A 72089-nucleotide genomic window follows, 5' to 3' on the forward strand; every position below is an offset into this window, starting at 1 on the left:
GAGAGGGCCACAGAGAATCTCCTATAATCTCCATACGTGACCTCTCTTCAAAAGGTAACTCAGGTTTATCTATTACAGGGACAGGTGCTTTCATATTTACCTTTAAAGTAAGGATAAAAAAGGAGGTCTCTGCTGCCTAGTAGTTGCCATATTTGTACCCTTCTCGTGCACACGAGGATAAACAGGAATCTTTACTTCATGCGTCTCTACAAAATTGCAGTGCGTATTGTAAGTGAAAGCATTACCACTATGAATATAATGCAGGTATAGATAACACACATGTACGAAAACTTGCACCATGAACTTCGTGCACAACGTGGACGTCGCTTGTAATCCGTTATGATGAAATTGCTATTGATGCTGCCCATGTTACGTTTAAGGAAGGAAAAAGTATTTTTAATGGGGCAACATCATGCAATATTCTGGTAATATCTTAATCTTCTCAATATGTTCTTCAAGCAGCTGGCTGATCTCAGGATGATTAACAGGGTTCCTAATGTATAGAAAAGAGTCATCCTTTCACCAGACGAAATGTGGATGCCGCTCCAACAAGAAGTAGAAGATTACAGGAAGTACTTAATTTTGTCATTTAATCTTACCCCAATATATGAACCTATGTCTGTCTTAACTACAACAAAAATGACTCAGACATGTCGCTTCTCTTATAACAAAAAATATTCCCTTCTCCTATACATAGACATATTAAACCTTTCTTTATGCTCTTTCATATCAACATAAGCAAATACGTCTGAAAGTTTTGCTGCACTCTCGGCGCTGGTCTTCTGTACTGTCTGATTCTGGGCAAACCCATCTTTATTCCACTGCTAATATGCAGGCTGGTTTGCAGTCCCCCTTTATAAAAGATGGATATTCTGTATGAATCCTTAACCTCTTCATATACCAAAGAAGTGTTCTGTCATACCACATGTCCACCTCACAGGCAGAAATCTTTTTATTTGCCTTTTCTTCACACTCTGAGTACTCCATAAGGTTTCTTAATCATTCTGAAAGTTCTTACCTCAAAAGTTTCCTTTTTCCCATGGTATTAATCCAATTTTTACCTCAGGCAACTGCCTCTGTTTATTCACCCATGATATGTTCATTCATTGCTATAGACCTGACCCCTTCTCATTTCTTAACAAAAGATCTATAAAATCCCAAAAAGCTCACTTTCGTCACCTATTGTTTGCCTGTTCGTGGCAGGAACAATGGTCCCGCATTGCCTTCTGTCTGGCAATGACCTTAACCTGCTCACATATAATGGTGAGTCTCCCCCCTGACCAAGGGACTCCCATTTTAAGGTTGATTTAGCCGTGTCACTAAGTTTTGATGCCCGAGATATTGGGAGGTCTAAATCCGACTGCCTTACTTTCTTACTCCTTGAAAGCTTTTTTCAATGCTACATGTATTACCTTTCTCCTCATAAATATATTCTATCTTCCCTCTTGACATATTTAATTCTCATCAAGTATAACCCTTTGTTTCAACATCTCAATTTAGAGTAAGTCTATTTAAAAGACAGATTCTTAAGTTCAACACTGCGCAAGGCTTTCTTCATGTCATATAGCCGCGTACTATCGAATCCATAATTTTTACCTTCCCTGCGGGACTTCCTTAGTTTTTGTAGCATGATAGACTTTATCGATCGTGTCCCCAATGCTTTCCGAGTTTGCCTCATCCTCCAAATTTGCTCTGGACGGACCTATTATCAACTCATGTATTTGGAAAAGCTCTCCTAAACCTTTCCTTGTCACTACTGGATTTAGGGTTAATTACTTCCTTTTCCATACAGTCAATGCTGTGTGCTCTCATGTTCTCAATGCTCTTACCATTGAGTCTGTGCAACTCTAACCACCCATTCATTTGTTCTGTATATGCGCAAAACCATCATTCATTCTGTAAATGCGCTAACCCATCAGTTTTGTCTTTTTGTCCTTCCCATCTCTTTATTTCTCGTCCTATATCTGTAGATATACTTGGTTGATCACTTTTCTCCTTATTGTGTCTCTCCTTGTCCCTCGGGACCTTAGAGATTACATCTTTGTCAGTTTCTTTCTCGGGCCCTCGTTGCTGCTTTGCCCAGGTGACTAATTTGCCGGGTTGCTATATCTGATTACTGCCTTGAGCTCCCTTAATGGGTACAACCCTTTATTCTTCTTACTATCGCTGTCTGCTTCAGGCGTGGTGGTGGAGTGGAAGGATACTCACCCCCCTCTTTGCATACATTAAATATTCGATCACTAGGAGGCGACTCATCTTTCTCCTCTTGACAGATTTTTTAAAAAGCACTAACTCGCAAGTCGCTTGTCTACATTTTTTTCTTGCTTATTCAGCATCAAATATGTCATCATACACTGCAGAACTACCTTCAAAGGTGATCACTCTTGTGGTTTATGACACACATTTTTCATCTGCGGTTCCTTTACCACATTCCTCATTGTATTCTCTAAGCTTAGGGGTGCGTTTTCAGCAATGTATAAGCAGAGTAATAGACTCCATTTTTGACACATCACTCTTTGGCCGTCAATACTCACCATTTACTCTTTCCAAATTTCAACATTACTTATTCAATGAAAAACAACATAATATGAGCATGCGCCAATCATCACAGGCTCCAAACCCTCTATTTATCACATGTTTTACTTTAATCTGCTAAAAAAACATCATCAATAAAAAATCATTTTAAATACACGCTTAGTTCCTTGAACTCTCGTGTTTCTCCTCTTTATTTTTATCAACTTCATCTACTATTTCTTCATCAATACACACAATCACATAAAACAAACAGACAAACAGACATACTAGACCGGCCACATATATTCCATCTTCCTCATAAGACTCATTTTGCCACTACAAATACTCCATACAGAGTGTAAACAGACCTCCTTAGGTTCGTCTTTAATCAAACCCGTCTCCCATGTCTTCCGGTACAGAATTTGAGGTGCTGCTTCTTCTATTACGTTCTTTAAAACGCAGGCACTGGGCATACTCTTTATCGTGGCTCCTCCTCACAATATTTCTTAAATTGCTTGGCCTCCCCTCAAGTCAATTTTGTACTCATATTTAACGCTCATCGTTTCTCAAGTTACATCATCCATACCTCCCTCCATTACATATTTGTCCCTTATCATTCTCTTTACCCAATGCGCATTCATTATTTTGCCACCTCGCTAAATTTCTACTCACCATTCATGTTTTTTCAACTTCCAACTCTTGGGATTGCACGCCTCTACAGTAGCCTCTTCTAACTTTCTGTTTGTTCAGCTTCCTGTAGATTCCAGGAGGAGTCTTCGTGGATACCGGGAAACCTGTCTCACCCTAGCTTGTACAAGTCTTACTTTACTCTAAAACTGCTATCTACAGGGAGCTTCACGTCCTTTCAGAGGAATGGCAGAAGTCATTGATATTGCCAGGACCCCAAAGCTTACTTCTCTCGATGGGTATATCTAACCATGCTCTCTCTTCTACCATATGTACTAGGGTTCTCCCAGCCCTTTAAGATGGGTTAGAGATACCTTAGAGATGGACGGTGGATGCATAGTTTACTCAGACATCAGCAATAGAAACAACTCAGGTAGTTGGCAACATATACTGTTTTAATATCAATTATCTAAAACAGGGAGTACAACGGAGATCAGCAGACATCCCTCATTATGATCTCTCCAGAAACTTCTCAAAGCATTTCATAAAAAATTACATTCTTATAGTAAAAAATCATCATAGGTGACGTTTAGCTTGCGTATCATTAACGTCATCCTACGTGGCAAACTACAAAAACCTAATGGTGAGTGTGATAGGTTCTACAAGGATTATCTAAGTATATGATCCATACTTGTTTAGGGCAGTGGAACAATATGATAGGCTTCTTAACATCAGGCGGGGCAACTAAGCCCTTTTCAAAAAATGTGTCACTATGAACGTCACTAAATATACAATGTCTAATTGACTACTCAAGTATAGGACCCTTGAACATGCAGTCCTCTATTGTTGGTTACTTTCTAACCTCTGTCAGTACCTTCCCAACCTACGTTAGCAGCACAGAGGCTGATAGTCCAGGTGCAGATGAGTTAGTCTTAACCATAGCTTCCCACCAAGTAGCAGATCCATACATCATCACCTCAGTGGTCCACTGTCAATTAGATCTTTGAACTCGGCCTTCAACGTGTTCTTTGCTCCGGGGAATTCAGGGGAGTGAAGGCACGCTCTGCCTTTGTGCATAGGTGTGGCCATCATGCTCGTTCAACTTCTCCCCATGTGACTAAAGACCACGAAATTGAACTTTCAGTGTATTAAAACACTATTCTTTAATAGATCTCTGACCTCTTCTTGTTTTTGTCCATGCCTTCTGAACAGGAACTTCGTTCTTTCACACGATTTGTATCCAATATCAGCTCACCCCAGTCTGATATGGCCTTGGCTTCTTGGCTCATCCAACGTCGCCTTTCTGAGTTTCGCCTGTAATTCACCTGTTTTCTAACTGCGCCATACTTGAGAAACACGGCCTTTCTTCTTTTGCTCAGCTCTGCTATTGTACGTAGTGGGAACATCCATCCTTTACTGACTTCAAAAAAGAAATATATATATATATGTTGGTGCATGCCGCAATCCATTCACTATAAAGCTAGCCTCAAGGATACTTCATCTGCTTGCTTTTCTTTGCATGTATACACGTGTGAAGTATCTTGATATCTTCATTACTTCTGTAGCATAAGTTTCCTCATCTTGATCCCAAGATGTCATTCATCTGGATACTTTCTTGATGCCTCTACAAGATTGCCTGCATTCTCTGGTCTCTGCCTCTCTTCCCTACATACGTCAGCTTTGCTCTGTATGACCTCATTATCTTTCTTCGTCTATTCGATTGTCTTGCTTTCTTCCAGACTATCCCTCGGACAGCCATCATACTGTCTCATATGCGGGTATGGTTGCCTCAATTGGAACCTTGCTTCCAGGATTCTCCTTGGTATCTGTAATTCAAATGGCTTTGTATGTGCGTCATATTCTGGTTTCCAGCAGATAGGCAATATGGGCAAAGTGATTGAGGTGGGGGTACTTAGCTCCTTCTCTACATTATCTAGAAGAGGAGGAGATCTTACACTATTTAGAAGAGGAGATCTTAGTAAAATTCTTCTGCAAAAAGAAATAACATCGATTGACAAGATGGATAGCCAATCTCTGAGAGGAATGAATACTGAATTTGACTTAAATTGTTACCTTTAATAACATCTACTTTATTTGGTGACGGACAACTCTAAAAGCTTACCGTACTTGCTCTATTGCAGTATATAGTTATGTTGATATATACTAGCAAATCAATATAATAGATACAGAAGGGCACTTCAATATTAACAATTATCTGATGAATAAAACAATTCAGATATAGAACATCATACAGGCATGAATATATTCTGCAACTTCAGGGAATCATTTATATTTGGTTTAGAGGTTAATAGATTTTGCGGATTGGTGTAAACATGATATTCACATGTGTTGATACAATTTGTGATGTTACTTATGATAGAAAGTGAGCAGATGATCACTATCCTTTGAAATGTGATGCTCTGTAGCTGTAACGTCTGCAGTGGATGAGCAGTTCCCATTTACAATCAATCATTTTGAAATGTTCAAGCAAATATCAAAAAATTTAGATTTTTATTAGATATCCAACATTTGTATTAGTAACATTTGACATTGAACTCAAGAAATCTTGTAGTTCGAGTGGGATGCCACATCTAAATTATTCAACACATTAACACGTGATGGGATTTCTGTCCCGCACTCATGTCAATGATATTTAACTGTCTTCACATTGTTTCTCTCTTTCAGATCTAATGGCAGGATAATGCAGATCCATGAAGACGGTCATCTGATTAATATTACATTTAAAGATGGCTGCTACATATGAATTACTTTACTCGTTTCCTTCCAAGAATCATGTGACCAGACTGACGCGTGATGGCAACCCTGATCACGTGGAGGTTGCTACTTACATGTAGGCTGCCGCAGGACTGGAGGCTGCTTGCTAGCTGCTCCCATTCTGCCACAGACCATTTTCTGGTGAATAGTAGGAAAGCTTATGATAGCGCAGTGTACTTTCACAGTATGCACAGTATGCATTTCATCTTGCCCTTTCCTGTTAAATCAGTCTTAATCCGAGGAGTGGAATGAATGGCACACACCTCCTCTTTTTCTGATAGATTTCCAGACAGTGCAAGAAAGCTGATTAGCATACCCACTGGAGTGACATACCTCTTGAGTTGCCGTTCATATTTTTATCTGGCACAACGTATGCAGGAACAGTGAGTCTTTGATCCTCTAAACCTCTCTGGCTGTTACACCTTATTTGTCTTTGTGATACAAGTGTTCTTTAACAAACCAGCCTGTAATACTCCTACCTTTTCCTTCTCCTTAGCCCCCCAATATATTGATCTTATACAGATACACACAGACAGCGCATTTAGTGATGTCACCTAATAAGACACATCATCAGGTTGGTACTTTGGAGACCTATTTAATTAATTTACTTATATTTAGCCCTCATACTTTATGTAATCTGTAGTCGAGCTTTACATTTATGACATTGCACTTCCTTAATTGCAGGAAGGGAGAGAGTTCTCATCACCTGATGAAGGGAGTGATTCCCGAAACCCTGTTATTCTACAATCTGTAGTATTTATTCTGTATGAACTCTACCCATGTAGACAATGTTAATTATTTGTCCTAACTAGGAGTATTGTGTACAATTTTTCTTAGAATTTTGAGATGTATCAATTGATTTGTTATGTTGAATTAATTGTGTGTTATTAATTGTAAATTACATGAATTAATATTCACTGATGAGAGATAGGGACTATTTGTTCCGATAGATCTCTTTATTTTCGTACATTTTGACTAATTGTTTTTTCTGTAAAATTGTTTCCATTTACCTTTTTGAAAGCCTGAATCATTATAGGGGGATTCCCCATAGGAGTGCCTTGGTTTCTTCCTTGATTAGCGTCAAGGAACTTTTTTGACAGTATCTCCGCATAAGAACACACTCCAGTTTGATTTACCATTAAACATGTATGCCAAAGTATGAAAACATGTCCAAACTGGCTGTGCTAAAATGCCAGTTGAGCTACATAATAACACTTAGCATGCTTGCTTTATCAAAGATGCCTAATACAAAATGCCATACCACAATACACAATGTCTAGACTAAGTGCACAACAGTGATGGTCTTGCTTCATAATAACACTAATGCTTGTTTTACCAACGATGCTTAATACAAAATGTCATGCCACAGTAACAATAATACCACTGATTCCGGTTGCTTAATCATAAATGCCCAATACAAAATGTCATGCCTCAGTAAGAAATGGCCAGACTGGTTGTATAAAAAATGCCATTCTTGGTTCATAATAACACTTATCATGCTTGATTTACCAAATATGCCCAATACAAAATGTCCTACCACAATAAGAAATGGCTAGACAGACTGCATTGAAATGCAAGTCTAGCTACATAATACTACTTATCATGCTTGCTTTCTCCACCATGCACAGTAAAACATGTCATGCCTGCTCCATGGTGTGTCTGTGCCTTGCAGTCAGACATAATTTAAATAATGATGAATGTGATTATGTGTGATTGCAAGGGGCTAGGGGAGCAGGTATAGTATTTTATACTAGACATCTGTCCAGTAAACATATACCATGCCTGTCCCCTGGGCTTCATAGTGCCAAGCATGCACACAAAATCAAAGTGATTATGTGTGTATGTTAGGTGCTGGAGGGCCAGATGGGCGGGTATGGTATTTTTTACTAGACATCTATCATAGATGTCCAGTAAAAAAAATACCATGCCTGTCCCTTGGCCCTCACAGCACCAAACACACACACACTCACACACAATCAAAGTGATTATGTGTGTATGCAAGGTGCTGGGGGCAGGTATTGTCTTTTTTATTAGACATCTATCATAGATGTCCAGTAAGAAAATCCCATGCTTGTCTCCTGGGCCTCACAGTGCCAAGCACACACACACACACACACACACACAATCAAAGTGTTTATGTGTGTATGCAAGGCACTGGAGGTGCAGGGGGGCAGGTATGGCATTTTTTACTGCACATCTGTGACAGATGTCCAGTAGAATAATACCATCCCTGTCTCCTGGGACCCACAGCACCTCTGACAGAGAGTGATTTTGGCCAGTGAGGAGGGGGCTGGTGCAACAGAGGCTTTTTAAAATGCCTTTTTTGTACAAAGCTCCTACCCCCACTTGCCAAAATCTTCTCAGACCACCACAACAAAACACACACACACAAACACTTACACAACATACACACATCAAGCACTCACTGTCTCATTCTCAGTCACAAGCATGTATCATGCTCTCACTCATAACACAAGCTTACATGTATCCATATTGTCTCGGGAGGTTAGCTCAGGGTCAACGTACTCACCTTGGTAGCAAGACAGGCGAGAGCACCACAGGTTCAATCCCCGGGTCCGTGCTTAGAAACCTATATCATATCATATCATGCACATATTTAAATAATAGATAAACGAACACACACAATCTACACACAGCAAGCTCTCTTTCATTCACCCAAACATCATTCATGCACTCACTCAAAACACAACCATACGTGCATCCATACACACGTTTAAATAAATAAATGAACATACAAATACACAACTCAGACACAGTGAACACTCTGTTTCATTCACACGAGCATCCATCATGCACTCACTCATAACACAAGCATACACACCTCCATACACATATTTAAATACTAAATAAACGAACATACAAAGCATGCATGCATCCATACACATAATTTCAATTAAAAAAAAAATAACATCAACAAACTCACCTTCTGCCGTTGGGCCAGAGGTTCCAGTGCTCCAGCCCCCTGCAAGCATGAACACGAATCAGGAAGTTTCCTGGTCTTGCACATGCATGCAAGGGGCCTGCGCGTGGGCCTGTAGACACCCCACTCCAGCCTCCTCTGTTTGTATGTGTGAGGAGGCAGGGAAGCACCCCTTTGCACATACAGACATGCTGTCATTGAGTTTACGTGGCTAGGGAAATTTAACTGATAAGGGAAACAAAGGTTCCCTTTCAAAGTTAAGAGCTGAGGGAGTGCTTGTATTTCATGTGCTCCTTCATGATGGGTGAGAGGGGGCCAAGACCCGGTGGGTCGATGCGCCCTCACCCATCATGGATGAACCACCCCTTCTGCATACTTTAAATTCATGTATATCTTGCTCAGTTTATAATTAAATCATTGCCTGTAAATAAATCATTTTCACACTCAGTGAATAAAGTTAATTGAGTAAATCACCCTCCTTCTGTAAATAAATTACAAAGGTTTGAAATCAGGGCCAGCTTAATAATGCTTCGTAAGTCGTTATTTATGGTTTTAGCTGTCTTCTGTCTGCCTTCCTTTATTTTGTGGCACAGAGGTCAACACCTGCCCTTTGACCATATGCAGTCACTCATCCCATCCCTCCATTGCTTTATCTTGTATTCCAATACAGAATATAGCCCCAATATGAGGGTGATGGTATGTGCACATACATTAAGGAGGTGTCAGTTTTCAGAAGTCAAGATTGTGTCATGTTAAATGTGCAACTGCTGACCAAAGTTATACCTCTTTATACGTTATTAACTTATCAGAGCAGGTTTCAAGACGTTCTGCTCTATAGCCAGATGCAGGGAACATGCTTAGGGAATAATGAAGTTCAAGGTGGCACTCATCATCTTCACCTCTATGATAAACCCTAGCAAATCACCATTAGGAAACATCTCCATTATAATCAAAGTACGACATAGCTGCCTCAGAGAGGGTGTGAGTGTCACCAAATATCATTTTGAAATGAGCCCCACTTATCTAGCCCTGAAAACACCCATGAGAAACGAGAGCGATTTGGAAACATAAGACTGACCACACATTTCTGTAGTTGACAAATATGTCTGAGACAGTGGACGTGCTGGTCATTTCATTTTTGATAATAGCTTAACAGTAACATTTCTGCAAACCACGAGTCAGATATACTTATTTGGAGAGCCTCAGCTTTGCCACATCAGGTGTTGGCTGACCTGCCTGAGCAGAAAAGGCGGTTGATTCCCTGCATGTATTAGTTTTCCAGGGTCATCTTAACATGTAAAAGAGCAAAAGTTTAAAGTGTGTTCTTTCAGGTTCTTGACTTATGCTGGGACAAATTGTGTCAGGTCTTTTTTGTGGGGACTGAAGGAGACTCGACTCTGGGCCAGTTTATATAGAATGCTGGGGCTCCACCTTGCCAGCCTCAGCCCACTTAAAGCCCTGCAGGAAGCTATTCTTGTGAAAGTATGATGTTGCATGGAAAACTGAAATGTTTTTACTATATTTTTCACAGAGCTCTGATATCAATGCTCTCAATATGATCAGTAATCCTGTTAAAAAAACACACACACAAGCTGTTTGTCAGTCTTTAAAACAAATACATGTAATTCTTTAAAGCATCTCAAAATGCCTCACTTTCTAACATTTATTTTGTTCTTGATAATAATTCCTGCCAATAACAAACCTCAAGTTTATGAAAAGATATATTATTAAAACAGTGCATCATGTGTAATGGTGATGCTAGGGATCGTAACAACCACCCAAGCAAACACTTGTCCATGGGAAGAGGCCACACAATTTAAATTAATAGTAAGGGAAGTGTGTGTGTCCCCATGTGTCAGCATGGGTAGACAAGTACAAGGATCAATCGGGAAGATTTGAGATAAATGTTTGTTAAATTGAAAGCGGCTTTGAAAAAAGAAATAAACAAATATTGGGAAATGGCATCTCTAAAGAACTATATGAAGAATAACAAAATCCTGAGGGGTCTGCGAATTTTGATTTTTCCAGACTTTTCAAATGAAGAGGATATCGACCTAGCGGACAAATGGGAGGACATTTTGAATAGGAGTTCATAAATAATGCTCAAATTATTAGTAGAGCAGGCAACGAGGGAACATAATAGAGCAACAGAACAACTAGAAAATGTAAAAAAGGAAATTGTAGAAATGAAGACTTGGGAGAAGAGCAAGGAGAAGAATAATCCTGAAAGAATACCCAGACGAGGTGAAGCTGTATAACATGAGGAAATTCTTTTAAAATGACAGGGACTACTAGGAAGACTGCGTACACATTTCAAGACAAATTCAACTAACAATCTCGCTCATTTTCAAGATGGAGCACCCCAACTCATCACCGGGAAGCTCAGATATTGAATCAGACCGAGATGGAGCAAGCACGAGCAATGTGGAAAGCGTACCAACCAATCATCCAATTGGAAAAGGGTTCATGAACCAAATAAAATGGTACAAAAGAGGAAATAGAAACATAATCACCAAGCAAGTCCGTTTTCAATTCCCAACGAGTACAAGTACCACAATGCCAATATTAGGAGGAGAGGAAGGAGGGGGGTATGCAGCACAACAGATTCAGATGTTCAAAACGATCCAAATAAATGAATTACCAGAGCCAGTACAAAGTTTGTGAACAAGAGACATAAACAATCTTGTGATCAATTTATCAGAAAATACCTTGCCATCAGAAGAAACATCTTTGTTGAACAAAGGTTTTTGTTTTGCACCATCAACAAACTATGATCCGATAGATTTACAAATAGATCTATTTAGATTCACTTGTAAATTGAAATTTAAAACATTCTTTGCAACACAAACACCTCAAACTGGTGAACATAGTTACACGCCAGAGCCCAGTCAAATCTCAATTTGTGCATTGAAAATACGTATCTTTTAAGGTCCTTAGAAGAAAGTGAAGAATTTGACATAAGACACATTTTTCAGGAACTACAGAGGAGGAGCTGAGACCGAAATCAAGATTTATTCCCCCAATGCCAACAAACAATGTAATTGACACTTTTGAAAGAGCAGTAGCTAAAGATATCAAACGAGCAACTGAAACACAAAATCAAAGGAAATACAAACACAATGGGAACCTATCAAGAAAGGAACTTTACCTAAAGATATATCTATTGTAATTAAAGAAAATGACAAAGGGGGAAACATTGTGATTATGAACAGATGCAACTACATTGCAATTGCTATGATACACTTGGAAAGCCCACAATGTCACATGGTTCTTAAATCAGAGTGAACTGATCCTGAAGTGGCACAGACAAGGCCTTATGACAGATTTGGAGAGAACATATCTAGCCATAAAAGAACACATTCTACCCACCATGTACTTTCTTCCAAAAATACACATGCAATATCAACTTATTCCAGAGGCAAGATCCATATTAAGTGGGATTGGATGGGCTTTCAGAGAACCTAGAAAATATTATACGTCCATTGGTAAACAAACTAGCAGCCTAGCTAAAGGACAGTATGAGCGTCCTTAAGGTAATGAAGGATATAACACTGGAACCAAACTATCTCTTGACAACACTTGATTTAAAGGCACTTTATACATCAATACAACTTGGCTATCAAGACACTAGAATACACGTGCAGAGAAAGCTTTTCGTCACATTATCAACATGTTGAAATGCTCAAAGAAATGCTACAAGCTACTTTGGAACAAAACAAATTCATCTTCAATTACATGTACTACCAACAAATCAAAGGAGTGGCTATGGGCACAAAATATGCACCAGCACTTGCCAATTTGTTTATGGGTCTTTTTGAAGATACTTTCATCTATACGTATCAGGAATTTCATGTGAAGGTTCTGCTATGGCCAAGATACATTGATGACGTGGAACTAATATGGAAAGGATTATAGAATGATATGGATGCATTTGTAGGAAGACTAAGGCCCTCATTACAACACCGGCGCTAAACCATGGCGCTATCAGCACCATGGTTGGTGCCGGTGTTGTAACAAGTCCGCCATGATGAAATGGGGAAATACCGCCCCATTCCAAGGTTGGCGGGGCGGTATTTCCCCATTTCCCCATGGTCCTTCCCCATTCCCATTTTTGCCCCATAGGGCTCAATGGGAATGGGGAAGGCGGCAATTACGGTACCGCAAACTGCCAGACCAGCCGTTCAGGTCGGGTCCCGCAAAGGGACCCCGTAGTTAGGCGCTAAGTGGTTAACGGCACCGCAGCCTTTTACGGCGCTGTTAACCACTTAGCGCCTGGGTCGTAATGAGGCCCTAAATCACAATGACCTTGAAATTTCATTTACTGGTATTTCTAACCCGAAAGAAATCGATTTTTTGGATCTAACGGTATATTTATCTGGCAACAAGCTCTGAACATGGATTTACAGAAAAGCAACATAAGTAAATTCCACTCTTTATGCTATCAGCTGTCACCACCAATCTGTAATTCAGAACATACTAACTGGGGTATTCATAAGGGCAAGGCACAATTGCGAAGAACCTGAGACCTTTGATGAAGAATGTAACCTTCTAACCGACATATTTCGGGAGAGAGGGTATTCGCTGCAAAGCATTAATAAAGCTCAGAAAAAAGCACAAGGAATTTAAAGAAGTGAAACTCTTAAACAGAAAACAAGACATATGGATACAGAGGCATATGGAATTAACTTTGTAACCAAATATTGCAAAGATCATTATAAGATTAAGAAAATGTTGAAGAAACACTGGCATTTACTTCACCTGGATAATGACGTTTCAAAATACTCAGATGACAGGCCCACAGTAATTTTCAAAAGGGCAAAAACCTTGAAGAATAAACTAAGTCCATCCTATCTGCCAAGTATAAATGTGAACCGACATTGACATGGTTACAACTGGCAAGAAACGATTTTCACAAATGTGGCATGTGTACTATGTGTAAGTTCGCTCACACAAACACTCAGGAATTCTGCGATCGGAGATAAACAAGAATACAGATCCAGGATAATATTAATTGCAGATTCAAATTTGCGAACTACATGACGATATGTGTGCGTGAAAAAATCTACATAGGCAATACAATTCCAGAATTAAGAACTGGAATTAGAGAACATTTTACTGCCATTGGCAGCCAGGAACCCAAATGTCAACTGGCACAGCATCGGCAAACCACATATTACAAAATAAAAAGGTTCTGAGATTTATCAGTCTAAAGAAAATTTCACTGGAAAAAAGGGGAAGAGATAAAGAATGTTTACTGAGACAAATGGAAGCAAAAATGATATGCAGAATGTGGGCTACGGAATTCGGACCAAACATGGACCATGAGATGAGTTCATTCCTGTGACAGATACTGTATACGAGTTGAATATGGTACATGTACGGTGGAGGGCATACAAGAATTAATATATGAAGAAAGTAAAGATTTATTTACATGAACTTGCATGATATATAGCACTCAATTAGGACACTGTTGAAAATTCATAAGTAAAATATAACTAAGGCTTCCAGATTTCAGTTTTTACAAATGTTTACACATTAATACTGATGGAAATCAATATGATTCCTGTCTGTATTTATTCATAAAAATAGAAAAAAAACGGAAAAACAGGTCTTTCTTTTTAGTTCTCTATGATGTCACTCATACATCGCAGGCCAATCACATTGCAGGCCAATTGCATTGCAGATTGCTGGAATGGAGAGTGTAAATGTTGTATAAAAATAAAATTAAAGCATTGAATAGCATACATTTTTCAAATTGCTGACAGCATATAACTTAAATCAGCAGTAGTCACAGGAGTCAACCATTTGTTGTTATGGAAAATAAATGGAACCAACATTTCTTTCCTATATGGCTGCATTTGAATAAATGCAGAAAAATATGATTGCAAATTATCTTTTTATATGACAAAAAAGAAATATGGACAAATACAGAAAAAAGGCCCAAAAATAAATATGGATTAATACAGATGGAAATGGCAGAAAAATAAATACCATAAAACTGGAAGCCTTAAATATAACATACCTCAATTTGTGGGTTTGAATTTGTATATGACAAACTTTCAATTTTCCTTTTCCTTGGGGCTCATCAGACTAAAGATGAACACAACAGCCACTTTGTTCGGATGGGAGAATGTACAGGTACATATATTACACATGGTAGACAGCCACCCAGCACGTGATCTGATGAGCATGCATTTAAGTACAATCATATAGAGTATTATGGAACACTAACACAGATGTATAGTTTTTCAAAACAGCATATATACAAATCTAAGGTAGAATTACAATCTAATGCCCAATAAGCGAAAGTGCTTTCCGATCCCAAAATATGGCCGACACAATGTGATACTTTGCACGCTAAACGACGGGCGCCACCAAATGTTTACAAGCTGTAAAATAAATCCCAAATGGCGTCTGTTGCGAAGATATTTGCACACAGGACGCTGTTAGAATCTTTCTGGGGAATTTAAGAAGAAGATGGGGGCAGGGGCTTAGTATAAGTTAACCATATATTTAAGGGGGCCTCCTGCTATTGAGTTACCGGAAAGGGAAAATGTTCCTGCAGTATAAACTTGAAAGTGATTAGTCTGAATATATTGAGATGACACACACATGAAATAAACATAAATGGAAACGCTTCACCAAGCAATGGGTGGATCTATATGGATTTTTTTCTTGCAGGACCTAGGGATCTAACCCTTGTATACAAGTTACAGGAATTTTCAGAAAGAATGGATGCTAGATTTAGAGAATAACTGTAGATGAGTAACATGAAACGGATACCCATTAACAAAGCTTACCATATAATGCATGCAAGTCAACGAATGAGTAAAACAAATCACCAGCAGAGATAACAATTTTCTGAATGGTTGAAGGAATGTAAGGCTAAGCTAAATTCATAGGAGCATCTAGCTGTAAAGAACCACTGTGGGAGGCATATTTGTTAATTGGCAATGTCACTTCCAAGCACGCAATCAGTATATGCAACCAATATAATTATCATAATATCTTGAAACAAAATGAATAACTAGAATGTACAAGAGATTTTGCAATGAAATGCATAGCTAATGTTGTATGGCACTTTTTTCACACTCCCTACCAATCCGACCTAATACCATCCCTAACTTTCTGTCTGGTTATCCAATGGGGTTACACATGTACAATAATTGTATTTCATACAGAAGTGAAATGTGATTTATTTGGAAGGAGGCTTTTTGTTTTGCAAAAATTAAGTCGGTTTTGAGAAGGGCTTTGATGACCGAAACACGTGTCAACAATGACGGGGACACGTACGCAACTTGAGACCGTAATTGAAAAGGACTATTGATTCAAATTGAGCCTTGGAAATTATTTTGAGGTGCCTGGCGCAACATAAGAGTTCACTATGTCAGAATTCATAGACAAGTAGCTGTCACATTTTGCTGTTGAGTATGAATATTTGCCATGTGTATGGTCTTGTAAATTATGTGTAAATGATGTGACAAGAGGATACTGGCATGTGCTGACAGTTTCAGCAGTGAGGACAGCTATGGAATGGCCATGTAACCTAAAATCCCTAATACCCTAAGGCAGGGCTGGACTGCCCCACCGGGACACCGGGACATCCCCCGGTAGGCCTCTGTCTGCAGGGCCTCTTTGGCGTGGAAGCGGAATTGCAGTTAACACTTCAGAATGTTGGAGCTGGAGGATAGGCTCGAACTCCCAAACTTTCAGGTACAAGTCACAGCACTTATTGACTGTGCCACAGAGACTGCCTTGGAAATGGCTGTACAGAAAGCCATATAATATCAATGAGAGCAAACGCTTGTTTTGAATTAACATGCCAAGATTCACAGACAAAACGGCACAAATTAGATCATGTACAGTTCTGGAAGGGGGCCCCACTTATGTTAAAAAAAAAATGTCTACCTTTTTTTTTTTTACATTTTCTTTTTAATTCACTCTGCATGAAGGGCAGAGTGAATACAAAAAAGTCTGGTGGCTACCCCCACCCCATGACATGAAGACCCTAGGCTGGAGGCCTCCATGTCATGGGGTGGGGGAAGCCTATGACTTCAAAAATAAACTTTTGAAGTCACTCTGCCTTCATAAAGAAATTATTTCCATTATGGTTTAGTCCTTAACAGAAATCATTTCTTTATGAAGTCAGAGTGACTTCAAAAAGAAACAATCGGCCTCATTACGAGCATAGCACCGCCTCCTGCGAATAGGCAATAACCGGCCCATTACAAGCTGAATGGGCCGGTAATTTCCCATTCGTGGGTGGCGGTATTGCCGGGCTCACGATCCCCCTATAGGGCAGAATGGGGGTGGGAGCATGGTTGTGCCGGCACCGTTGTTAACGGTGATGGCGCAATTACGAGTTATGCTCGCTGGTGCCACACAGCCCGCCAGGTAAGACCTGTCGGGAACCTGCGAGCAGAACTCATTATGCGGCGGGACAGTATGAACGGTGCCGGTGCCCTACCGCCACCGTTCATACCGTCACCGCCAGGGTCCTAATGAGGCCAAATGAATTTTTGAAGCATTATGGCTCCCCTCAACCCATGACATGTGCATGTGTGAGTGTATGGTGAAAGAGTGCACACAAATGTGTGTACAGTGAAGGTATGTACATTTAAATGTATGGGTGGCTGCCTGGGTGTGCCTTTATGGTGAAAGTGTCCACACTTAAATGTATAGTTGACTGTGTGAGGGTATGCTGAAAGGGTGCACACTTAAATGTATAGGTAGCTGCCTGTGTGAGTGTATGGTGAAAGGGTGCACACAAATGTATGGGTGGCTGGGTGTGCATGTATGGTGAAAGGATGCACACTTACACTTAAATGTATGGGCGGCTGCCTGGGTGTGCCTGTATGGTGAAAGGATGCACACTTAAATGTATGGGCAGGTGGCTGGGTGTGTGTGGCTGTGTGGTGAAAGGGAGAACACTTAAATGTATGGGTGGCTGCCTGGGTATGCTTGTATGGTGAAAGAGTGCACTCTTAAATATATGGATGACTGGGTGTGTGTGTGTATATATGGTGAATGGTGTGTGTGCTTGTGTTCAGGGGCACAACAAAACCTACATTTCAGGGAGGCTAACCCTTCAAATGTTGGGAGAGGCGCTAACTTCACGTGTGGTGGGGAGGAGAAAACACATTTATGTGGCGGCATCTAACTTCTTTAAGCATTTTAATGAGACTATTCTAGTGCAGCTTCAATGTTACAAGCAGTTAAATCTCTCCTTTAGGTCTGAAAGCACCCACTTATGGGCTGCTGTGAGAATGACTGGTCTCCTGTTTCCTCTCTACCCTTCCAAACACTCCCCTGGCAAGGAAGTACTAAACCCACATCGCAATTTCAATTGCTTAAAAAATTTGGTATTTGAATGCAGGTACTAACAGTGAAATGCTGTACATTAGTAATTGCTGGGCCGGGCCCTTGTTAACGGCAAAACCCAGGTGCCGTTTAACATCTGTGTCCTTTTCTGTCCGGCAACTGCTCTGTAGGTCAGCCAGGTCAAGTCAACATAGCCCACAATTTCAGTGAGGGGAGGGAGTGTTGAAACCCAGTCAGCTCAATGGTGTTGCACCACTACTTGTGTTTAATGCCTTGATTAATTAATTAATTATTGGTAATCATCTTTCACCTATGCCTATTATATATAAGGTAGAGGTACATGAAGGTAATGCCTGACTTAGCTACCTGTAATCTTCATTACTCCTAGTCCCACTCTGCCCCATCCCAGTACTTACCAATGAGGCAAGGAGCCTCATACGTAAGCACTGGGACAAGGAAGAGGGACATGCAGGTAATTCTGGGCCAATGAGCTGATTTTGGAGGTTGGCGTAGGGGATGGGAGGGAGAAGGGATGTGTGGGGCGTGGGGTTGTGTAATAAATCATAATGGTCGCCCATGTCCATGCTATGCAGGCATGATATGTGGCATTCGTGGCTAGAGAGGCATTTTGGTGCAGCCAGTCTAGTCATTCCTCAGTTTGGTATGACTTTTTTGTAACTGGGCATTTCTGATAGAGCAGTACTGCTAAGTGTAATTCCTGGCTAGACTGACATTTGGGTTCTGCCAGTCTAGCCGTTTCTTACTGCTGCACTGTATATTTTTCTGGGCATCTGTGATAAAATGATATGTTATGATATGATAAGTCATATATAACACACCTGTACACAAGTGTTTTTAGGCACGACAAGACAACGGAAGGAAAACTGAGGGAGGACAAGACAAATGATCTTACTAAGCCTTGTGTCATTCAGATCGTGCAATTGTGAGAACGAGAAGTGCAAGGGGAAAGGGAGGGGGGAAGTGCAAGGGAGAGGGGAGGGGAAAACACGGCAGCAATGCTCTGAGTAAGTGCCGCCAGGGCAGCGTGGCTCTGGGTAGTGCAAGGAGAACAAGGGACTGTAGGGTTACAGTTACAGCCCCTAAATGCGTGGTAGGCCTGGAGGCAGTGCAAGGGTGACTGATCAAGAAAGAGCCTGGACTCAGTGAGACAGAGGGTAGCCAAGCAACCAGTTGGTACAGCGGACAGGTAGGTCAGCAGGGGAGGCAGAGAGAGAAAGCAGAGGAGAAGAGGAACGTTTTGAGCTGCTTCCAGAGCGTCAGGTGGTCCGGTTCAAGTTTGGGAGGGTCAGGGAGGCCATTTCAGAGGGAGGCACCTGCAGGGGAGAAGGATCTACCCCCCCCCCCACTCTCTGCCTGGAGAAGCATCTAACCCTTAGGGCTTGATAAGGAAGGTATTTTAGCAGATAGCGTTGGATGGAGTGTGTATCCCAGCCCCAAAAAGCCTTGTGGACAATGAAAAGGGTCTTGAACTTGATCCTTGCAGCCACCGAGAGCCAGTGGAGAGATTTCATGGCTGGAGAGATACAGTCCCTGGGCTTGAGGCCAAGGATAAGTCTTGCAGTCCTGTTCTGGATTAGTTGCAGAGGGCGGAGAGTAGAGGAAGGCAGATTGAGAAAGTGGCTGTTGCAGTAGTCCACCCTAGAGAGAACCAGAGCTCTGGAGACTGTGCTTCTGGGGGAAAGTGAAAAATGTAAGAGCCCCTTTGAGGAGGTGCAGCTGGTAGTGGGATTTCATGGCTACGTCTGAGATGTGAGGAGAGAGAGAGAGTGGAGTTGAAGATGACACCAGGAATGAGCGAGAGAGGAGAGGCTGAGGGGAGCCTGAAGCAAAGCTGAGTGTCATCCGCATAACACTGTAAATTAGAGGACAAGGTAGTGATTAGGTGGGTCAGAGGGGCCAAGCAGAGGTTGAAAAACCAGGGTAAGAGGATAAAGCCCTGGAGGACGCTACATGTAGAGAGAGGTGACGGAGTGAAAGGGACCAAGTTGGACCTGGGAGGGGCGGTCCAAGAGGAAGGAGGTCAGCCACTCCAGGGCCTGATCCATGATGCCCAGGTTCTCACAGAGTCAATAGATCAGGATGGCATGGTTGACCGTGTCGAAAGCAGAGGAACGTTCCAGGATAATGAGGACAGAAGGAATGCTGGAATCAAGGTTAGAGATCAGATCTTCACAGGTGATCAGGAGAGCAGTTTCAGTGCCTCTGGAGCTCTTAAGCCAGACTGATGGTCATGGAGACAACCAACAGATTCAGTTTGGAGTGTAAGCTGGCAGTTGGCCAGCTTTTCCAAGAGTTTGGGAGAGGGGAAAGTTCCGGTGGCAAAAGTATGATTACAGAAATGTATCAAGGGTGTCAATGTGGTTCTTAATGGTTCTGGAGGAGCAGGCGAGCACCTGTTTCGCCGACACTTCCATAGGTGGGACTTGTCTAGAAACCTAGTCAGGTGTTAGAGAGAAAGAGGAGAACGGAGGAGGAGAGGGAGAGATGGCCAAAGGGGGCCGAGAGAGGAAGAGGGAGAGGAAGAGGAGATAGTGGACAGGATGTCCTGAGTTTTAGCAGAGAAGCGAGAGGCCAAAGCTGTACAGAGGACCTGTTGAGGGAACACAAGAGGTAGAAACCGCAACAGGATTGGCCAGTTCCTTGCAGATTTTAAAGAGTTTGGCTGTGTTGTTAGAGGCCGCAGAGTCGCAGGCTTGAATGTGTGCTCCCTTCTTTATGAGTCTTATTGCTTCGACTGACATTTTGGTGCAACCAGTCTAGGCATGTCTTAATGTGGCCTGGCATGCTTTACTGTAATGTTATTATGTGTCTACACTGGTCTACATTGTGCAGCCAGTTGGACATGTTTTCATTGTGGCATGGCATTTTTAATAGCAAAGCATTAATGTTCATGTACACTGTTGGTGACTTGCATGTATTGGATTGCTGTTACCCTACACAACAATACCAAACACTGTGGCTTTTTAGCCAATTTTTCTCAGAAAGTGTGCTGTATATAGCATTAAAACACATATTTATATCTTTCTCCTAGTGCAGTGTGTGGTATACCCCTTCATCAACACGTTTGTGCGTATTGCGCAAGCGTGGTAATCTAGGCCAGCCCAGCGTGTGGCGCGACCCGTGATTTGTTGCCGAGGTGGGGGGGGCCTTCAGCATGGCTTGCAGGGGGGCCCCCAGACCATGTGTTACGCCACTGGTTGGGGAGGGGCGGTAATTGGGGGGCTGCAACGTGTTACTCCCTCTTTTATGCTGTTGGTCGTCCCAGTTTTTCGTTTTGGAAATCTGGTCACCCTAATCCATCAGCAGACAGCAGAAGCAGGAGGCGACTCGAGGGAGGCTGTGGCTGAGGCTGAGGGCAGCAGCCAGACTGCCAACTGAAAGGTAAGAATTATTTTTGCGTGCTGAGTGCCCCACTCTCCCATTGTATCTTCTGCTGAGTGTAGTTGCGCACGAGGGGCAATGTAATGCCACTGCCCGCAGGCTTATCGCGGGGTCTGTCCTCATATTAAGATATGGATGTAGTGTAACTTACTGAATGGCACGTTTCACTGAAGCACTGGCTAAAAAAGGGAAGAAAAAAAAACTGAAATCTAAAAAACACTAATCCGAGTCAATACTTCACATAAGTGACTGGACGTTACATTTTCGAACTCTGGACGAGTGTAATTAAGGTTGAGAGTTCAATGAAGCCCCCCGACGATGCCACTAATTGATACAAGGCTGGTGTCACATTAAGAACACTTTAAACAAGACCTACTTTCCACATGGAGAAAAGTAATCAACCACACCCTTCACAAAAGAACCTACAACACAAGTACATGGAATACCCAGACCATTTACACTTAACACAAACCTAAGCACATGGGAAACATAAGTGTGCAGCTGCTGTTATTCGTGGAGACATGTTAACAAGCTTGAGATATGCATAATATCTGCTTATCTTGCTTCAGCATCATTGTGGATACACCACCTGTATCCACAATGGCCAATTCACTGACACTGATTCGAATCAGGCCACCATTTGCTTGACTGGGGTATCACACCAGGTTAGATTGATCCTCGCATACATTCTTTGTTAAATGAATGGGTGCATTGCCATGTTATCCAATGTAAAATAATAGTTAAAACGTACTTGTAGGTTCATTTTTACTTGTTTGTGGTTTTCACTGATGTGCACATTTTGGCTGTGTTTTCCTGACTTTCGTTTTTTGACATAATTTTATATTGTTAGTCGGGGTTTGGTACACAATTTTCGTGGCTCTAACTTGCAATCCACACAGCCACGTGTTTCTAGTGGTGTCCTTGAGTTGTTAGAGTTATTGAAAGAGGTTCCACAGAGAACATTTTGAAATGGGGCAGAGGAGAGCCACAGCTGTCAGAAGGGAGTGTCAAAGTCAGCTCCTTGAAGGAGCACACGCCTGTTCATGCCAAGGTTGCAGTGGGGACGACAGATAGACTCGGATGAGTATTTTGGGTAACACTGCTGAGTGACCATCACTTGCTAGTTCTTCTCTGGTACTTTTACCTCCTTCTTTCCTCTCCTCTCCAGGCTTACCTGCCCTCCTCTCTTCTGAATCCTTCCCATGCTCCCACAGTCTATTTTCTAGAGCCAACAGTAAAATGTACCAACTTGGTCCAGTGAAACTAGGGCACGTGGGTGCAACTGGCCATGAGGGTGTTGTGTCCGTGTATTCCTGAAGTCCGTGTTTATCACCAGTCATATCATATGCACTTACTAAGTGTGCAAATTATATGGGAGGAGTGTGTTTCCACTGTGTGCATGGTGCAAATCATGGGAGGCGCGCCCCCTGCGTGTATATTTTGCAATTCATGCGTTGGCATCACATAACTAAGTAATGGGTGGGCATTAGCATTACACAGTGTCCCAAAGTCTGTTTATTACGCAATGGGAATGATTCATCATAAAACGTTTTTTAATGGGTACAGGCCAAAATTCTTCTTGGCCCTTGAACATAGTATGTATGCAGTGGATGCACTTTACACATTTGGTTACGTTTCCTGTACCAATGACCTACTCAGTGTCCCTATATCTTTCTTTCCACAGTGTGATCTCTTTGATCAATCCTTGCACAGTGAGGATTGCATAATTGCACTTTAGTTTCCCTCCCATGCACTTTGCATTGCGTGCACTGAGGCAGGCCTTTGTGCACATTGTCTGCCTGTTCTTTGCACACTGCCCTGTCATACAAACCTTGCCTGCTGTGTTTCAAATCCAGAGACCTGTCTAATGCACGTGCCCAGTGCCCTGCCTCTGCAGCACATCCACAAAGCCTGGTGGGAATTAATAGCACAGAAGCTCCCCCCAAACACCCTCAGGAGCTGGCTGGGGCACCAAGCCTAAATCATGTCATGTGTGTTTCATACCAGTTTCCTGCACGTTGTGCACTGTGGATTGTGGGCAAACAGGCGTGGCACTGGCCCTTGGCCTGCCTGCCTCTAAGGTACAATGTGTTCACGCAGCTGTCCTGCTGTGTACATAGCACCTACTGCCATGCATACCCCACAACACAGAGTTATTAGTGGTCTGTGCACATGCCTCCTACAAGCGTGAACACACAGGGTCACTAGGAACACCCCAGGACTCTGTTTACATCCCTTCATACCCAGACCCCATGCAAGCAGTCCCACACCTCTATGCATGTCCACTACCTCCCTTCACCCACAAGAGCACTTACATGTGTGCATAGCTCCTACATTCATACAGATCACTTGAGAGCTCTCTCTCATGCCTGTGAACATAGTACCTACCTCTATAAAGACACACTGCCATTGAGAGCGTTCTCAGGGGAGCACACATAGCGCTTACCTCCCTACTAACCCAGGGCTATTGAGAGTGCTCTCAGACGCCTACACATAGCCCCCATCACCCTGTACACATGGTACTGTTCTATGAGTGCTCTGAGGGGCCTGTACACACAGCCTCTACCTCTGTGCACACCCTGTGCTATTGATAGCACTCTCAGAAGCCTGTACACATAGCTCCTATCCCCTGCACACGTTAACCCATTGAGAGGACCCTCAGAATCATGTTCACATAGTTCCTATCTATTTGCACACATTGGGGCACAGAAAGCATGTGCAGGGACAAGTGTACAGAGTTTTCATCTTCCCTCACAAAGCCAGTTAGAGTGAGAGCAAATAGCAGATCCAAAGAAAATCTTCACAGAATGTGACTAGTGACTACCACACACCCTAGGGGCCTACATCTGCCATAGCCCAGGGCTAGGCTTGGAGAGGGCATGAGGGACAACCGTGCCATGGTCAGGGGCCCCAGAAGCACTAAGCAGTTGGCATTGATTTCACAGTGCCCATTTTCCCTAACAGCCTCAGCTCGTATTTGCCTACCTGTGCTTTGGCCCAACAAAGGACCCAAGCTACGAGTCAGTTAACACAGAACCAGAGGAAGGTCCGGGGGAAGACAACACCGGACTCATTCATGGCCTGGGGATTGACCCTAGCCCTTTTAAAGTGCCTAGAAATACCCTTCAGTTGGCACCATCTTGGAAGCAGGGGAGGGCAGGTGTTCCTTCTTCCTGTTAATTTCAATCTCCTACTCTTAATAATAGCAGGTTTCCTAACACCCTTTTGGTGCGGGACCGGGTGTCTCGTGGCCTGTCTAATGCACAGTGTGTTGGGCTCACGCCCTATGCTCGCTCGTTCAGCAAAATATTGGCCCACTTTGACAACATTTTCCAGGGCCTCTTTTGGTTCCCAGTCCGGCCCTGCCCTAAGGTCCCTCTTTCTTATCTCAGTACTTACACATGAGATATTAAACTCATCCACCCTTCATGACAGGAACTCATTTCATGTTTTTATTGTTTATAAAGATTCCTCCCCTTTGTTCCTGTGATTAATTAACCCCCAGTATCCCACAATGTTAAAGTTACTTTTTTTTCTTGCCGACAAGCAGAGACTCGGGTGTGTAGCTGTGCAACATCCTTCTCCATTCAATCCTTTTGAGGTAGGGATTTAAGGGACAATACCTGGTGCTTCCTGGATCTAGCATTCCCAGATGGGAAAGCGGGTGCATGGGCTTAAGTGTGGGAGTGCTTCCCGAGTCCCCTGTTGGGCATGTGGGCTCTGCAGGAGTACAGATGTCTCAGCAGCGGCACTGTTTAACTGTCACAGCTGAGCGGGTGGGCAGTAAAAGGCCCAGAACACAGGGCCACTACACACCTGGAAACAGAGGGGCCAGTCATGATTGTGGGGTAAGTGGTCCGAGTGAAGGCCCCTCCATTATCTTGAGGGATTTTTTAAATTTTCTGCTTGGAGCCTTTCTTCGATTTTGGTTTGGGCTTCACAGTGTTCTCTGTGCATGTACAGGATGGGAATGCGGTTACTTTGTTGGATTGTGGGGAGTGGGGTTTAGTTCACCTGTCAGAGAAATTAGGTGCTTTCTGTGTGTCTTGAGTCGGGGTGTTACTGGACTCTAGCTCTCAGAGTTTGTATGTTTTTGCATAAAGGAGTCTCAGGGTAAAAAGGTCTGCAGGTCAAACCATGTGGATGTGCCATCTGATTGCATCAGCTCTTTGCCCTCCTCTGCGGTAGTGCAGAGAAGGATTTTGAGAAAGAGGTCTTGTCATGACATGGATGAGCTGAGGATAAAGCTAGGAAAGCTCTTAAAAAGAGAAACCATGCAAGAAGAAAAGAAAGGGCACACAGAAGCTGTAGACACCTCCTGCATCAACATATAGTTCTTCCTATGTGTTCCTTTCTTCCCCTGACTCTAAGTGTTCTCAGAGGGAGGGTAGTGAAGCCAGTGAGAGGCACTTGGGAAAAAAAAACAACGTAGAAGGGCTTGCTGCATGTCTCAGGCACTATGGGTTTTCAGCAGGATGCTACTGCAATGGCAATGTAATTTTAAAGAAAGACCCGCAAAATAGTTCAAGCACAACATAAGGTGAGTCTTCAAATGATCGTGGAGATAAATGATGTGGTGTGGAGGGAATAGCTTTCAACTGGAGGGGATTGTGGTTTCCTGGTTCTTGGCAAATCTGTATCGGATTATGAGTGAACAGACATCTTTTCCAGAGTCAGTCCAGATTGACACTATTCTCTGTGTCTTGGGGGCCTGCTCATTCATGGCTCCTCACGAAGTAGCATTGCTAGATGCTGTAGGAAGTAGTATCTTTTTTCTTTCTTTTTTGCTATCTTTCTTATTTCACATCGGAAAAACAAAGAGGTGATGGCTGGAAGGTTTAAAATTAATCTTACCCACTGGCGTTGCTCTGGGCAACCCTCCAGACCACTGTTCTTCGCCTGCCAAGCCATTACAGAAGGGGAAAGAGCATATGCAAATTTGGCTTGGCCCCATCCCAAAAGGGGCAGTCCAGTCCGATCTGCTAGGTCACATCCCTTCTGCATGAGACCACACGCATCCTCAAACATGTTTCGCCCTTGTTGGGGCTCATCAGTGAGGAGTAGCTTGGGTCTCTAGGCCCAGCAGGCACAGGACCCACGTCTGGGCATACCCGTCCCACTCGGGGTGACAAAGCAAAAACAAAGAGATGATGGCTGGAAGGTTTAGAATTAATCTTAACCACTGGCGTTGCTCTGGGCAACCCTCCAGACCACCGTTCTTCGCCTGCCAAGCCATTACAAAAGAGGAAAGACCATGTGCAAATCAGGCTTGGTCCCACCCCAAAAGAGGCAGTCCAGCCCGAACTGCTAGGTCACATCCCTTCTGCACGAGACCACAAGCATCTCCAAACATGTTTTGCCCTTGTTGGGGCTCATCAGTGAGGAGTAGCTTGGGTCTTAGGGCCCAGCAGGCACAGGACCCACGTCTGGGCATACCCGTCCCACTCGGGGTGACAAAGCAAAAACAAAGAGGTGATGGCTGGAAGGTTTAGAATTAATCTTAAACACTGGCGTTGCTCTGGGCAACCCTCCAGACCACCGTTCTTCGCCTGCCAAGCCATTACAGAAGGGGAAAGACCATATGCAAATCAGGCTTGGCCCCACCCCAAAAGGGGCAGGCCATCACCTCTTTGTTTTGGCCATATGTGGGCTCAATGGGAATGGGGATGTACTGGGTCCGGGTTCCAGGTGTAGGGAATTACCGGGCCTTAAAAGGTCGGAATGGCCCGGTATTTCCCCATTCCAGGAACCTGGACCCGGTACCCGGTATGGGGGTACACATGCCGCAAAAATGCAGCATGGCTGCCTCCATGCTCGTAATGATGCCCATTGTCTCTATTGAACTTCTTGCACAGCTGCCAGCCAGCACTGACTCCTATTCAGCTACAAGTATCAAGTGTGTTCCAGCCAGCAGGCCCTTCAGTTGGGATTACACCGAGAGCCCTTCCACCAAGAACACCTCCTGACAGAGATCACACTTTTGTTCTCCCTTTTTGCATCTATTTCAACCCTCTTCAGTCATCACTGCCCACTCTACATGCTTCCATAGGTTTTATTTACCATTTCCCAAACTTCTTCATGATATCACCACTGCCCATGTCATGTGCCAGAAAACTTCCAGCACCTACCTTGCCCCTGTGCGACTGTTAAGCAGCATTCCATTAAGCACAATCTAATAATATTGTGCTTCACTTCCACCCTTTTCCTGTCCTTCCCTCCTGTTTCTAAACAAACAATGAGTGTTCCTTTCAAGGCCCAGATTGCTTCTGTTACATTGGTCTATGTGCTTTAAATCTTTCCTTCATGTAACACTGCTGTTCAGCTTTTGATTTTGCTTGATTTCTGTACCAAACTATGGTCATGCCTGGCTTAAATGACACTAACCCACTCTACTCACCCCCCAAATCTAAGTGTTAAGTGGAAATGTTAAAGCACACACTGCCCCAAATTCAAAGAAGGCAGATTCAGTATTGGAGATTGTCTGTGTGGGGCTCATTAATCACTTCACACCAGCACCTATGCATCCAATACAACAGAGGCAGCATTGGGGGCTTTGGAATGTGATTCAAGGGTATTGCCGAGGGGGCAGAATGCTTCCTTTTGTAGATAATTTGAGGTTGCCGCAGGATGTGGTTTATAATGGAGTGAAATCAGGAGCAATAATTATGGGGGCGACCTTTATCAAGTCACTGCTATATGCGTGTCAGAGAATGGAACATAGGTAGCCATCAGAAAAATATGGTGGGGAATATTTAATTTTAATGGAACAGTGTCATTTGGTGAGACTATTGAATGCAGAGTTCATACGATGTTCTCATTTGATTAGCATGCAGACAAACTGCAAGAAGTCTGACTGACAAACTAAGCCATGTATTCGGGGACCACCGATTCCAGTGACCAGGCAAAGGTGATGTTAAGTACAACTACATGTCAAGGCAGAGCTTTTCCCAGACAGGGACACCTTTGTCTCCATCAAGAGACACATGTTTTGATGCCAGGTGTGTGGGAGTGATGCTTCCTTGGTTTTCCCGGTCATTGACAGTTCTCTCTTCTGACTCCTTAGTGAACATGATTGTTCCTTTGGGGTACACAATTTACTTTTTATCCCTGCTAGATACTTGAGGTTTAATCACCATACACTCCCCAAAACAGGCCTAAGCATGTTGTGATGCTTCAAAAGGGCAATTGCAAAGGTGCCTAGGGGCAAGAGAGGTCAGGCGTTTATCACGCACATCTTCTGGTCCCAAGCATTTCGCAACTGAGCACTTAAAAATTGAGAGATTGCAGAGGGTAATCAATATGATCTGGAAAAAGACATTCCTAGCACACCCAGCCTTACAAGATTCTTACTTTAGTAATCCCATCCAACAGAAGCAATGGGTGTTCCTGAGGTTCTCAGTGACTGGAATGCACTTCCAGTTCACAGACCTTCCTTTGGGACTCAAGGCTGCCGCCTGAATGTTTACCTAGTTGTTGGGTCTAGCAGTTGCATATCTTCACAGGAGAGGGATTCAAATATTCCTATATCTAAATAATTATTGGTCAAATCATTGCCCAGGGAACAGCTGGAAGAGCATGTGCAGATGACATTCATGACATGAATTGGCAAACACTCTCCTTTCCCCAGTGCATGATCTTCAATTCATTGGGGATCAGTTCTGGACAGGCAAGGATCTGGATTTTCTTCCAGATGATTAAGCAGCAAGTCAGAAATCTATGTTGGGCTCTCTCCTCATTAACCACTCTGCATCTGACAGTATTGTTCTTTGGGTTCTGTCAGACATAGTGATCTCTGTTTTTGGTTGGCCACATGCAACCTTTGCTTTCCCATCTGCATCAGCACAGGAGACTGAAGTCCAAGAATATCTAAGTCCTGATTCCAATCACAAAGGAGTTGAGGGCCAGGATTCTCTGGTATTCCCAGGAGATCCATTTCTTGAGAGAGTTCCCTTGCATCAGCATTATCCAATCATTAGTATGACATACACCAGTAGTCTGTGATGGGGCTCAATTCTGGAAGGGAGTCAGCTCTAGGAGAGTATTGTAAAAACTTGTGGCTATTTCAAAATCTTTCTGAGCATTTGCCCCAAAGGTTTAGAGGCGGACTATGTTCATCGCGTTGGACAACACATCTATATGACATATGTGAACCGACAAAACGGAACTCACTTAAGGGTGCTGGATATCCTGGGATGTGAGATGAGGTTTTGGGCAGAATTCATCTTGCTCTCTCAGAAGGCAATCTGTAATGCTTTATGTGATCAGTCATGTTAAGGGTGGAATATGTGTCCATGATATTGCCCTTTTCCTCATGGGATCTTCACCCAGCGATAGGACAAATAATATTCTCACGGTAAGGCACTCTGTCATTGGACTTGTTTGCCTCTCAGTAGAAGTCTACAATTCCTGAGTTTTGCTCTAGATTCCCATTCAAGGAGTATAGGGGTGAATGCAATGACAGTTCAGTGGCCAGTCAAGCTACTGTATTCCTCCCTCCCCTTCCCATGTTGGCTAAGAATTTAATTAAAATCAGGAACATTTTTATCTCAGTGATCCTCGTAACCCTGGTATATCAGGGGAGTTTATGGTTCCTCTTTTGATGGAGTTTTCTATAGTGCCAATGTTTCACTTGCCATTCTCATCTACTCCTCACTGGACTATCTCAGGTATTCATTTCTGCAATATATGCCTCTAGGGTCCTGGAAACTTAGCTTGTAAAAAAGAGCTTTATGCCATATCTTGCATAATAGTGCAGAACTCCACAAGACCTTCCATCCCAAAGGTTGATACCAGGCATTGGCAGAATTCACAATTTTGGTGTGGGCAGATTAGCATCCATGCTCTGACATGTCCTATGCTGTAAATCCTACACTTTCTACAAGATCGTTTTGAAATCGGGTTTGAGGTGCCCACATTGAGATCCCAGTAATAAGTGAGATAGGTGTTTAGAGGGCTGTGGACTCTAATTACTGATCGTGATGTGTTGGTAACCAGATTATTGAAATTATTTTCACTGATATGACTTGTTTCAATCAGGGATTTTTCTTTGTTGCTGAGGGTGTTAAAGGTGCCTCCCTTTGGGCCAGTGAAGATGACGGAAATCAAGTTTCTGACATTGGAATTTGTATTCTTGGTGCCCATTACTTCAGACCACAGGTGGATGAGCTGGGGGCTCTTCTGTTTAAAGTGCCTTTTTCAGGTGATACCCTCTTTCTCTGATGGGATCCATAGGTCCTTCCTAAGGTGGGTTCTAGGTTTCATCATTCCCTTACCCTTTCTGATTTTCGGCATTCATATAGCACCTACTACCATAGTCCATTGCGTTGAAGCACCTTTGCCTGTCAGAGAGGTAAAGGAGGTGTATGATAGAACATTCAGTACTGGTAGGGAGGAAAAAAGTTGTATAGATAGTTGAAATGAGGGCGAGGGACCGAAAAGGAGCTCAGGAAGCCATGAGAAGGTAAAGGCGGAAGAGCTATGTGTACAACTGGACCACATTTATTCTTTGATTCAACTTTATTCTATGGGGCACAGCACCAAAAGGAGGGATAACTGGAGAAGAGGTGTTCTCTGCACAAGGGGGCATGTCTGGAATGTACTCACTGCATAGTGAGCTGGGGCATGTTAAGCCATGCCCAAGAAAACACAGGCAGAAAAGTCCTTCTGCTTACTTCCCTAGGCCCCCAACAACATTTGCTATGGGTTATATAACATTAATCTGAATTTGCCAACCTTTGCCACAGCTCCCTGAAAAGCAAGCAAAAAACCTTACACTTTTTATTTCCTCATGTATTGATGTCATCCCTATTCTTGTGCACAACGTGTATAAGGACATCATGTCTGTCTATGGCTTAGCCATGGTCAGACTTCTGAGCTTTAGCTTTCCACAATGTCATGCTAAGCTAAGGCATGTAAAAACCATGCTGAAGCAAACACTGGAGGGAAAAAAAAGATTCACTCCTCTGAGTCCAAATGGCCAGGCTCTATATGGAAAGCTGGAAGGAAATATAGGTCCATTTAACTAAACGGGGAATTTCAGCCACAGCTTCCTTGGGATAAGGAACCCAAGTCCGGTCTTCCTGTAGGTTCCTCAGTCCTGCTAGGTTCTTTAAGGTAATGGTTATATTGGTGTATGAAGCAGGAATCCTTTTAGGTTGAGAATGGACGCTTGTGGGAGTTATTTACATAAACCTGCCTTTGACTAGCTAGCTCACCTTGGGCTGTGTTAGGCAGAATATGCATGCAGTACCCTCTGGGACCACTACACACAATTAGGAGTACAGGTGTTAGCCAAACCAACCTTTGGTATAAGTCTGTACCACACAATTTTTGGTAGTGAGCTGAGCAGCCAGGCTTATCTCAAGAGTGAATGTGAGCAGTACAAGTAGTTACACAGAGGGCTTTCAATCACAGTAGTTCAAGAAAACCCTTATACTTAGTAATGTATTACACAATCATTTAGAAAACATTTCACTAGCAGAAGACAACTTAATATTATATACCTAATATACTTAAATACAAAACTGTAAGCTTTTGAGACAGTTAGAGCTCCCGTGAAATAGGAGCCACATGGCAGTTCAGTTACTTAGCAGTGAGCAAAAAGTAGAAAAGTAAGTAGAATAGATCACATATACTTTCTAGGCAGTGCAAATAGTTTCAGTTCACCAGAGGAGTTCAATTCAAGTCAATATGTCAGGCAAATGTCAATGGGCTAGTGTTCTGGATAGAAAAGAACAGTTCTGGTATCAAACGTTAAAGTCTTTGTGAAAATCTTAGAAGTAGTTTAGGCAATAAAGAATCATATGTTGGGTCACAAGCTGATTAGGCCTGCAAGATGGGAAAGTTTCACACACTTTCACAGCAAGAGTGGCGTTCACTCAAAAGGGTTGTCACAGTACTTTTTGTATGAAGAAACAAATGCTGCTGAAGTAGTGGTTCCTGGCAGGTCCTGCAGATCTCGCTGTTCCTAAGCCTCAGTCATGGGGACAAGATGGAGGATGTCGGGGGACTCCGGCCCTGCACGGGATCACTGAAGAAAGCAAACATGATGGAGTCACTTCAGTTCCAGTAGCTGTAGATTCAAGAACAAAAACTGGTGTCCCTCTCCCTGGTTAATCCTAACCAGCCCTGAGAATGGTATCCAGGTGTCTTATGAGTTGATTGGTCCCACCAACTCAAAGGAAGAAGCCGTCCTTGAAGGAGCTTCTCTGTCGAATGGAGTTTGGGAATTCGGACCTGCAGCAGGGCTTCACCAGGCTAATCAATGGTCCAGGAGTTGCAGCAGCCGTCCTCTTCCAGCTCATCTTTGGTTCTTTTGTTCCAGTGGTCGACTCTGCCTTTCAGTCCTGGAGACTCACCTTTTAAACAGTTTTCTCCTTTTCATTCCAGCCTAGCTGTCACTCACCCAGCAGGCTGGCTGTACTTGCCGGATAGTCAGCCAGCCAACCACGCCAGAGTGCAATTGGGTCTCGTAGGAGCTAAGCACAGGGAGTTTTGGGCACCTCCCTCACTTCCTGCCCACCCCAGGCACTCAGACGCCAGAGGTGGTCTTCAGTCCTGAAGACCGCCAAAGGCACATGAACAAAGGGACCAAACCTGGTTTGGCACACAGAGACAAATATTAGAAGGACCTTACCAAAAAGAAACAGTGAAAAAAGAAGACCGGGACCGGTTTAAAAAAAAGGGGCTTAAGGCGCCATCTTGAAAATCATGGCTCCTGTGATTTTTAGCTACCGGTGTTTGCGGTCGGGAAAAATCATGGTAGTTGGTTGTAAAACCACTGCCACCAGCCTTTTCAATAGGAAAGGGTAGCATTTGACTGCTACGTGAGTATTTAGACACAGTGGATACTATGTAACCCCTCCAGCACTCCATTGGAAGATGGTGTGTGCTGTGTCAATGAATTTGGAAAGACTAGTAAAGTAAATTTCACTTTACATTCTCTGGGAAGCAGTAGTTTATCCCATAGAAGGTATTTAAACCTGTGAGAAGTCTCAAAGAACCCCAGTGTCACTGGACTGAAGGTGCTGTGTAACACACATGAAAAGACGATGCCTGTGTAGTTATGTAAAACTCCATAATCTAAGAATAGAAATGTAAAACACACATCAAAATACATGAAAGAGTGGGAAAGAAAGACTCACAATCTTTCCAGGTAAAAAAAAATCAAAACCTCAAAATCCAGAAAAGTTGCTGTGGGTCTCTAAAGTGAAGGGAATTAGCACATGTATGAGAATGCTTCCTAACAGCTGCAGTTACTAGTCCTGCTAATAAAGGGCATCAGGCAAAAGTTAGTTCAAAACAGGGGTGTCTGATTTAGTTAACAGAATTAAGTTTCCTAGTCTACCCTTCTGTTTTTTCTTTCTCTTTTATTTCAAAGGCACTTGAAAAGGAGGCATAAAAAGCAAAACAATATAATGACACGTCAACATAATATAGCATGACCTATACAGCTAGTACAAGAGGAAACCATCATCATATTCTCCCACCCATCCCCCGAAAGTGTAAATAAATACATAGAGTAGTACTCAGGTGCATTCTAGCTAACGTGCATTTAGCTTTGGGAATGGTACAGATTGATCCCAACAGAACAAGACATCATGCATCATGTTTCTACAGCTAAAAACATGGCATGGCGTAGCATAATATATCACAATGTAGCATACCAAATCTTACTGAGTGTAGCACTTCAAAACCAGGAATTTTGTACATAATGTAGCTCAGTGCAGGCAGATCGAAAAACATGCCATTGCTAGCCATCCCAAACAAATAATGATGTAACCCAGCAGAACCAGCAATGCAAAGGTAGCATGTCACAATCACAAACACATACACACATAAATACAGACACGCATACAAGACAATGTTCATGCACCTAGACAGGACAGCCATGTTCAGGCAGACAGAAAGCCTGTTTGTGACTTTTCCGAGTCGAGTAGAAAGGCTGCATTTCCCTTCTGTAATGGCTCGGCATGCTGGAAATCAATCGTCTGTGGTGTTGCCCAGAGAAATGTCCATGGTTATTTTTAATTTTATTTTATTGTTTAAAGCATGGACCTAGCTCGAAGCAATGGAGCGCTGTACAGAGTGTGGGTAGGCAGCATTTGGGCATGCATCTTTTAACAGTAGCGCAGTACTGTGAGTTCTGTGAAACAGTGTGTGCATCCATTGGAATTAGTTCTTGGTCAGGTGTTGTTGAGAGGGCCATGTTTTAGAGGTTTGCGAAATTGGAGAATTGTGGGGGCATTCTGAGCTGACACCAGGATCGAGTTCCAAAGGTTGGGTAAATGACAAGAGAAGGATTGTTTGTGGGTCTTCTCTTTGCGGACGGGTTGTGAATAAAGCTGGCTGGTCGATGATTTTCTGCATGAGGAGTGTGTGCCACCAGATATGTGGATCTTAGCCAGTATGCTGGTGCACTACTTGTGACTGCTTTGGGGATGATACATGCAGTCTGCTGGCTTGGAGTGGAAGCCAATGTAGTTTGTGTAGGATGGGAGTAATTCGGTCAAATTTCGGTGCTCCTCTAATAAAATGTGCTGCAACGTGGTGGGCTTCTTTTAGGGGAGCCAATGGAGCAGCTGGGAGTCCTGTCTGGAGGGCATTCCCCCCCCCCCACCGATATGCAAGACCACAAGGGGCTGCACTACGGTGCGGAAGTCCTTCGGTGGGATGAAGATTTTGAGCCCGGCTTTTTGGGCCTTCTTGGCTATGTGTTTCTAAAAGGCCAGATTGCTGTCTATGGTGAAGCCTAAGGATTTTGCTGAGTCTGAAAGTTGTGGATCAAATCCTTCTAGGCGCATACCATTGAGCCATTGTTGGACAAGCTGTTTTTTAGCTGGTGGACAGATGAGGACAAATTAATTCTTGGATGGGTTTGACTAATTCAAATCCTTTCAGCAATCACTCTTCACTTTTTCTTGAATCCATTGATGCTACCAAATCCGAAATTATCTCATAGTTATTGATGCGCCACCTTTTCCATATCTCATACATTGTGCAGTGTTAGTCACATTAGGCATGAGAAACGTCATGAAATGTGCTGTGTTGTGTGCCATGCAGCACACCTACTCAAAAGTCTAAAAGCCCAATATTCCTTTTACTGTTGAGTAACATGTAGAAAGCATAACAATTATGTCTGACTGTATTACTTTATTTCAAAACAGATGTCAAACCTTGGAAACAAAAAGAAATCCTGTTGACACACACTTGTGCTGTGCCGCTACAATTAAAACCATTTCTCCGGGAAGTGCCATTCCATCACAGAAGAAATATAACAGAACTGATTAGTAGTGTTGATGGCATTCCATTAGTATGGCTGCCCTAAGTAAAAGTGCGAATAGTCCCTAATGCTTGTACCAGTATTTATTTATTTATTTAGTATTTATTTGTATTCATTTTTTCATTTGTATAGCACACACAATCCCTCAGGCATCAGGGAGCTGTGGACAACCAGTTACATGAAGCCTGGATGCAGTGAAGACATAGCGCCAAAATAAAATAATATTTGCCTGGTTCAAAGTGACTTTGCACTGCTAAAAAGTGACTTTGCACTGCCGACACCAACCCTAATTCAAGCGCCCTGGTGCCTGAGGGCTTGTGTGTGCTATACAAATGAAAAAATGAATTCAAAATAAATAAATAAATATTGGTACAAGCATTAGGGACTATTAGCACTTTTACTTTGGGCATTTGCTGTGCAAAGCCGGGGCAAAGGCATTTTGTACTGCAAAAATGACTATGCGCTGGCTTTGCCCGGACTTTGCACGGCAAATCTGTTTTGCAGAGGATGCTAATCCTTTGCTCTTTTCATTTGCATTTTTAAAGCGCCCCTCTTTTGCTTCATCTTAAACGTTTATAAAAACATATACAATCAAGGACATCTTTAACATATAATTCTGAGTGATAAGGCTGGACCGATGGAATAGTTTTGGTTGTTTCAGAAAATCCATAATATGACGGTCATCTGTAGAACAATTACTTTATCACTAATGTGCCCAAATGCAAATCTGTAAACATGGTAGGCTATGCAAGGATGTGTTTGCCTCACTTACTGTGAATTAGACTCCTCTCTTTTTAAGTCGAGTCGATCTCTCACTTTCTCCTAGCCAAATGTCACACCTAGTTTCATTTGGAAGTCTTTTATTCAACCAATGGCCTGCATGTTGATGTATGCAGAGTAGGTTCTGACTGCTGAAGAGCTGGCAGAAAGCTCGACCACCAAAGGGGCGTCCCGAAAGCAGCCATAGTAGCTGAGGGGAGGTGCCACTCTGAACACTGCCAGGCTGTCCTCCACTGGTCCAGCTGCACAGGTTACATCTATTTAGGAGCAAATTGCCTGGGGTGTATTCCCACTATGTACCATTTCATTACCAATGATTATTTCATGTCATTTGTCAATTTCCACAGCTAATCCGGACACCTGCATAAAATAATGGGTCAGTGACATTTTAGTGCATAATTCTATTTTATGGAGTCGTGGGTGTTTTTGTAAAACTTTTACATCTTTCATTGGATGATTGAAAGATAGAAAGATAATCACTTTTCAGGAGATCTCAATATCTGCGCGACTAGAGGAGTGAGCTTTGCAGAATTAAAACAAAATCAAAAGTGAGAAAATGGGTTTCGAATTCAAATGCCAACTTATCCATGTCGGAATGACTTTAGCACAATACTATAAGCCAAAATTTTCAGCCCAAAGTTCAAGTAGGTATATCTTTTCAAGTGTAAAGGTCACCAAATATGAGAACTAAGAAGTGATGATTAGGATAATAATTAGGGTTTTGTTTGAAGTTAAGATTAACATGAGGGAGGGAATCAGAAGGGGCGGGGGGCCATCGAAAAAAAGAAATGTCTAGGGAAAACATGGCAAAGGTTGACGTTACACATGTGAATTATTAGCAATCCCACAGAATTCACCAATGCTTCTCAGCGAGGGAGCAATATTTCAGTGTTAGATCACAGGGATTGCTCTTGATGATGTACTGCTCTGTTTCTTTTGTGCAATGAGCACCTTCAATCGCATATTTCCATTTCAAGTACCAGACATACTCCAATTGTTTCCCGCAGGCAAACCATGTACCAAAGAATCCTTACGGTGTTTCGTGCTGAAGTCATCCTTGGCAAATATTTATCAGTCACCAGATGAAGGAGGTCCCAAGGACACCACTTCGCAAGGGCCCTTGGGAATTTAACCCAACCAATATTTTCACGTTTTGACCCAGTGGCTGAAATGAGCAGGCAATAAAATGACTACAGTTAAAATAATACGAATATCTTAAGCAAAGAGTACTACACAAAGCAATTTTAATGATGCCCAGAGCAGCACAGAGAATATGTTGAACTATTCCTTACCCCACAGCTTTAAGGGAGAACAGTAATAGCTTTAGAGTCGGCAGGGGTCTGATACCGTCCGGCTTGGTGATGTTCAACAAACTCTATGTTAGCTGAGATTGTGCGTTTTAAATGCATGCTTTACTTGGTATTATATATCATTGATTGCTTTTTAATTATAAGAATAACATTGTCTTGAATTTAATGAACTGCATGTGCCTTCCATGAATCCGCCATGTCCTACTTGTCAATGTCTGCACAGTCTTTGACCACTGATGAGAGACAATGACCTGACATGATAGGCCTTACTCATGGGCATTGCCTGGATGTACTTGAGAAGTAGAGAGTAATCCCAATTACAAGTACAACACAGATTATTCCCGTCATGGGATACCTGAGTTCCATAGGCAGGGAACAAATGACACACTGTATCCGCTAAAAATGGGGTTCCCAAGATACAGAGGTACCTTGAACTTCATCTCTATTCTTTCTGAAAGACCGGGTAAGGCTGGGGTCAGAAATGTGAATCCACTTCCAGTTTTGCACAAGCAGGGACTGGAAGGGCTGGACAGCACCCTGGCGTTGGCCGCTTCCCAATTGCCTGGGTTGGTATTCCAGCCTTAATCAGAAAGGGAATTCATACAACTTGGTGTGTGTGTGTGTGTGTGTACTTATGTATATTAGTGTGTGTGTGTTGGTGTGAATAAGGCGTATGTGATGAGGTGTGGCAGGATAGCAATGACACCTAGAGGGTATTTAACATGAGGTGAGGCTTGCCAGCCTGTGTACGCGCACCCCTTCTCTTGCCTGTAACTATATGCGTATTCTTGCACTAATGTACCATGCACTTTCTGTAACTAGCTCCTAGATGCCTCAGGGCTTTGTGCACTGAAATAAATGCTAAATAAATAAATAAATACAGTGACTCAGCAGCTTTGTGGATCACTTCATTTTTGGAGCATAGAACAAGTAGAGTCTGCTCAGCTACTGCTGAAGCTACTCCACTTTTAGTTCTATACGGGGTACCGCAAGGGGCAAGTTTGTCTCCATGTCCGTACAACTTGTTCATGGTCCCTTTCTTCTTTATGTTACAGGAGGAGGGTGTTGTGTTTTCTAATTATGCAGACAACACCCAATGTGTCATCTCTTTAACGGGTCATCACAAAAATGATGAGTTGGAGGTTAACAAAATCTTTTCACTGATTGAAAAGTGGATGCTGGACAATTTTCTAGCTCTGAATCGTAGCAAGACAGAGTTGCTGATTGTAGGCAGTTCAAAGGCGCTCAACAACCTAAATCAAGCCTATAGTGCATTTAAACTGGGAGATGACATTATCTATCCTTTACCCAAACAAAAATACTAGGAGTAATACTGGACCCGACACTAAGCATGAAAGCACATGCCTCATCTGTGGTGGAGGGGGTAGTATATTACATCAAATTGCTGACCTACTTGAGGCCTATGATCTCTCAAGAAAGTGCTGAGACAATCGCTAGGGCAATAATCGGTGCTAAATTGGATTATTGCTGCAGCTTCCTGTTGGGCATCAGTCAATGAGAATTGCACAGACTACAGGTTGACCAGAATTGGGCAGTCAAAGTAGTACTTAGACTCCCTAGGCACAGTCATGTAACCAAAGCTAGACTCTCCTTGCATCGGCTTCCTATTGAATCCCGGATTAATTTCAGAGCGCTAGTTATTGTTTTTAAACGCAGGCTTCAATTAATGCCAGCATATTTACATGAGCACATAAAAGAGAAGTGTAACCAAAGAACTCTTAGATCAGGATCTTTAAACTTGATTATACAGCCAAGATGTAAGACATCAAAGGCGGAAAAGGGAGCATTTAATATGAAGGTCCTTTCTCTTTGGAATAAACTTCCCGTAAGACTGAGAAGTCAATATTCTCTCCAAGCTTTTAAGAAGGAATTGAAGACCCTCCCATTTGCCCGATATCTCTAAGCTACGGATGCTTCCAATTGTTCCCGTCTTTTGACTGGGATTCCTGTAAATCTCCTTCATGGCTTTTTTGATCTTTCCTTCTCTCGCTGCCTCTCTTGTTGGTGTTGTCTGTCCTTTTTTTTTGTAGTACGCGCCTTTATGCCTGAGGGTCAATAGTGCGCATAACAAATGTAATGTAAGGTAAAGGCAAAAAAAGACATGCCTCAATTCACAAACAGCATGAAAATGTGCTTTTTTTAGTTTTATTACTAACCTTCATTGTTGAGCCGCAGAAAAATATTTTATTTGGGGGTCATGAAGATGCGTTTTCCACCGGCTTATGTTATCGGGAGAACCCACGTGATTCCTTTGGCCACGCTGCATGAAAATGTGCTTTCCAAGGGCAAGGCTGCTTTATATTGTTGAAACAGGCTGCAGTGTCTTCTTAGGCATTCACAGCATAAACATCTGCATTGAAGTGGAAATGCTGACATGTTGTTGACGCAGAACACATGATGAACTTTGGACATAAAACATAGCAGGAAAATGTTTTTTACATTTGAAATGCTGCCCTATATTGCGTGTGAGGACACATGCTTTTCTTTGGACACACACCGCATGGCAAGTGTTTTGGAGCTACAATGTTGGTGTATAATGTTGAGCAAGGACCCAAGATGCATTTGGACACAGCCAGCCTGAAAGGGGATGGTGCTGGCATATGTTATTGTGAGAGAGAGACATTACTTTCTATGGGCGCATTCTACATATTTCCTGTGTTCCCGTGCAACACTGATTGCAATTTGTATGTCTTCTTTCCCACTTTAACATACATGTGTGCAATGCAATGCACTATTTCTATCTATTAGTTTACTTTTTTCAAGGGTGGAATTTCTAGGAATCGAAGATAATGGGTTTGGGTTAACCTGCTGAGGCCATTTCTGAAAATATGTACCTCCCACCACTTTAAATAAGTGTATGACTAGCGACGGTTGCCTTTGAGTTCGTCCCAGACCAACTGTCATAAAAGTGATTGCTCTTGTGTAAAACTAAAATGATTGATATAGGCTGGTCCTGCATACAGGCTATATTGTCTTCAAACAAAACGTTCTATGCTACGGGATGCGTTCAATAGGATCCTCCATGGCCAGTCTTTATAGAAGGAGGAGGCCCTGTAGTGCATGCTTGTTTCTCCAAAAGGTAATTTCCTGATGACCCCAGGGCTGCTTTTCCGGTAATGTGCACTAAATTCACTGGATGTCAGAGCTGCAACTTTGAATGTATTAAATGAGCAAAAAAGTCATGAAATCAACATTGCAATGGCAATTAAGAATATGCTTTATTTACATTTGAAGTAAAAGCATACCATGGATAATTGTTAATTGGAGGGGCCAGCATCAAAAACAATGTGCACCTCTCCCTGGAAGACCAAGGAGCCTGCAAAAGCTTCCGGGACATGTAAAGGCCATCGTCGACATCCTGCTCTGCTCCCAGAGGATCATGTGATCCCATCACAAAAGGAAGCGGAGATACCATTTGAAGGCATTTCATTTTCCAAATCCTTCCATTTCATAGGACCCTGGTCCCCACCTGAGCATCCTGCTTTAGAAACAAAGCAACACTCTTCCTGAAATCCCCAGGGCCCTCTAACAGCTTCATGGACCTTTGGGAAGCCATCATGGAAATCCTGATTGTCCCCCAGATTGTCATGTGAGATACCCCATTCCACTTGTTTCAATTTTCCTGGCCTCAGCTGCCAATGGTAAAACGCAGCTAAATACAAGTGTAGTGGGAGAATTCTGCTTTACACCAGGATAATATACACTGTCCCGCACTGGGCATCCTAGTTGTTTTTAGAGAAGGGAGGCTGAAGAAAATGGTCACACCCTTGCTACCTGCTGCTCTACTCCTCTTTGTTACTGTTAGTGCCACCCCCTGGGACTGCATGTGTATACCCACAAAAATCAGTTTCTTCTCCTCCACTATTTTCTCCAATCACTATATGTTCATCCTCCCATGAACCTCTCCCTATCACTCACTCCCTCCACACTGATCCTCTCTGCCCCCACGTCCCATCCTCATACCCTCGGTAATGCAACATTCTAATCACTGAACCAGAACCCACTCCAACCTCACATCCCTGCAAGAGCACCCACACTTGCCTCCACCTCATCCTGAACCCTGAGAAGTGTTCTCTGGGATTCTGGAATGCCCAATCCTATGCACCACCTTAACTGCAACCTCACCTACCTCACTATAATGGCTGTCATGGAAATATGGATTCCCCCCTCATAACACTGCCACTCCTTAAGGCTTTCATACTGATATTGTCAACTTTGTGCATCCCATTCCATACCATAGAAAGGTGGTTATGCTGGCTTCAGGGTCAATAAAGCCACCCCATCTTCTGGTTATCCCTGCTCTGGCTATGTACCCTCTTCTTCTGAATGCATTGTTCTTTAACTCCCTGACCAACACCTCCTGTTGTACGATCAGTACCTCCTCCTCAAATCTCTTCTCACCAATATCCCAGATGTGCACATGTTGGACTTCAGCTTCCACAAGATGGCCAAGCCCCACAAACTCTAGCCTGATTCTATGCTCTCTGATATTTCTCTGGTTATCCATTATGATCCGTTGACCCAACAATCTTGGAAACTCACTTCATCTCTCCTCCTGACAAAATGTGTATGCCTCCTCTGTTGACTCATCCTCTGGCTGGCACGCTCTACAATTAACTATCTATGTCAATTCTTAACTCTCTCTTCTTCTAAACTATCTAAAGAAAAAACCAAACCACACTCTATAGCACCAAAGAGACACGATGTCAGGATTCCCTATGCTAGAAAAAGACCTTGGCCGTGTAGCCAGCGGTGCGGGCTGCACTCCCTTTTACCACTACGTGGTATAGTTCCTTAGTTTGATTTTTGTGAAAAATGTAACTTGTTTTTTTTCTCCTTCTGAATAGAGTGATTTTTAAAGAAATAAGACTTGTACATTTTCACATTGGTGCTGTACAGTTATAAGTCACTGTGTTGGCAGATGCATCAATTGAACTGCTATTGTCATATGCATTTCGGATGTATATCCTTCATCCTTCCTCTGGGCCAGCTCATGTTGGTTAATGTCATATCTTAACCAATTACTGTTTGAAGTACCACCATACATACAAGTGCAAGTCATAATCAATAGGTCCACATACCACTACACATAATATTCATGCCACATTGCAGTATAGTTATTAGAGCCATCAATTGCAAGTACGTTGAGTAATCATTGTAAGGTTATCAAATGCCATGAGTTTCATAGTCAATACAATGTGTAGTTGCCACAAAACATGATTAATTGGGATAGTTATACTAAAAATATGCTAATGAGCCCATTTTCCAAAATAACGAACAAGGACAGAATTGCATAGAACACGAAAGACGAAGGCAAACTTGGATTTCCCCATGTCTGGATGGCAATGCTGTGAAGAATATTTGGTGCATCAAAAAGACTGACCCTGATTTGAAAAAGACGGTCTATACGTCGAAACACGTGTCATCACAAAAGGGCACTGAATATATATGTAAATTAACACTGTGTGAATCAAACAAAAAGGCTTTTGTATCTTTTTCTTTTGAACTTTTTTTGGAAAATGGGCGCATTAGCATATTTTCTGTGTAACTATCCCAATTAATCTTGTCTTTTCGAATGGAGTAGAGGAACCAATCACTCAATTGTTACCTACGTTAATGCGATCTGCAAATCAGAGTGAGCTAAATCAATACAGAGGGCACAGAGTTCTAACAAGCAAGTACCTCGAAATAGGTTCCTCACAACCCCAGTTAATAACTTTGCCACAATACATAGTCCCATAAATCATAACAATATACGTGATAGCAGGTTGTCCATTGTGTTAAAACAATACATGTTCAAATACGTTGAGTACATACATATATGCCACAGAAGTGCCACGTGTGGTGCAGAGAGCAACGTGAGGAAAAAGAAAAGGAAAACAATCTCAGTTAGCAAGGTAAGTTTAGGTAAGGGTGTTGTTGTTAACTCTGTACTCTACTAGTGTTAATACTGCTAGTTAAATGTGGGCTGACTGACCTGTATTCGTTCTGCCCGATGTGTAATCTAAAACACATAAAAAATAAAAAGGTTTCATGTAGAGGGAAGCGGTAAGTATAGTAACCATTGTGAATTACGCGATCGGAAAAGGATCTTACCTTAAAAACTAAGTGCGGACTGAAAGGTCCTGTTTCTGAAAGTAACAGACGCAGCCAGGGCGCTGTAAAATAAATTCAAAAATCCAGATCAGAAAATCGTTCAGGTCTGCTTGTACAGCTGACGAGTGGTCTGCGGCATACAATGCTTACCCTGGAACAACTGGAAAGACTCTGCAAAGCCGCCACGGGTGCGCGCGCTTCGTTTAAGTGTGGAGGATGTTTAGGGAAAGTTGCCAAGCAAATGCAGGAATAGGTAGAAAAGGCGGTGGCCATCTTAAGATGGTGTGAATAATAAAGTTAGTCAATCTGAGCTGAGCATATGTAATCTGTTGCGGCACTAGATATTATGAATAGGGCCAAAAGGAACTTGAAAATTATGGATGCGAATAATCTCATTATTAATTATAATATGAAAAGAATTGAAATAAGAAAAGATGATAAAAATATACTGAGCGTCTGTATCAGCTCCAGACGTTACTTACGGCTGTTGTATCTTTTAAATCATGCAGATATCTCTAAAAGAATAGTACCATTAGGGTCTACCGCGTTGGTATGAGATCATTGTATACACTATTAAAGATTCATGTGCTGCACTAGTGTGCTGATGGGTAATATGGTGAGGGTGCAAAGGTTGTCTATAGTAAGAAGAAGGAAAGTGCTGTTGTCGCTCATTCTACTATAGTGTACATGTCAGGTAGTGTGAACTACTTATCCTTTGTGTCTAATAAATGCTGATCTCGTCTTGGACAAGGTGTGTATATGCTATATGGTAGTGCTCACCGAAACGTGATGCTGGGGGAATTTTAACAAATATTAACACACAGATGGTGCATTGTGGAACAGAACAATGGGGAAATGAAGAGAGAAAGAATAAGAAAGGTAAAAAGAAAGAAAAAAGTTGAAAAAAGTCTTTGGGCGAGTTAGGGATGAAGAAAAGTTATGGTTTAGGACCTATGTAGATCGATCCTTCAAGCTCTCTAAGGTGAATGGGTATGTAACTTCTTATGTTGCGACGCACACTGATCTATACTGGCAATAAGATACTTGTACCTAATGTAAGCATAAAAATGATCTCAGTAACAATATTAAACCATAATGAATCGCTACAACTGAGTATTTGTACATCGTGTGAACATAACAATCTTAATAAGAACCTCATGTTTATGATAAAATGCAATTGTCATTACAAAAAACAACTAAGATCCAGCTCTTCTTTCATTCCATTAGGTGTCAGTGAGTCTAGTCTCTCAATCCAAAAGGCTTCCTTCTGTGCTCGCCATTTCTTCATACCTCGGTTCTGTCCTTTTGTTGATATTAGTTCCAGTATCACGAACCGTAGTTGGGTGATAGAGTGTCCATTATCTTTAAAGTGCCTGGCGACTGCCAAAGCCTGGTTGTTGTTTCTTATGTTGGATTTGTGTTCTTTTATCCTTATTCGGACCTTGCGTGATGTCTCACCCACATAGGTCCCACAGGGACATTTGATCGCATAGATTGCATTTTCAGATAGGCATGTGGCGTGATGCTTCCACTTGATTTTTTCCCCTGTTCGTGGATGTGTTACTATGTTGCCTTTGATGACATTGTTGCAATTGCCACAACTCATACATGGGTACGCTCCTGGATGTTTATCTGGTTTCATCATGGGTGCTTTGCCTCCAGTGTCGACTAGCATGTTGCGCAAGTTCCTACTTTTTTGGTATGCAAACACTGGTGGTTGTGGGAACAAATCTTTCGTTCTTTCATCACTGGTGAGAGTATTTTCCATCTGTTCTGAATAATAGTCTTAATCTGTTTACTTTGGATAGAGAATTTGGTTACAAACACTAACACGGAGGCACCTTTCCAGCGGGTTTGCACCCCATTCAAACACACTTGATTTTGACCAAGTTGATTACCAAAGGAAAAATGATAGGTTGTGCGAGTTCATCTCGACCATATAGGATTCCCTATGCTTTCATTCATCTCTTGCAAACTCTACTGACTTGTTTGTTTTGGTGTTCAATTTGGAACTGAAAGCTGTATTTTATCATACTTACGCTGCTCAATCCTTCACTCAAACATAGATCTGATCCACCATGAAAAATCTGAGGACACCTATGCACCTTAAACTGTTTCAATGGCAGAAATCCATCCCTCTGCCCTGTCTTCCCTCCTAAATGGAAGCACCACTCATTACTCTAACTACTGCTCAATACTTAGCAAAGTTCAACTAATAGACTAATATCATCACCTCTATCTCTAATCTGATTCTAGCAATGACATCCTTGTCAACGCCCCCTCTTAACTCCACTTTGTCTCCTCATCATTGACAGATGATGACTTTTCCAGCTACTTCTCTTCCAGCAGCTGTATTGTCTGGAATACAATGTCATCCCTCTGGATTCTCCCTACTCTTTCTCCTTATTGTCCACTGCCTCCTTTTGCCACCACGTCCTCTGTGTAAGACTTCCCAACATCCACCCTGGCTAGTCCTGCACCAATTGTTTGGGCAACCAACACCGCTAGTTTTTCAGCTGGACCTGAGCATAACAAACATCGAAAAGGCTAGTACCACTCATCACCTCTCTCTTCACGTTACAATCTTACATTTTCCACTGGTATCTTCCACTATGTTTCATGCTATTCACCCTCACACCCATGTTGAGGAAATCCAACATCTACCTCAACAGCGAAACCAACTATTGACTTGTCTGTCTCCCAAATACCTAGTCCATCATTCTTAATTGTACAGTCTTCCATCGAATCACTTTCTAACTGAAGGCTAACAAGACTCAGTGGCCACCCTCCGATCTGACTTATGCAGCTGGTCGAAGGCCTTTAACTCAGTCCTTGGCACCCATAACACCCAGGAAATCCCTTTGACCAGGCATAAATAGCGTGACTATATCATGACCTTGTTAAGGTTTGTAAACCAGCCAGCAATGTGATTACCGCAGGCACCAAATTAGCCTTCTTGGAGATGCTCTGTTCATGTTCAAAAAGTAAATACAAAACGAAAGGTTTAGTGAAATAAAAATCATCATGGAGACCAGGAGGAAATGAACCGAAGATCACACATCTTCAAAGGACAAAAACTTCTAATAACCCAGTTCACCAAATTATTGCTCGTGTTTTTAATGCATGTGTTTTTATAATAAAGTGAGTTGGTTGTTTTAGGTCATTCCCAGTGATCGAAGTGAGCGGGAACGGTCGGGAGCGGTGTTCCACTACTTATTTCTGTTTTTCATTTCTCTACCTTTTACGTCCAGATTCACCATTCCATTCAGAGGATTTGTCCATTCATGTTCCTGTGCAACTGTAAAGTTGTGATATGAGCCTTATCTACTAGTCAATTAGACTATTGGATCGTCCCGGCCTCAACACTTGTCACATGTTGCACTATGCTTCCATCTACCTTCTCCCCTGCTGAGACCACAGTGTCACTACCTTTTTTGGTACACTTCTACCACTGGTCATTCCACTTTGTTTGTATGTACAACTTGGTGCATTGTAGATGTAAATGCTTAGCTACAAGCAAGGGCAGTGGAAAGCTTGGCAATATTTTTGAATATTTCACAGACCGTGAACTCTTCTGGATTTAAAGAAATGGTTGATTGCTTCTGCTCTGCTGAGCACATACTTGTATGTTCTGATATTGCATTTACATATATTTCCAGGAAAATACTGTATTTGCAAATGTCATCATTATAGCTTTAAACGTAAATGTGATAATATTAATATCAACTTCTACTACCACCCTCCTTTCTCGGGGAACCTTTTTGCTTGAGGAAGCACACACTCTGCAACGTCAGCAAGACATGAAGCACTTTACTAAGAAGAAAACACCACCTGTGCTGCTGAGCAGCTGATTGACAGCTGAGTACTTCCGCACCTACTTCAGCCCTAATCAGGTGTGCACGAGTTCTCTTGCCAGAGCTAAAAAAAACAAAATAAAACAGACTCTATGAATATATAGAAAAGTAGAGAAACAACAGAAAATTATACACCTGCCTCACCTGTTGTCTATCCTCAATAAATCCACGGCATAACACCATGTGAAGTTTGTAAGTGCTGTGGGGAAACTGCTCTCAAGTGTACCCCCCCCCAATCATCCTCCTCCAATAATCAATTCCTTGAGTCGTTAATATGTCCGTCACATACTCAAAGGGCATCCCTCCATTTTGTGGAATTATTATAGTCTCAAAAAAATATGCAACATGAAACTTTCAAAAATTCCAATAATTTGTTATTTAGCGCAGTTAAACACTGTTAACCAGTGGGAATGTTCTTCTACAAAGTGGACGATAAATCATTTTCTTTCAATGATTACCTTTTCCAGAAGTGCGCAAGTTATCAGTCACAGACAAGGTGATATCTAATGGAAATTGTGTCAGTTCCTTTCAAGAAATAAAAACTACGTTTAACATTTTCAAAACGCTTTTACACACTTTATTTAAGTTACGGAATGAAACATTGTGCTTGAAGTTTTATGTTTATAAAATATGCATTATTTATTTATTTGCCTTTTATAGAGCGCAAAGAACAGCCCGGAAGCAATGTGGCGCTGTTAAAAGAAAGTGGCTTAGTTACTTTACAGGGAAAGCGGCTAGGTTACATTAGCCCCTACATGAATTTAGAAATGCATGACACAGGGCAGCCGTCTTCACCCCTTTTCTCAGCTAATTGGTTAGGAAGGTGAACAATGGCAACGTACTTATAGCACAGAGCCTATTTCCGGCATATTCTGTGAGCTAAATTGACAAAATTTGGTTGCATCACAGTCTGTGTTCGGATAAAGAACCTAAGCGCTCAGCCCTATGGATTATTTTCTGGTGTGAAGATGGGTGGGCAATCGGCAAGCCTTGATGCTTGAGGGGGATGGAAGAGCATTTGTTCCTAGCCCTTTGTAGTGATTGGGTAGCTTTACACCTGGGTCAGGAGTACCAGGTACTTTATCCACAAAGATGTATTGACTTCTAAGTCTCAGGATCCAAGTTGAAGATATCAAGTTCAATACATATGAAAAAGAGATACACTGACGGACGAGGCTGCCCATCTCCATGGCCGCAACTGCCTTGGAAAGAGCAATCTTCCAGTCAACGCCCTCAGCATTCTGCTCAGCTCCATGTACCCTTATCACACATTCTGGCTGCCCTCATTCACATAAGGCAACGCCCTCAGTCCCTTAAAGTTGAAGGCAGTAAGACTCGGGCACCTGCCCAAGAATAGGTATTTACTTGTATTACATGGCCACAGTAGTGGCCATGTAGTTATGGTTAAGTTGCTTTTTCCATAGGAAGAGCACTTTTTGGGCGGCTTATATCTTCGCTCTCCCTGGACGAATCCTCATCAAACTTTGCAAAAAAAAGTATATGGGCCACTCTGAATGTTTTTGTAAAGTTTGGGAGAATTCGTCCAGGGGGAGCGGAGTTATAGGGGGGGGTCCCAAAACGTCTTTTTTTCCCATAGACTCAAAAACAGGTGAAACCACTGGACGGATTTTGTCGAAATCTGCGGCAGGTACAAGGGCTTGGTCCAGAAAGCGTGCTTTTGTAAAATGTGTCACCATACGTGCAATACGTTAATTTATAATTATGAAAAAGTAGGTCTGAAATAATTAGTGATATCTATGTTCGCTCCGCGGTCACACTTCCCTGTTCGGTCGACGAACAAGAAACCGATTGGCTAAGGGGCAGCCGTCATGACCGCGTACACGCAACGTCTCTGCCCATTGGCTGCTGCGAGACGTGTTCTGCATTCAATGGTTTGGATGCGCCCGAGATCTTGGATCCGCGGAAAGCGGAGCAACAACCAGCGTACACATGCTTTTCTCATTAACCTATTTTGCTGTGTCACAGAGCATTGGGAAAGGTTCAGACAGTAAGAAATGGGTGATCTATGCATTTGTACTTCAGCCGTCATGCTGTAATATCTATGGACACCTTGTATACATACAATAAATGTGGGGGGTAATAACAGTAGCACTTCAGTCCATGTAGTGAGTAGGAAATTTGTAACACTTCAGTCCATGTAGCGGACAGGGAATTTGTAACTCGTGATAGCACACAGATATAGGCAGGCAACATTGAAATTGACAACATACCGTGAAAGTAGTCTTTCTCACAATGGCTATTTTTATATTCATTAGCACACCGCCATGGGTGGCACATGCTTACGGTGCTTGTGGCCAGGGGCTACAGTCTTAACATATGGGTAAATAATGCACTTTTTCCAGGGTTCGGTCGTCATGATGTCATGTGTATGGACATCTTGTACGCACATTACTCTTATACCTACTTAATGACGTACATTCTATGGTCTCCTTGTACGAACAGAAAAGGAGGGGTCCAATAAGGGCAGTATTTGAGCCTCTGCACTGCATGGGGGAATTGTTACATTTGTAAGGGCCCATGTGGTGTTAGGGAACATTGAAATTGCCTACGTGCTGTGAATACTTTACTGTTTCAAATGGCTATTATTATATTCATTAGTACGCTCGCATGGTTGGCACTTGCTACGGTGGTTGTGGCCAGGGCCAAAGGCCTTACTTCCAAGACTCTAGGCCCTGGCCACAACCACTGCTGCATGTGGCACATGCATACACCCCTTGTGTTGCATTTTCATTGGCAAGTTGTGGGGAGTGGGTACAGTGTTGGGTGCATGGCCAAAAGCCATGCACCCAAGAAGAAAGAGGTAGTTGTGGGGAGATCCTGCACTCTTGGATGCAGGACCGAAGGCCATGTACCCAATAATACACTTATACCTACTTTTTGATGTATGTTCTGTGGCCTCCTTGTACAAACAGAAAATGAGGTGTCCAATAAGGCCAGTATTTCAGTCCCTGCAGTGCACAGGGAGTTGTTAGATTTGTAAGGACACGTACATTACTGTTTCCAATGGCTATTATTGTATTCATTGGTACACTCCCACGGTTGGCACATGCTACGGTGGTTGTGGCCAGGGCCTAGAGTCTTGGATGCATGGCTGTCGGCCGAAGGCCTTACTTCCAAGACTCTAGGCCCTGGCCACAACCACCGCTGCATGTGGCACCCATGCATACACCCTTGTGTTGCATTTTCATTGGCAAGTTGTGGGGAGTGCGTGCAGTGTTGGGTGCATGGCCAAAAGCCATGCACCCAAGAAGAAATAGGTAGTTGTGGGGAGATCCTGCACTCTTTGGTGCAGGGCTGAAGGCCATGCACCCAATAATACACTTATAACTACTTTTTGACGTATCTTCTGTGGCCTCCTTGTACAAACAGAAAATGAGGTGTCCAATAAGGCCAGTATTTCAGCCCTTGCAGTGCACGGGGGAGTTGTTAGATTTGTATGGACACGTGTGGTGTTAGGGAACATTGAAATTGACAACATGACCTGAATGCATTATTTCTTGTAATGGTTATCGTTATAATCATTACAACGCCGCCATGGGTGGCACATGCTACGGTGGTTGTGGCCAGGGCCTAGAGTCTTGGATGCATGGCCGTCGGCCAAAGGCGAAAGCCCTTACTTACAAGACTGTAGGCCCTGGCCACAACCACCGCCACATGTGCCACCCATGCACACACCCGTAGTGTTGATTTTTGATTGGCAAGTTGTGGGGAGTGCGTGCAGTTTGGGGTGCATGGCCTAAGGCCATGCAACGAAGAACAAAGTAGTAAGTACTAAAGTTGGAAGACACTGCACACCCATCCCATGTAAGATCTACAGACACACACTTAGGAGGGAATGCTCTGGGTAGAGGTACTTAATGATAACACATATGTAGAATAACCCCCACTACCACACATAGCCGAGGTAATTGTGGAGAGACCCTGCAGTCTTGGGTGCATGGCTAAAGCCCATGCACGCAAGACTGAATTCATAAGCAGTGGAGTTACAAGTTAATTTGGGTGTGGTTGATTGTGGTTGTTGTGTTCATGCCCTAGTTTCTTCACTTCATGGCTGCAGACGATGGTCCGCAAAGTACATTTATAAGCAGCTAATTTACAAGGACCATGTTTTACATATGCAGCGATGGTTGCAGATAGGAACTGTACTCCTTGAAACTTAGTTTAAGGCATAGGTGGTAGGTTACTTACCGCAGATGAAAGGCCAGCCTACAGGCACTGCAGCATATTACTTCCATACATTAGACGAGTTGATTCCCGTGTGTAGAAAATGCCTGCCAATATACTTACTCCTTACTTTGTTCAGACTCAATATTTTTTTTTACAATTGGTTATCGTACTTGACAGAAGATTCACTTTTTCCATTTCTGTGATAAAAGAAAAAGGTGTGTTAATGTTTGCAGTTTTTCCACATTTGACACATTGCATAATAGACAGTTAACGTTTTTTTTTAGACCCTCTTATTTAGTTTACAAACCAGTGTACTGTGCTTTGCGCTCAGTTTCTGTGTTTGTTTGTCTAATCCTTGGGTCTGGGAACAAAATCCTTGTCGGATTAAAAAAACCCTCCATTTCTTATGCAACTAAGTACTTCATTTTTTCCTTTCAGTGTTTTCTTCATTTTTCTAATCAATGTTATGTTTGTTGACTTCCTGCCCATTTTCTACAACAGTTAGATACCTGTAGTTGTATTCTAACTGAGCATGTATTCTTACAGATTTTTGATACTCATTCATTTGTGTCGTTGTTACATCCTGTTTCCTTCATCTTTCCCATTAGTGTTTTCTTTGTTGCTTTCTTACCGATTTCTACCAACACTTACATACCTATAGGCATATTCTACATGTGCATTTGTTTCCAACGATCTGTGCTTATCATTTATTTGTGTCATTCTTCCATCCTGTTGGGAAGTTAGATACCTGTAGGCATATTCTAACTGTGCATTTGTTCCTACAGATTTGAGATATTCATTCATTTGCGTCGTTGACATATCCTGTTTCCTTTATCTTTCCCATTAATGCTTTCTTTGCTCCCTTTCTGGCCACTTTTACCAACAGGTAGATACATTTAGGTGTATTCTGCCTGTGCATTTGTTTCCAACGATCTGTAATAATCATTTATTTGTGTCATTCTTCCATCCTGTTGGGTAGTTAGATAACTGTGGGCATATTCTAACTGTTTGTAGTCTTTCACATTCTTTGTTGACAATTTTGAAGTACACCTTTTTACGTAAATTTTGGCTTCAAGAACATTAAATAAGCATTTGTTCGGTTAGCTGGCAACCTCTGCTTTAGAGTAATGGTGCTATCATTACATTCAAACCATCCAGAACTCTTTTTAATGTATGCAGTGTAGTGACCTGCATTGGATGTAGCTCCTGCATGGTAAATTATTCCTACTGTTGTAAAGGTTTTCTTTCAAAGTGACACTTGACCGTGTGTAAATCCAGTTAGTTTGCAGTTGTTTTTGGTGCCATCTGCATTATAACGTAGAAGCATAACTATTATATAGGCACTATGTGACTGTATCAGTAAGGTAGAGCGATTGTCTGAATTGCAAATACTACATAATCTGCCATGGTTTGCATTTTGTACCAGTTGCTGAAATGGAATGCTCTCACAATTTGGTATGGTAATATACACACATCGCTCATTTGGAATTTCTTCCTGTATCACTTTGTTACAGAGAGTGCATGTATGTTTCCACATGTACGAAATTTGGAACATTTCATTTACAGGTATGCTTTTTTTTCCAATACTAATAGTATGTACATTAGAAATTCTTGTGGATCTTCTTGTGAGTTCATAGCGAATCTCACTATTCCAGCACAGTCGTCCAATTGTTGCCTTACTCCATAAACACTGTATGTGTTGTCAGGATTTCTTGTTGCGTTTCTATGCAGCACTAACATTTGCAAACACAATTGGTCTGTGCTGTGCAGGTAAATATTGTTAACAATTGGTGGCAATTGAAATAGAATATTCATTGCTACATTTGCAGAGCAATTTACCCCACTTGCATTTGTAAATTTGAATGGGCCAGCAAGTTCTGTATCTGAGTGCATTTTCTGTTTTTTCTGTTGCTTCTTTGCCGATGTGCCTGGTTTACATTCCCTAATAGGTTCTTCTATGTTTGCGGCAATTGATGAAACTTTAGCTTCTTTTTATTTTTTGCGGAATTTCCTGTTGCATTTTGTTGCATTTCTGTTTCATTTACTTTCATTGACCACATTTCACTTTATCTGGAACAGGGTATTGTTTCAGATGAGGGGTGTACAGTGAACACAATCTATTGAACTCTACAATGCAAGGAAGTTTATTAGCATTAGACCGTCAAGTGTACGTAAGCATGATAATGCTATGTAGCTCATGCCTTCCTTAAACACTGTCTTTCCTATATCTATCATTGCTTTCTCTAGGGTAAGGTTTTGGGATTTATGAATGGTAACTGCATATGCAAGAGTTAGAGAAAATTGCTCTCTACGTACATACATGTCTTTGAAGAGAAGGAATTGAGCCATTGAGCGCCCTATCCTTTTTACTTCTGAAAGTTTATCAAAGCGAATATTGACAAACTGAATGCTGCTATCACGTGGGTATGATTGAAAGCCTACAACTGTGCCCAGTGCTCCATTAACTATCCCTTGCTCTACGTCAAGGTTACGTATAAGCATTGTTCTACAATGTAATGATAATTTCAATACTTTTTCCAATCCAGCTGTGTTGGAGATTGCATTTTCTAAACTATTTAGTCTTGTTGTGGCTTGCTCACAAATGGGTACTGTCAAACCATGTACATCTAGTTTGTCTGTGGTGCTAATTTCTATTATTGCTTGCATTTCGTTCTTTAACATTGTTTCATTGAATTTCAAACAGCTTGCAAGAGTTGGCATTAAGGCCATAGAATTGACATGTTTGTGCGCTATTTGTTCCATAACATCAGTTGCACATGCATTATCGCCATAAATTGCATGTATATGCTGCTCTTCCAATACAGCTTGTGCTTCTTGTGATAATACACCAACTCTAATACTTTTCAAGATGTTGGCATAAGTGAGATCTGCAGATCGCTGCAAGTTCTCAGTTAATTCTCTGTATTGGAAATGTTGCCAAAGGTTAACATTTCCTATGCTACCAACAGTTTTCCGGCAGAGTTTGTGGCCTAAGGTTTTAGAAATTGGTTCACCTTTTACTGGTGTCAATTGTAGAAGATCTCCGAAAACGATAATGTGTTTCCCTGCAAAGAGTTCTTCGTTATTACTTTTAAGTACTTCTTGCAATCTGAGATGAATCAAAGCCAACATTAGATTTGAGACCACGCTCACTTCATCTATTAGCAGCATTTTCATTTGTTTCAATACTCTACGTAATTCCATTGCAGCTTCTGCAGAAAGTTTGTAGTAGTCTAATTTATTTTGATGCTCTACTGGAAGCAGTAGTAATCGATGTAAAGTCACACCCCCTATGTTGTAGGCAGCTAAATCTGTGGGTGCTGTTACAACAGCTGACAGTTTGTTGTTTGTCAATTGTTGAAGGAACTTGCTGATAATTTTGATTAAGAATGTTTTCCCTGATCCAGCTTCACCACTGACGTACAGCAGTATAGGTTTGTAATTGTAGCAGGTGCATTCTTTATTCTTGTGTTGTTAGCCATGCACAATTTGTTTTGTTACCTTGTCAAAAATAGTGCGCTGATCGTTGTTAAGTTTTCCTTGTTGTACAGTTAAGTCCTCTGTATCTTCTTGATACTGATACATGGTGTTTTCTACTTCTGCCAGAGCAACTTCAGCCTCATTTGCTATTAGTGGTTGTCCTAATGGTTCTTGACTTCCTGTTACAGAAGGTTGACTACTGTCGGAAGAGTCTTTATCTAGTTGGGCCTGAATTTCTTCTTCCTGTTGCTGCTCATTGTGTAACATTGTTATGTACTGCGTAAAGTTAACATCGGTGATAGTGCTTTCATTTGCTTTGAAAGCATCTCCATAGCACTCATGATTATCTAGTATGTCTTCCTCTTTTCTCCATGGTTTGAAAAGTTGCAACAGAGACATGTAATATAGTTCTTTCTGTTGAGGAGTTTTTAATTACAATTTCACATGATTAATTAAGCTTCGTTTGTTAAGTTTCACTAAGCTCCCTTCACAATCGGTCACTCTATATCTATGTTTGCTTTCATCAGGTTTTACATTATTATTGTAAGCAAAGTTTTGAGCTATGTGGTATAGACACATGCTTTCCAGAGTGGTACTCCTGTTCGGATAGTATGTGTCCAGGAAATTGTTTTTTAGAATGTCTTGGCTGTTGGGATCATTTCTGGCAATTGTTTCTATGGCCTCATATGATTTTAGCACTCTTTTTCTAGATTTTGCAGGACCAAGACTGAGCCATAATATGTTGTCTGATTTTCCATACAAAGCAGTGTCGGTTAAACGATCTGCTGCTTCATAGGCCCCACATTCTCTATGAGACAGCATTTTTATGCCTAGGCTGTACAATTTCTGTGATATTGTTTTGTCTGATGTAAGGTCATCCCAGAGGTCTTGAAGCTCTGTCTTTTCTGCTTTTGTTAAGTAGGCTGTAACATATCGTGCAACAGCAGTTGAATTGTCTGCAATGTGCTGCACATCTATGTTTGCATTCCATAATAGAGCAATGAATGCGTTGTAATCATTGATATATTTTGATTCTTCCCCTCTTTTTATGTAATACGTGTTTTTAGGTGATTTACCTTTAACACTATGTCGAACTGAAGACATGACGTTGTTCACTTCACCTGTTTCTGTAACTGGTCTAGGGAGACCAAAGCGGCATTTCGTGTAGTATTTATCTTTGTTTTTGTATTTATGGTGACAATATTTGCCACATTTGTGTCTTTGAAATTGTGAAATCTGCCCATGCAGCTCACTATGTGTCTGTTGTGAAGGGATTTTGCATGTGACATATTTTTGAATAAACTGCAAAACAGTGCTATCACTGTTGTGCCAAAATTTCAGAGCACCTTTGATCCATAACAGCATGTGAATATGTGGTGCTCCTCTCGCTTGATATTCTTTTCTCCAAAAGAAGTGTTTCACTTCTCCAAGGGGAGGAACCGTTTTATTGCCAATAAAGTGTAGCATTGCAATGAAACGATGATGAAAATATCTTGAGACATTAACTGGATCTAGAGAGCAAAGTTCTCCAGGTGTTAATATATCTATGTTGTTTTTGTTGACATTTGCTATGCGTAGTAACTCGTGTAAATCTTTCCATGCATATTCTGCACAACTTAGCGTAACAAACCAAGTTGGTGGCCAAGCTTTCTTATCATGCAACGCATGTCTCCGTGCCGTCTGAACCAGTATTCCTTTGTACCACGCATGTTTGCAAACAAATTTGTTATACTTGATTGTAAAACATCATCTTTTTCTTGTACTTTTTGTATTAACTGCCTAGCTGACATATTTTGAAAGTGCGTTCCAGATTTAAGAATGTGTGTGCAACTCCATAACATAGTGTTGCTAATTCACTTTCATAGAGTGGTGGGATACATGTATTCCACATTTTGCCTAAATCTGGGATCTTGTGAAAACATTCGTAATGAGCGGTATTCTGATTCCCCAATCTGAGTGGGTCTATCATCGTATCTCCCACCTTTGCCAGTAGGAAAGAGCAGTGGAAAAGCACGTGCCTCTACACTTTTTTCCCAAATACTCATTGGTGACCCTTTGGTTTGTCGCATTTGGTAAGTTTCTAGTGCATCATCTATGCTTTCATTGGAATGCAATGGATGAATTGTGTAATGGTCCAAAAGAGTGGATACTGTAGCTGGATCCAGATGTTTGAATTGCCCAGTTTCTGATGGCTCTTGAATTATTTCAGTTGTTTGCCTTAAGCTTTCATCAATATTTATTTCCTTGTAGTACTCATTGTTATCTTTTAGATATTGCAATGCTTGTGTAACTTAATGTAAATCTACTAATTGTTGCGAATTTTTTTTATCCTTTGTTGGTACTCCATTTACCAAGACTATTAAAGAATGGTCTATTGAACGTTCCACTCCTAGAGTGTGCACATTTTCTGTTAGATCTAATGGCAAGTAAATTACTTTGCCACAAATTCCTTTCACCAATTCAGAGGAAGGTAAATTTGCTGTTTTTGGATGAAGGCGTATAATTGCTTGAAATGGGTGAACTGTTTGAATTATTATGCTCTCATACAAATTGAGCTGTTGCAGGATTTTTGGTAATGGAAACAATTCCAAATTATTTGTAATTGCACGTGAAGGAGTATGGTTGTTGTCTAATTTTTCAGTGCAGTAACTGCAACATATTAGGCGTTCAATTATTTCATATTTGCTTTCAGCTAAAAGATACAAAGCTAATTCAAACCATTTAGAGTCCTCATTGTTTTCTATTTTGTATGCTATGTCCACATTTTGTGTGTTCCTTTTGTAAAACGTTCTGCAGCAACATACACACACATGGTTTGGTACTTCAGCCGATGACCTTTTAAATTTTAGTATTTGTTTTCTGTATGTGTGTAATAGAAGGTTGCTATGTGCAGAATTCTTGCTGCTATGCTCTAAAACGGTTGCATTTTCTACGTGGCTTTCACTTCCAAAATACTTTTTCTGAATACAGTACATTTGTTCTTGTAAGTATTTGGGTGTACCATGAAGAAGAGTGGTATTTAAATTGCCTAATTCTGAAGCTGGACTTTTTGCACAGTATATTTTGTACACTAAATTTCTTACTTTGGAATGATGTACTGCTATTCTTTTGATATCATGGAAGGTACTTTTGCAAATAGGGCCAGAAATGCAGGCTAATGAATGTCCTTTTAGTCCTGTGATGTTCCCCACTACACAAATATCCATATTTTGCAGCACTTTCATTTTACTTTTGTCTTTACCTTTTACATATTGATTAAGGAACTGACGTAAAGATTTGAAAGCTTTGTTTGGAATGGCACACATTGATGTGCACGGCCATTTGTATACTGAATGGTGTGGTTCTGTTGAATCAAGAGGTAATTCTGAGTTTTCAAAAGACAGTTTTGTAAGCAGTGTTTCTTGTTTCTTGATGGTAGTATTGATTTTCTCATACCCTCGTCCACTGCTATGGATGGCAATTGTGTTTGTTTGATTTTGTTTGTATGCTTCTTCATTAAAGTATGGCTCTGTGCTTGTTGTGTGACTCCATTCACCACCACAAACATGCAAAAAATTATTTTTGTTCACATTCCGTTTATTGCTGAGTTTCATTTGTAGTTTGGTACTTAATTTTGTAATGCTTTCATCCTTTTCAACACTAATATGAACAACTTCCTTTTGAGAAGGATGGCACTGTCCACGAGTGCTTGTAGAATTAACTTTCTACGGTACGTTTTAAGGGGCGAGGGTGATTTTGGTCCTCTTCTTAGTACATTCTGAAGGACTCTGTGACGAAACATTTTTGCTAAAATACTTTTTTTACTATGGGTTATTCTTACACTATCAGGATTATTAGGAACATTTTTAGCTGTACTGGCAGCCATTTATTTGACAACATTTCTGTGTTTTGTGACACTTTTTGATGGAGGAGGTACAGTTTCGGTAGTTGAGACTTCTTTTACTATGTTACCCAACTACATTAGGTGGTTTGTACCAAGATTCTCCACTAACTCTACAACAGGTGGATGCTTACATTGGGCAACTTTATTTTTATTTGTTCTAATTCTGCATTCCTTTCTACGGAGCTGCTTTTTGGTAGGCATTCTTTGGTGTCTGTTGAGAAAAATATATATACTTTGGTCTGTTGTCCAATGTATGTGTGCTGTATGCATGTGTGCATACGTGTGATGGGGCAGCTCTTTGGCATGGTGTGTCAACGCACAGTGACCTCTAACTATCATTTGGTAAGGCTACTTTACTGTTTGTATACTAGTACAATGTGCTTTACATGAGAGTAGAAAGTGCCCTACTTGTGGCGAGACCCATTATTAATAACCGAAATTCCAAAAACTTGCTACCACAACTTACTTTCACAATCTAACCTTCTAAGGATTCCCTATGTTATTTCAGTACCAAACACACAGGGATTTGTCAGCCATTCCACCTGTTATTCGTTGTTCAATAAATGGATATTTGTAGGTAGAATTGTTTACAAATGAATGCTTGCTTTGGTGCCCAATACAAAGAAATAACCCACGCAGCCTCTTTAAGGAGTAGTTACAATATCAAGGTTGTACTGTACTTACTTCTTTGTACAAGATGACCAGGTTTCTTCGGATATGTCGTCTGCAGTGTAGAATCTTTTGATTCTCAGGAAAGTAGTATTCACTGTGATTTAAAAAAACAATATCAATTACTTTGTGTGTTTGCAGCGGTCACGATAGTGCAGAATTTACTTCTACTTCTCTTGTCAGAGGATTTAACTTTCATATTTGAACCCAGTCCACGTGCACATTTCATTTCTCTCTATGCAGTCTTTCCATACTACTTTCAATATGGTACTTGTAAGTCCTTCAAAATACCTACATTTTTTAAGGGTTTGGAAATGGCTTGTTCTTTACAAAATGTATTATGAATAGGAGAAAGGTTTGTAAGCGATAGGGCAAAGTACTATATGGGCAAACATTTTGTACTTGTTAATGAAAAGCACAATGTCCAAAAATCGGGAGACCCTCCGAAGGACATATGAGCACCACAATCGGGAGCAATTACTACTCTCATGCGATCACATTGCAAGTAGCATTACTGTAGGCAGTATAGAGTACAGAGCTCTGACATTTTCACTTACAAAATTGAGGTCTGCCCTAAATTCTACTTCTCAATTCACACGCTTTTGGCGGGTGTTACCCACCTTGTAAATCCAATGGACGTCTGATCCGCCAAAAACAGAAACAGCTGATTTCACCCACCTTTAAGAAAAAAATGGTTAAGAGCTATGCCTAAATAGGCATGCTTGCAACGTATGTACAAGTTATGCAGAGGACAGTAAGCGGTCGTGCGATTTGTTAATGACGAATCGGCATTGTTGCACTTCAAAAGGGGGAGCGTTGTCATGTGTTCCCTATGGAAATTTACCGCCATTATGTTGTCTATTTTACATCATAAGGGTTCCACATTTACTCTGATTAACATGTACATACCTGTACTCTATACTGATTCATGTGCACATGCATGGAGCTGTACGTAGAAATTTGCAATCCTTGCACAGTCGCTTCTGAAGTATGTGCTTTGCGATGGTATGCGATTTTCATTAAGAATCATCAACAGTAATTTTGAAGTGTGCAATGTTGATGACGGAGTTAAAATTAGTGATGTTCTATGTGATTGGTGGATGATTGTGCGCCCGATTAGTTGTGTCCAATGAGGGACTCGCTTTGCTACCGCTGTAGACAGGGTGGAAGGACTGGGTAAGAGTTACATGCCTCACGTAGGCAACGCTTGTCCGCTGGTAGGGTGTGTCACATACGGGTTTCTACAGCAAATCCTGCATGGCAAAACGACTGTAGGCATCAGCCAATCAGATGTTCACATTAGTGTTTTGTGTCGAAAGACGGTGCACACACTGAAAATGGCAGAGGAGCAGAGGGTCAGGGTTTTGCTGCTTGGAAACATTTTTGTGCAAGGCTTACAACACTATGCCGAGAGTAGGCATGTGGCACACCATTTCGATGTGCGAGCAGTGGAGGTGGTGTGGAGCGGTGACACTAATGCCAATGCTGCGGCAATTCTGCAAGTTTGCAGAGACATGCATCAAATGACCACGCCTCATGTGGTAATTTTGCACTACGGTGCTTGCCACTTGGGATACCTGACTTCACATACTTTGTTGGCAGATTTGGCACATTTGCTTGAAGCACTCATGACCATCTTCCCAGCATCGAAATTTATTTTTTCTGCTTTACTCCCGAGAGTAAAATGGAACAACACTTCTGTGTTCTGTCCAGATCAAAGCATCGAGAGGTGCATCATCAATCGCGGCATGCGTGCATTCATGCTAAGAGTTGGTATGTTTTTTTGTAGCCACAATAACATTGCTGCAAGCAATGCACACTACTTTGAAGCAGATGGTGTTGCGCTATCCTCTTTGGGAAATCCAATGTTTTTTTGGAATATACAACTTGCCTTAGAGAACGTTCTGTAATGTTTGCACCAGTAAAGTAAGGACAAAAAATACAAAAAAATACATAAAATACCACATGTCTGTACGATATGTGGCCAAAACCACAAAAACAGCTCTTTTCAGAGCCTACCTTAAAGGGGAAAAAGGGGAATAGTACTTTAATGTACCATCGTCACGCTCCGATCCTGTACATGTCCGTGAACATGGCGGTACTTAGCAGCCAGCACATATCATCACCGGGAATTGAAGGGTGGAGCCGCATGTAAATGAGAATGAGCGGAGCTAGGGATTGGTCCATAAAGTTCAGTAGGTGTGTTCTGACCGATGTACTTTAGTAAGACCGTCTTCTCCCTCACAGGACACCAGACAGCCATAGCTTTCCATGCTCGAAAACAGATTATCTGGATTGTGGGAGACTCATGGATACATTGGTTGAAGGTGCATGCAGAAAGCTGCAGTTTATCCGCAAACCTCGGAATTCCACATGCGGAAGTGCACTGGCATGGCGTGCGTGACATGAGATGGGTGGATTTGGTACCTCTTTGTGTGACTTTACAGACAGAGCGTCCTCCAGATATACTCATCATTCATTGTGGAGGAAACAATTTAGGACATGTATCTGACATTTCTTTACAATTTGCATGAAGGAAGGACTTGCGAAGCTCATGGATATGTTTCCAAATTGTCAAATACTTTTTTCCCGTATTGCCCAAAGACAAAAATGGTTGCATTCTTCAGCATTTGGTCCACAAATGGAGAAAGCAAGACACAACGTGAATAAGGCTGTGTGTGCCTTTTTAAGAGATGTTGGCATGTGCTCTTTCCACAATGAAAACATTTTGTTTAGTAGCAGTTTCATTTTCTGCAGAGATGGGGACCACCTCAAAAATGCTGGTAATCAGATTTTTCTTCGCAATGAGCAAAATGCATTGCGCCCTCTTTTGCAATCACACTAACCTATCTGACAATCCGTTTTCCCCATTACACTGTTTTTGACCCACGCAACACACCACCAAAAGGCTCTTTTCAGAGCCTCCACTTACTCCCAACGTACACTTTATTGGGTTTGCGCCACTTGCACCTTCCCTTTTTCCCCTCTACGACTGTCCGCGAACATTTGCTGAACTCAGCAGGGGTCTACGGCCTTCACTTCATAGTTCTATTGTTACACTGCAAAGGCGGCTCTGAAAAGAGCCTTTTGTGTCATTTATGTTGTTTTTATGTTCATTAATTACCCGCACTCGCCACACTAGGAGAAGAGGCGAAAGGAGGGTAAGGAAGGGCCACCAGCCACAGGGATAAGAAAAGGCATCTCAACAGACAAATATTACGGGTGATCTGTATTTAGGTAAGGAGCAAATCTTCTGGTGCTCGGTGACTGTAGCCTCAAAAGCACTTCGAAAACTCTCCCCCCTGCAGAGTACTGCGTCACAATACGTGCACACTACTGTCACCTTTGAAAGGTAAGGGTCCACAACATTGCGAATGGCTTGTGAAGCAGCTGGAGGGAGGCGGTCCCCCACAGGAGTGTCTCTTGTGGTGGGAGGAGCAGATTCCGAGGGTGCTGTGGAGGAACTCAAACGACTACGCTCCTCACATGGCACCACCTTGCGAATGTCTGCAGTGTGGAACGAAGTGAGGTGTTGCTTCATGGTTGTCATACCAAAACTGTACACTCCAAATTTACCGTGACTCAACACCACATCGCACTGTTTACACTTCACCAGGTTCGCATGTGCTTTTGGTACGTTTCCATAAATGGAAAACAACCGCCACACCCACGACTCCCGCCGAGTGCACCTAGTGCGGAGTTCCTCCACTCCATTCTCTTCCTCCTCTTCTTCCTCAATCTCTACATCCTCACCCATATATCTCTCTGCAGGCCCTTGGTGAGGTGGTGATGGTGGCGGGTTTGGGGGTGGTTCAGAGGCAAATAACTCAACAGCAGCCATGGAAGCCATACCGATTAGTTTCCTTTTTGTCACTACAGCAGTAAAGGCAATGCACCTCTATCTACTATAGCTAGAAGGACAATAAAGATGCGCTCAGGGGTGTGGCCTTTTGAAGGGGTGCAGGGGTGTGCCTCGTGGCCATCTTCCTCCCTACAAAGCGGTAAACACATTTTACACAGCAACTCCTGAGGTGGTCTATTGTTTGGGATGTGTCAATTTACATTTTTACACGCCTCAATAGTTTGCCTTGTGTCTACAAGTTTATTTTTAGTGTTGCGGAAACACACAAACCGCGGAAACTAGTCCCCAAACGCAACGTAGGTGCAGTCACAAGATGACGTCCTCAACACATCCGCCCCCTTAATGAAAGTCCCCTGGATAGCAAATGGAAAGAATCAAACATGCGCATGCGCACAAATGTCCTACGGCCAGTGTTCTGGTTCTCAAACTACTTCAAAGTGTGACACAAGTGAGACGGACAGTTAGGAACTGTCGCAATGTTGGCAATCCTTTTGTTTGCACTGCGCATGTGCATGCATGCAATGTTCACTGCACAGACAGTTCCAGTGTCCTTAGAACAACTCCATTTTGTATGCCTACAAACTTGCTGGCCACCGTGCCTGTTCTAAGGATGGCACCATTTTGACTGCGCCCAATATGCACAGCTATACTGTCCTTCACATACTCCCTTTTTACTTATTTACACCCATTCCGGACAACTTGTGTGTTCTACGACCATGTATTATCTCGTTTGCAAGCAGTACGCCGAGGTAGTATATCCTTTGGACACCCCTTTCTGTTCATGTACGCACTTTTTGCAAAGATGGTGCAGTCACACATCACATCCGTCTTACTTGGCATTAGACAGCACCCACATTCCATTGCTTGCGGATAGGTCGAACAGGTGCGCTGTTCGCGAACATTTTACGTCTTTTTAAAAAAAACTTTTACACACAAGCTCTTTCTCTACAATTACTGTACAAAACCATTTTCTGCACACATACACAACCATCAATCTCAAGAAACAGACACTGAAACAAATATGGGGGAATTTGGATTTAAAACGGGCTGGTTATGAGGGGAAGATTTGTGAGGGGAAGAAGGGATGGATACTTCGTCGAGACGTCTATTTTCCTCTGGCAGGTTTGGGGATGGTTCACTAGGGAATGGAGAAGCTGGGCAGGTGCAGGTGGGGCAATGGTACCAACCTTTTCCCCTCACACAGTCCTCCACAAACTCCCATAAACTTTGAAAAATGACATTCAACATGTCCATTTTCTGCTCTATTCTTTTTATCCTGTCTTCTTCTGTCTCGTTTGTTGCCCTTTCTTCTTTTCTTTCCTGGCCTGTTAAAAAAGAATACACAAGTTGAATACCTCTACAATACTAGTAACTATTTTGCATATGCAGAGCACTGTGTACCATTATTGTCGCTGTCTTTATACATTTCATCATGTGGGAAATACTCCTCCAGCCACTCCAAAGTACTAGCCATTTCTGAGTCAAAACAACAGAAAGAAATTATTATTTCTCCACCACATACCACAAAAAAAACCTCACCCATATAAAACATTGACCTGCACTCACTCTTTTGCTGTAATCTCCCTTCATCCTACTGCGTCCGTCCACTGTCGTTCCAGGCTGCCGAGTTTCTGTGAAGTGATTACGCTGGAGGCATCCTTTCTTTTTTATGGTACCATCCACTTCATTCTACATGGTTATTAAATGTGTTGTTTTCTTTTCCCAGCTTCAGGTTTCCATATTTACTTATTACTACTTATAATATCTTTATGTCCTTCTTCAACGTTGCACACTTTTTGTGTAAGACAACAGTACATTTTCACCTACCCCCCGCCTCTTTGTGTAATGTTGATCCTGTCCAACCCCATCCGCAAACAGGCGCTCAGTCCGTCCCTTTCCAATATCAATAGGGAAGGGGTTCTGTATGTTCTATGTTAAATGTATGTCAAGTACGTAGATTATACTACATATCTCTCAAAATCACATGATTATAGTGTACATTCTGCTCACCGACTTCATTGCCACAATTTCATGCTTAAGTTCCACCTTGCAAAAACCTATACAATTCCCTACAACAAAAACTTTGTTAAGGGGATGTTATGGTTAAGTTGCCCTCCCAAAAACCAGTGAAATTCACTACAAAAAAAAAACATTGTTCAGTGGACGTTATGGTTAAGATGCCCCAACAAAAACCTGAACACATCAGTAAAAAAAACTTCCTCCCCTTTATGCTTCAAATTAAAACCCAAAAACCCCTGAAATTCGCCAGTTATGGTAACCTAAGCTCCCACCCCTGCCACCACCCCTGTGCACTGCTAACACTTACACCGAGACCATGAAAGATGTCATCTCAAATGTCAATGCTGACATCAGTGATGATATCACTTGCTTAGCCCCTTTCTTTTCCTTCCCAGCCATACATATATATGTGCATTCAGTAAAATAAATGTCACTAAAGGAATGCTATATTTCACAGTGCAACCAAACACTGCACATTCCCCCATTATAGTAAGCTAAGCAACCATAACTCGCACCATCTACGTGCATTGCTAAGACTAACACCCAGGCCATCAAAGATGACATCACAAATATCATTGCTGACATCACTGATGACATCACATGTGTGCCTCACTTATTTTGGTGCATTGACAAATGTAGGCTAGGTGGTTTTATTCACTGGCCAGCACAATATGAAAATTGAAAAGGTGCTGTAAACCAAACCGTTACCCTTGTCGTGTGTTCTTAAAGTACTTTCCTTAGGGTCTGGTGTCGGCTCATGATGCACATGCATGGGGCAATAGCAGGCCTCAAACACACAATTAATTTGTATACAGGAAGAGAAACTGTGTGATGCTGCAAGTTCTTTGTACCCTACTTCAGTTTCCCTGTGTGTGCTGCTCAGTTATATGCATTGGGTCGTTATATGTACTGTTTGTTTTAGCACAAGTGTGTATTAAGTCTAGATTTGTGAACTAGTTATTACATGTGTCACATTACACAATCATCCCTCACATCTTGCCACCAACATAATAGAAAGAACCCCTTGTAGGTGGGGACTTTTTTGGAATATTATTTTTACATGTGATGTCATCAGTGATGTCAGCAATGATATCTGTGATGTCATCTTTGATGTCCTGGGTGTTAGTCTTAGCAATGCACGTAGATGGTGTGAGTTATGGTTGCTTAGCTTACTATAATGGGAGGAATGTGCAGTGTTTGGTTGCACTGTGAAGTGTAACATTCCTTTAGTGATTTTTTTTTACTGAATGCACATATATATGTATGGCTGGGAAGGAAAAGAAAGGGGCTAAGCAAGTGATGCTGTCACTGATGTCAGCATTGACATTTGAGATGACATCTTTCATGGTTTTGGTGTAAGTGTTAGCAGTGCACAGGAATGGTGGCAGGGGTGGGGGCTTAGGTTACCCTAACTGGCAAATTTCAGGGTTTTTTGGGTTTTAATTTGAAGCATAAAGGGGAGGAGGAACGTTTTTTTTTACTGAAGTGTACAGGTTGTTGTTAGGGCAACTTAACCATAACGTCCCCTCAACAAAGTTTTTTTTGTAGTGTATATATATATACACAGGGTGGAACAGTGCTCTTTTGATCACAAAATAATTTCCAATAGATAAGAAATCAGATTTGACAGGAAGTAGTGAGCTTCTTACAATGGGGTGAGTTTCAGTGATATTCTAACCAGGTTGTGGAGGGGATTACATGGAACGGTCACTAGGGACAATACAGGGGTGGACATACATAAATTAAGGACTACCAACATTAGACATTTTTAAATGCAGGTCGGAGGTACAGCCAGCTCTGTTAGGGATAGGACCTAGTTCGTGAAGCAGTGGAGCCAGAGACAGTGAGGAACAGAGACAAGTTAGCGGCGAGGGAATAACAATTCTATGTGGGTACTGTGGGTGGTTTAAAAGGCAGAAGCTTGCACTATCTGCCCAGGGTAGCATTTAGTTTGTGTAGGAATTTTGCAGATGGGGTGCAGAGTGGGTTGGTGCTGCTTGCACGGAGTCACCTTTTTTGTAAGGGCAGGCAATGAAAACTAGGGCTTCTTGTCGATTCACAGTGGCCAGCTTGTCGCCTCTGTCCTGGTGGAGCCTCTTATTCATTGGCTGGTAGTGTGATGATACGCAGATCAGGATCCTAGGTAATTGCTCTGAGCAATTCACTTGGAAAGGGGAAAAACAGTTTATGAATGAGCTCAACTCTCCCTTTTCTCAAGGCATTGTGGGACAGGCTACATAGGGTCGGCTGGAGCAAAACACATAGCTTTGACCTATGCCCAAACACTGCTGCTAGGGGTCCAGGCCACCTCTTTGGACATTCAACTAAACATGATAAGGGAATGAGGGTGAAATAATGAAAGTCCTTCCCATCTTCCTCTTTAAGTTTAATGAGGACCTCACAGCATTAAGCACTCCCTTTCCTAGGAGAGGAGGTGGGGCTGATGACTGAAGAAGAATGTATTGTATCTGAAAATGAAAGCAAACACACTTTCGTGGTCTCTGCCAGAGGTTCACAATGCCTGTTGAAGTGGTGTAGCAAATTGGAAACACAGGAACAGACACAACATATGCTACAGGTGTTGCACTGTGACACCTGAATTTGGAGTCTTCAGGTTGGCAGTGTGCACCTCTCATTGCAGGACCATGCATCGCTTACCTGCCACGGCCTGAGTCGTTCCACCTGACTCCATTGCACGCCTCCCCTGCTCTGTTTCAGAACCCTGCTTTGCCCCTTTTTGTCATTGTGTGCATTGCGAGGAAGAGCTATACATTTCTCCCCTTGGCCAACTTTCGATCCCATATCGCGCGTCCACACTGGCATCGAAGATGGGTGACCAGATTTTCAAGATGAAAAACTGTGACAACCAACAACATAAAAGGAGGACTACCCCACACAGCCCCTTCCCCAACCCTGCATCCGCTCAAAATTATCCCCTCCTCCAACCCACAGTATTTCCAGTGCTGCTCCTGTGTGCTTCATATGTGGATATGAACTTATTAATACTAAAAAGAGCTTTTGCCAGTCTGTATATTCATACCTACTTCCATATGATGCCTGATGTAACCCCTTGTAACATGAGGGGAGGTTTTGCCAGGCTGTATATTCATACCTACTTGACCAATATGCTGCCTGATTTAGCCCCTTGTAACATGAGGTGAGGCGTGTCAGCCTGTGTACACACACCTATCCTCTTGCCTGTAACTATATGCGTATTCTTGCACTAATGTACCATGCACTGTCTGTAACTAGCGCCCAGATGCCTCAGGGCTTTGTGCACTGAAAGAAATTCTAACTAAATACAATAAATAAATACATCCATACATTTAAGGCAAAACCTGAGTACTAAAAGACATGCCTCAATTCACAAACAGCATGAAAATGTGCTTTTTTAGTTTTATTACTAACCTTCATTGTTGAGCCGCAGAAAAATATTTTATTTGGGGGTCATGAAGATGCGTTTTCCACCGGCTTATGTTATCGGGAGAACCCACGTGATTCCTTTGGCCACGCTGCATGAAAATGTGCTTTCCAGGGGCAAGGCTGCTTTATATTGTTGAAACAGGCTGCAGTGTCTTCTTAGGCATTCACAGCATAAACATCTGCATTGAAGTGGAAATGCTGACATGTTGTTGACGCAGAACACATGATGAACTTTGGACATAAAACACAGCAGGAAAATGTTTTTTACATTTGAAATGCTGCCCTATATTGCGTGTGAGGACACATGCTTTTCTTTGGACACACACAGCATGGCAAGTGTTTTGGAGCTACAATGTTGGTGTATAATGTTGAGCAAGGACCCAAGATGCATTTGGACACAGCCAGCCTGAAAGGGGATGGTGCTGGCATATGTTATTGCGAGAGAGAGAGACATGACTTTCTATGGGCGCATTCTACATATTTCCTGTGTTCCTCTGCAACACTGATTGCAATTTGTATGGCTTCTTTCCCACTTTAACATACATGTGTGCAATGCAATGCTCTATTTCTATCTATTAGTTTACTTTTTTCAAGGGTGGAATTTCTAGGAATCGAAGATAATGGGTTTGGGTTAACCTGCTGAGGCCATTTCTGAAAATATGTACCTCCCACCACTTTAAATAAGTGTATGACTAGCGACGGTTGCCTTTGAGTTCGTCCCAGACCAACTGTCATAAAAGTGATTGCTCTTGTGTAAAACTAAAATGATTGATATAGGCTGGTCCTGCATACAGGCTATATTGTCTTCAAACAAAACGTTCTATGCTAGGGGATGCGTTCAATAGGATCCTCCATGGCCAGTCTTTATAGAAGGAGGAGGCCATGTAGTGCATGCTTGTTTCTCCAAAAGGTAATTTCCTGATGACCCCAGGGCTGCTTTTCCGGTAATGTGCACTAAATTCACTGGATGTCAGAGCTGCAACTTTGAATGTATTAAATGAGCAAAAAAGCCATGAAATCAACATTGCAATGGCAATTAAGAATATGCTTTATTTACATTTGAAGTAAAAGCATACCATGGATAATTGTTAATTGGAGGGGCCAGCATCAAAAACAATGTGCACCTCTCCCTGGAAGACCAAGAAACCTGCAAAAGCTTCCGGGACATGTAAAGGCCATCTTCGACATCCTGATCTGCTCCCAGAGGATCATGTGATCCCATCACAAATGGAAGCGTAGACACCATTTGAAGGCATTTCATTTTCCAAATCCTTCCATTTCATAGGACCCTGGACCCCACCTGAGCATCCTGCTTTAGAAACAAAGCAACACTCTTCCTGAAATCCCCAGGGCCCTCTAACAGCTTCATGGACCTTGGGGAAGCCATCATGGAAATCCTGATTGTCCCCCAGATTGTCATGTGAGATACCCCATTCCACTTGTTTCAATTTTCCTGGCCTCAGCTGCCAGTGGTAAAACGCAGCTAAATACAAGTGTAGTGGGAGAATTCTGCTTTACACCAGGATAATATACACTGTCCCGCACTGGGCATCCTAGTTGTTTTTAGAGAAGGGAGGCTGAAGAAAATGGTCACACCCTTGCTCCCTGCTGCTCTACTCCTCTTTGTTACTGTTAGTACCACCCCCTGGGACTGCATGTGTATACCCACAAAAATCAGTTTCTTCTCCTCCACTATTTTCTCCAATCACTATATGTTCATCCTCCCATGAACCTCTCCCTATCAATCACTCCCTCCACACTGATCCTCTCTGCCCCCACGTCCCATCCTCCTACCCTCGGTAATGCAACATTCTAATCACTGAACCAGAACCCACTCCAACCTCACATCCCTGCAAGAGCACCCACAATTCCCTTCACCTCATCCTGAACCCTGAGAAGTTTTCTCTGGGATTCTGGAATGCCCGATCCTACGCACCACCTTAACTGCAACCTCACCTACCTCACTATAATGGCTGTCATGGAAATATGGATTCCCCCCTCATAACACTGCCACTCCTTAAGGCTTACATACTGGTATTGCTAACTTTGTGCATCCCCTTACATACCATAGAAAGGTGGTTATGCTGGCCTCAGGGTCAATAAAGCCACCCCATCTTCTGGTTATCCCTGCTCTGGCTATGTACCCTCTTCTTCTGAATGCATTGTTCTTTAACTCCCTGACCAACACCTCCTGTTGTACGATCAGTACCTCCTCCTCAAATCTCTTCTCACCAATATCCCAGATTTGCACATGTTGGACTTCAGCTTCCACAAGATGGCCAAGCCCCACAAACTCTAGCCTGATTCTATGCTCTCTGATATTTCTCTGGTTATCCATTATGATCCGTTGACCCTACAATCTTGGAAACTCACTTCATCTCTCCTCCTGACTCAATGTGTATGCCTCCTCTGTTGACTCATCCTCTGGCTGGCACCCTCTACAATTAACTATCTCTGTCAATTATTAACTCTCTCTTCTTCTAAAATATCTAAAGAAAAACCAAACCACACTCTAAAGCACCAAAGAGACACGATGTCAGGATTCCCTATGCTAGAAAAAGACCTTGGCCGTGTAGCCAGCGGTGCGGGCTGCACTCCCTTTTACTACTATGTGGTATAGTTCCTTAGTTTGATTTTTGTGAA

This window comes from Ambystoma mexicanum, chromosome 7q (genome assembly GCF_040938575.1).
Source record: "Ambystoma mexicanum isolate Mex_15411 chromosome 7q, UKY_AmexF1_1, whole genome shotgun sequence".
Taxonomy (NCBI): Eukaryota; Metazoa; Chordata; class Amphibia; order Caudata; family Ambystomatidae; genus Ambystoma; species Ambystoma mexicanum.